This window comes from Varroa jacobsoni, unplaced genomic scaffold, assembly GCF_002532875.2.
Source record: "Varroa jacobsoni isolate VJ856 unplaced genomic scaffold, vjacob_1.0 scaffold_1017, whole genome shotgun sequence".
Classification (NCBI taxonomy): Eukaryota; Metazoa; Arthropoda; class Arachnida; order Mesostigmata; family Varroidae; genus Varroa; species Varroa jacobsoni.
In genome coordinates this window covers 220,821-292,909 of record NW_019213919.1, presented here as the reverse complement: position 1 = coordinate 292,909, position 72,089 = coordinate 220,821, and the positions used below count along the sequence as shown (strand labels likewise).

Below are 72,089 nucleotides of genomic sequence, written 5' to 3'. Positions count from 1 at the left end.
CAAGGTAGTGCGTTAAAGCTATAACGAGCCGTTTGTCTTAGCGGACATGCGTTCACCACACCTTTACTCGTGGTACCACAAGAAAACCAGTTCCTCCTAGAGTAAAATAACAAACTTATCATGGCGAAAGACGTGTGTTGTTTCCAGAATTTGAACACGGATCAGCTGTTACTCAATCCCTTCGTGCTGGGTATAGCACTTTTTAGACTTCTTTGCTCGAAATTGATGGTCTATGCTACTTCCAATTTTTTTAGAAATTTCAGGATGATTTCCATGAGGCAAACTAAAAGACCCTAATAGAGCTTAAGTTTGAAGGGCTCAGAAATTCATCATAAAGGTCATTTTGACCCACCTGGATTTCCTATATAGAAATTAATAGCCATTTTGGAAGAAAAAATATCAATTAGCAATTGGCGGACCTGAATAAGACTTTTTGCATTTTTTACCTGTTTTTTTTTTTAACAATTTTCGCAAGATTGTAGCACATTTGAGCGATATTTCAACAAGTTGGTATTCATCAATATCGCTAATAGCAAGGTCCCTATTAAAAAGTTATCCGCGGATTAAGGAAGGAATATTACGGAAGTGATTAGTGAGTCGTTTTGACACTAAATCGAAGTTGTTATTCTGCTAGATGGCGGTTATACTGAACAAACATGGTCGTCAGAAGTAATACTGAAAGAAAAATTGGTTTAAATATCTGTTTAGACACAGTCTTAAGAAATAAATCATAAGGAATATATGCGTCATCCTATATATGTATAGGTCTTGCAGTGGCATATATACCAGTGGCAGTACGGTAATTAACTATGTTAACAACAACCCCACTACGTCCAACAAGTGAACCTACGCTATTCAACGGACTGTTTTGCGTATATTTACATAGGACACAAAAGAAATCCAGGCGTTTGTGCAGAACTACTCGAGGACTTTATGCAGACACTTACATATTGTGAATATTAGTCAATGAGATGAACTATAATGAAAGAACCACTATTAACGCCAAGTTTTGTTGCCAAATCCTGAAGGACAAATAATTAAGCCAGCTGTAAAACTGCTCTTCGATCACACACCGCCAAGTATCATTCGAGAGTTCACCACAGGTTTTACCGAAAAGATAAGAACTTTTAGTCCTTAGTTGTCTTATCCTAAGATGGACGGACAAGTGGCATGGACTTCATCAATCAGTGAGCAAAATGAGCAAATTTGGTTAAGAAGTGCCCAGTGATAATATCCACGCTAGCGTAGTTTGAAGCTACACAATTCAAACTATGGTCGGCCTATGTCATGATCGATATCAAGCACAAATTCGTGTATCACTTGTATAGTGTCCTAACTTATTCCTCAGCCGACATCATGTTACGGGTCATGTTATATCTTTGGTAAGTTCTCGATCCATTAGTGTCCCATATGAGATTGTGTTATTCTAGCTAGAATTATAGTTTTAAAAAGACTCCAAAATCGCGCATATAATAAGGAATCGAGCGGTGGTGACCTTGATGTATACCATATAACGCTATCATCATACGCCCTCAAGCTTATAAATTGAGCGACGATTACATTGAGTTCTTATTTATATACGCCTATGCTGTCACATAAATCAATCACTAGTATTGGCTGGCCGGTGGCGGTATTTTTACGAAAAAAGAAAAATAAGTCAAATAAATAATAGTGCAAATGGCGGTAATCCTCGCTTTCCAACCTAGCAGAACTAGAAGTAATAAGAAAAATGATGCTAGACAAAGTGGGGAGAGAGCAGCGAGAGGGGTAAAATGGGGTGCTAATGGTAGTCATATTACTAATAAGAGTAATAGTGGTCCAAGTACGAGCGCCAAGCTGAAACAGCCCACGATTTTCTGTTGATTTAATGGCCGAAGAACGTTAGTTGGTACGGTAGTTCAATCGGCCTCTGTTATTGAAACGATATCTGCTACAGCAGAAGTAGTCGTCGAGCGCTGCAGTCGACAATACTATTGCCCCACCGGAGTCAGAGGCACAGGGGCTAGATAATTTCAACATTTCGCTTTGGCAAAAAGCCTCCGACCTTCGAAAACATCGTTTCTTGATAATTGATCGTGCCTTGATAAATAAATTACTATTATAACTACTACTATTATTTATTGTTAGTCTTATTAATAATAAGAGAATTGCATCGGCGATATGATATACCGCATCTGATCAAGAGTAATAAAATAATATGTGGCGCTGTCGCTTCTATTTATCTTGCTTTCGAGGAGCGGCTTAATAAATTCGATTGTTATAATATAATCTCTATATGTTTTCTAACAGTTATCGTATTCTCACGCTAAATCGAGAGAATGTATACAAATATACAAAACCGTAATAATGGGTGGGCTGTGGGTAGAAAAATGACTGTACAGCAAACGCCGGCTAGAACTATCTTATCGCTCGCAGACTAATGAATAACACACTTATAAAAGTGACGCAAAAATAATAAGTATTTTAATTAATTTGTGTTTATTACATGTCAGCTATATGTTTCATCGTTATTTATTACGCTGGATAGGGAGTTTTTAGAATGACTTAATGGACGGTGGCACGATAGAAACATTCGAAGGAATCGTTGGGTTTAATTTCGAAATTACGCAGAGTGCTGTGAATATTTAAATTAGGAGTGAGTTGTTCGTAAGTATCGCAGCGCAGATGATCTTCGGTTCGTGCACGAATCTTAACGTTCAAAAAAGTATCTCATTTAAAGTTGTACTTTCATTGAAAGAAGTACCACACCTCCAGAAGAAGCAGACAGAAGCCGGTCCATTGTATTCTTATGAGCATGATGACGATATTTGCCGACTTGCATTTACCTAAACAAGAGCACGTGATTATATGTTGAATACATAAAAAAAAAAGGTCACCCCTCGACTGTTGGCCTGCCTATTACTTCGTTTTTTATTTATTTGACAGCCTATCTGGTCCTTTCCATCAGCTGCCTTCAATTAGCAATAATAATATTTACTAGTCCTACTAGTAGTGTATGGACGAAACGGTAGCAGCAGAAGGATGTGCCGACTGCGGTTGTAATAATAATAATCGTGATAATAAGAGCCCTCCTCAACGAAAAACCCAACGCACAAATCCATATATCATCTATTCCATTAATATTCAATTATGAATCACAAACAACTCCTTCCCCTTTCCTCTGTCACGAGTTTGCGCCCACAAGCAAGATCGGCCGCCATTTAGCCCTATACAGCATCATCAGAGTTTCACATGGTCAATAAAAGCAGAGCGGACATGAGCAGAGAGAACATGTGCGTGTGCTCGTCAAAGTCTGTGAAGAACCTTATACCCGAGTGTACGGCGTGTCCTTCTATAGGCGTACGCCAATTCCACTACAACTCGACCATAGACGTGGGGAGCTAGTTGTTAGCTAGGACAGAATTCCTCGCTACATAGAAGAAAAGCTTTTTACTTTTTTTCTTGTAATGATAACCTGTCGTAATGTCGCTATGAGGACGTTTTGGGAACAGCGTACAGTTTAGCGACTCAAAGAGTCTTCAAATTGGCACTAATAGGATTAGACAAATCTCTGATCCTATTCGTACGTATCGTACCCTGGTACGAGGCAAGCTGAGATAGTCCAAGCGTATTTTTTTGTCCAGCAATCGGTCCGGCGAGGTGGGAAGTTAAATAGATTGGGGTTATTTCACCACAAGCCCCGTTCTACTTTTGTAAATATAATTTTCATAGGTATGTAAGCAGAAGCAAACCAATCAAATGATTCAAAGACACATATCGCTCCAGATGCTCCATGCGTCTTTTGCGTCCATCGTATTCACTAAACTCACAGCATAACTTGTTTTTTTCACTGCACGTAAGTATTCGAAGTACTGACAACGTACACATATATGCCAAAGAGATAAACGAAATAGTCAACTCGTTTCGTAGTGAACGCTTCTCCGAAATCAACAATAGCGCACAGCGCAGCACTGCCACGCTGGCAGTGGTAACAACAACGGAGACTGACATCAATGACATTATACTATACTATTAAGATGAAGCGAGATGGGACAAGTAGATGGACAAAGGGGCACCATTACCAATATTAGTCCACCCCGTTCCCCATTGTAGTACTCCGAAAAGTGAAGCAACTCCACACGCCGACATCAGTAGCAGCCCCTCGATGTGAATTATCAGAGACTTATGGGTCGAGGAGCTGCGGGGGACATCGGTTGTAAGACCTGAGATTCAAATGGAAATCTAATCGATAGAGAATCACCGAAATTTATTACTTTTATTGTCACTGCTTCTAGGGTTATTGTTACAGCTACTAAAATAATTTCGTCGAGGGGTGCGATGCCGGTGTTGCCGGAGGCTGCGATCCCTTCGTTCGTAGCCCGTCTGCCCTTAATATAAAAATAATGACCAGCATCATCTCTATCATCATAATTGAATTAATGCACTCAATAATGTAACCGGCGAGTGGACCTCAGCAACATTAATCACAATACACGCTGTAGATGCACGTAGTAGCTCCTGTGCGTCTCTGTGTGTGGATGTCGATTGCATACATATAGGGAAATGCACGATGGGCAATGACAACCATGTCGTCTAGTGACTATGACATGCCATTTCTAGATGGAGAGAAATGTTTTCTATTAACAGTATTATTAATGTTCTTCATTTTTTTTTATGTTTGTCGTTGTCATTTACCGGGAACAAATATATTTAGTATTTGTGGCGGCGACACTCCCAGCTATTCCGGCTACAATAATACTCTTTTGTCTGATTACCCCCTTATTTAATTACTATCAAAGACTAAACAATTCTATCAATTTTTGATGCATGAAATTATTGTTAGTAATGGATACGCTGAATGTTTACTGCTAACTCGCTCAGACACCTTGTCCACGACACTGCCTCGAATAGAGAATAAACTCGAACGTTCTTTTATTATATACTGTTATTACTGTCACAGCTCCCGTTATTAGGCGATCAAATCATCACGAATCATTGCTTATATCTACACGGATAACCACATCCTTGGCATTTTGTATTCATATTAATGACAGCCACAGCAGGTGATGGCCAGACGACCCCATTTCGGTTAGTCCCGTTCTGAGCAGCAGTATATATATATATATATATATGTAGGGCGCAATTATTACATGAAGTCACGCAAAAGGGAGGACCTGTCCGACCCCGGGGAGTGAGGCGGGGGGTCGCAAGACAAATACGACGTGAAAACGCTGCGATGAATAAATACATAAATGAGCGTTGACTGAAGAATCTGTGGCTGTTCCTCATTTCAGTGTGGGCACATCATCATCATCATCCACTCGTTTGACGTGTCCACATGGAAGTTGGCGTTCGTTTAATATCAATAATCTATCTTCTTTTTATAGTACAATGTCTATTATTGAATATATGTTGTATATGCACGGCACACTATTTACCCGCACGCACATCCTTAATGATAATTGTTTCGTCACTTTGGCTAATACGTTTAAGAGATAAGTGGCAGTGCAGCTAGTTCGTGTTGTGTTTGTTTATCTGTCTGCGTAGCCTCCCCTATGTTTATATCAGTATGTGTGTGTGTGTGTGTGTTAACGGTGCTTTATATTATAGACGGCATTTAATGGACCGTAAAAGCATCCCAGTTTAGTTTATACAGCGGCGTTTCTAATCAATTACTTGATGTCTAGTTGCACGTGATCAAGTCCTATACCCATCTGGCCATCCATCAGAGTTGTGTGTAACTGTATCATTGCCTTTATCCTTCTTACGTCCTCCATGTTGGCGTCGTCTAATCTTATCGACCCTGGCTGCAGGCGCTTTCGTCCTAATCGAACTATTATCCAAATTCGTTTCTCCATCTCCGCTGTGACATTTTCCAAGACATTCTACGCTGTCGTTGCCAGTAATAAGATATCCAAAAACGCGTTAGCTTTAGTAGATAGCTATTTAGTTGACCATGTTTTTGGTATGAAACAGAGCAAGCGCACTGTCTAAAGTCAACCTATAGAATTTAAATTTTTGTGGTTACTTTATGACTGTTTTACTTGACTCACAAGCTTTTACTGCATCTACGAAACAACCGCATGTGAAAATACATCTGGGAACGAAATTCAGGTAATTAACATAGAAGAAAAACGTCAGACCTATGCAGTAACTTCATTAAAAGTTAATCAAATATTGCAGTTGGAACATAACTTATCACATCTGCTTATAATATATAAGAACGTAGCGCTGTAGAGACGCATCTATCTGCGGCAGTCGCACAATGAATATCATTGTTTAGATATCGCGAAGTCTGCGCAATCGGTTTACGCCGTTACCGCACCGCTATGACGTTCAGACCAACGGTTGGAACGACGTCACTACGATGCTAGCTATCTTTCCGAAGGAAAAGGAAAGAGAAGAGGAAAAGACTATTCTGCCTAAAACCCCTTTTTTCCTACCTTTTAGCACCGTCCTGCCCCCTTCATGCTCATGGTCCCAGCTTCAAATAGGTAATGTGAATAAAGTGACCCTCTCCCCCTCCTCCTCCTCCTCCTCCTCCCCCCGATAATGTCGCTGTTAGTTTGAGTCTCCAGAGCTTTTGGTGTCTCTCTATAATGCACGCACCAGTCGCACTCAGTATTATTTCTTTCTCTTTTTAAGGCCCCGACTATTCGTTTTTGCCCCGCTCCGCGCGGATCCATGTATTTCGTCGATTCTGCTTGCAGTTTCTAAAAGCCGGTTTCCCAGATCGGTTTTCCCATTTGCCTGTTTTGCCGTTTGCCTCACACCTTTCGTAGTTCTACTCGCTCAACTTGCCACTGCTCCTCATCACATGGGCACACTTACAACCAGCAATACTAAACATGCCGCTGTACTCTGCTGTTCTGCGACTCTAACCTGTCCCCCGTCAGGTGGTTCTTATTCTATACGCCTTAGACCCCCTAGTTCATTTTTGTGAATCTCCCTCTTTGGCTAGCGCAGTCGGCTGGATTCTTCGTTGTCCGTTCTATGAAGGGGAACAAATTCAATTTATACGAGGCCTCCTCCAGACGAACGAAGCTCAGCAGCGTCCTCCAGCTCCCGATATGTTTTAGGAACGGATAAAGCTAGAAGTTATATAGGGCAGGGGGTTGGGGAATATGAGACGTCGCAGCTCACACACATTATCCACTCTCGCCCGCTTCGTTTGCCCCGAATTTTGCATTTCTACATATGTACCCTTTGCGATTCGCCCGCCCCTATTTATAAACGCTCTGAGCTTTCTGAGCATACGGGAAAATGAGCTCCGAATGGGCGGTAGGCTACATGAACGAATGAGCGTGCGGAGGAGAAAAACCGCACACGGAATAAAGCACTCTTGGGGGTTCCCCAAGGTAGTGGCCGTCGGGGTACCCGTCTACGGTGCTACCGTTACCGCACTGCTGAAGCGGCTAGACAGTCGATTGAACTGCGCGTTCATAGCGCATTATGAGGCATGTACAACACTGAAGTCTATGTGTGGCTGAATCTCTTGAGGCTTCCATAAAGAACTGCTTGGCGACTGTAAAGTATTGGGTGATACACATGTCGGGCCGTGCTGGAGCTTTGGACAAAGCTGGTGCACTGGTCCATCGAAAGACCCTTCAGATGTTGAGTTAGTTGTCCACAAGGACAGGGAAGAGCGAGAAGATGGAACCGATGGGAGGGTGGCAGGCAGTCAGGCAGGGAATATTGCAAAGTCGAGGCTGTTAAGGCGATGTGGCTAACGGAGATGTGCTGCAGGCAAAGCCGGGTGGGAGTTAAATGGCCTGGAAGCCCAAATGGGAAGTGGGAACTCTCTTGCCGCTACAGCAGCCACGCACCCGGACAGCGAACCGCCATCCGAACCCCTTTCGTTCTGAAGACATTCTGAAGGCGCGTATGGTCACCCCTTCATGGGCCGGGCGCAAGTAGGGTTGTGGCAAAGGAGGAGCTCAGTCGAGACATCTTCGCAGACGATGACAATGACGCGATTGCCACAAGGGCACGGTGCGATGGCAATTCAATTCGACGAGTTAGAAGAAATATGGGTTGGATTGCTACCAAAACAGGCGATGCCGTGTATCTCCAATTCATCACCCCTTGACTCATATGTACGTACATGATAGTAATAGCTATATGATAATTTTATAAATGTATATCTTGGTGATCACGCATCATACCATACAACGGTTAGTGTCTTCGCTCAGAGAGAAATCAAATTGTATATATACATATATATAAAAGAATTTACCGACTATGTGATAGCCAGTAGATCATTAAATATACAATGTTTGCAATTCATAGACTGAACTGATCGTTTCTGTAACAAGTAAGCGCAAGTTTAACAAATATAAAAAACCGTTTATATATAATATTCTACTCTTTCAACGCGTTGAGAGCTATACACACGAAAGAAGTTCATCTAGTTATTATTTTAGTACACATTGTGATCTTCTTGGTGTGGGTCAAAGGCTGGACCAAGCAAAAGCGTGATCCTGAATGACTCGAATAGTACAAACGGTCTCAAAGCGCGTTTTCAACGCTATCAAAGCCAGAGGTTGCTGGTTGTGTCTGCTGCGGTAATTCTCGCTGTGGCTGTTATTGATGTTGCAGTCGATAAGTTTATGAATTCCAATCGGAGGGACTTTGCCCTTGGCGTGACGCGTTCCCATAGAGGAACGTCTTGTAGATGCTAGCCACGGGCTGGATTAGCCATTGATTGTGGTCTAAGTGATAGCAACGATGATGGGATACATTGCAAGAACGCCGTCAAGTCTACGTTTCGCTTTTATAGTGGACTGATATGTTACAGTAGAAATACATTTGTGTCCTTATACATGTTTAAGTGATATCGTTTCAAGCAGAAAGGCAGTCGCTAGCGGCGTTCATTCACTTAAGCAGGAACGGCTGAGGTGTTCCTGGAATGAAACTATAAGGGTAAATACATTAGGCTAAATGCCTCAGTGCCAAATAACAATGAAAATCGTCATCTTGCAATCGAAAACGTTCTTTATCCTTTTTAATAGGAGTAAGTAGGGATTTTTTAACAAAATACGTTGAAAATGGGGTAGCGTATGAATCATTACATATTGGTAATAAATAACCGAATTCCTCGATTGTTTCATTTCAACGGCTGATTACCAGCTATACCGTGAACGTCAGCGTCAGATCTACAAATTTATTCACGAGTGGTATCGACAAACGCCAGTTGATTCTAGTATAGTGTTATTTAGACTTTATGCGGCTTTGTGTTCTATTTTATTCTGGTTCTGAGAAATGCGGGAATCAACGGCACAACCAAAGCGCAGTATGAAGGCCATTTAACCAACCATATATATACACTTCTGATATTGTTTTTTTTATTTTACCTCCAAGCTGCTCAGTCGACAAGAATTATGAGTAGTATTACCTTATGTTATAGTCGCTATAATTATATAGTATCCACTGTCTTTACACAGCCCATGAATCCATGTCTTAAGTTTATATTGTCGTTTTAAGAGCTACTCTCGTCGTTCGCAGCAGACTACATGTTCATAACTTACAATGTAGCACTTAAACTGATTAACGTCTAACTTAATCTTGGTGTCCAATCATGGGACCTTTCCCAAATCGGCCACCCACAGCTGATCTCCCTGAGCCAATCAAGATCGGGTAGATGTCTCTTCAAAATAAGTCTCCTGCCAGCTTTTTAGCGTATGTTATATAATCAAAACGTTGCTACATGAACAATAGGAAGTTACCACCTTCGAAGTTACCACTGTTATGTGTAATCAATACAAAACGTACACACATAGTGTACATATCATTTTTAATGTCGACCTCATTCAACTGCTGAATTAAATGGCGAATTAAGGTTATAATATTACTAGTATCTTTTAAGGTGATCGCACATTTTCCGCCTTTTTTCTGGCTGCTTTATCCTTTATCTGATTCTGACTTGACTATTTCCCGTTTCCGGACCGCATCTGGCATTAGACCAATTTATCTCCCGACCAGTTAGCGTATATTTTCCCCAAGCAACACACACACACAAGTGCAAGTGTGCGTCCCCGCTGCGCATAGGCAAACCACGAAACCCGTCGACACTGCACAATACGTTTCGACATTGTACTGCACACTATAAATAATGAGACGATTCACGGCTAAAGGTTGAAAAATACGGGAAAGGGACAGAACGAAACAACGGCCCTGTTTTTAGTTGCACAAACGGCTGCATCTGCTTCTCAGTATATTTTAACCCCGTCCGAATAAGCGAGCCGTTTTGTCTTGAACCAAGCGTAGCGCTATTATCCTCGTCGCACTTGTACTAGCCTCGTTATCTTCGAGGCCCGGCTAAGCCGGAATGGTTCGTAGGGATGGTAATACGCGTTCAGTGACCGCCAAATACTGCCAGATAGCCCGAGGTATATCATCTAGTCTGCGCTGCATGGACTACGTCGCCGCCCTACGAGGCTTTCAAACCACTTTCGTGCGGCCGTTTGTCGTTTTCTGAGATGGTCACTTGCTTGTTTATCCATAGTTGGCTGCTTTCTTTGCTTGGCTGATTCGCGCCCACGGTTCCTAGAAAGTTTCGAAGCAAAGTGCACACTATACTCCGAAATCTGCCACAGGAGAACGCATTGACTTCTGTTCTCGAAGAAAAGCAGGGGGAGAGAGATACAGAGCGCGAGTAAGACTTACGATGACGGTGTCGACAGGCACGTTGGGAAAGATGTACCGGTCTACATGTATCTTTAGCAAGGCGTTCGATCGCTAGCATCCGCTTTTTCAAACGTGACCATACGCAGTAGAATAAAAAGGAAATAAAAACAAAATTAGAGCGTCAGACAGCATCAAGTTATTTCGAAAGAATATACCCATGCAAATTAGATAAATTGACAGGTTAAACTGCAGCATGATTATGATACAGATTGTAGTTTACGCTTGTGAATAGATAGCAACAACTACACTGATTTCTACACAAATAGAATACAAAACCCTTCTATGCATTTTTATTTTTAAAGCTCGTGACCGCACGACCAACCTAAATGAGGTTTACTATGAAAAGATCATCTACAACAGACATTGAAGCGGAGGCAGTGGCATCAGCAAAAAATGTTCGACTCGATCCCTATTTAGCGAAATCTCAGGAGAATTCGTCTATTACCACTAACGTTTTTTCTATTTTGCTAATTTTTCATGTGGTAGATCATTAGTGGAAAAATTATCACGATAAATTCAGGAAGCCACTTTGTCAGCTGGATTTCACAACAGCACAACATGTCAAAGAGCCAAAATTGCTAATAGGCTTCGAGGACTGATAAGGGCTGTACATTTAGCAGAAACGCCCTATTGGGCCAAACAGAGGAAACTTTTGTCCATAAAATAAACTGATTACTGGCGCGCCTACTATTTGACATACCTTCTAATTATCAAAAGGACAAGTTACGATAACAATCGTGTGGACATTTGCCACAAAGTCGCAGAACGCCTACCGGCTGTAAAGAAAAACTGAGAGACAGGAAAGTTTGTTTCAGCTATAGCTGAGGTACCCCCCCCCCCCCCAAATACGGGATGGGCGTGTTCTCTCAATAGATATGCACCCTTCTTTCCGTGCTCGATCGTTAACAAAAAGAGAATGTGTCTACACATGTGTATGTATGTGTATCTAGCTATCTGACTTCTTCGAGCCTGTGGCAACTGTCCATATCGAACAAGAGATGCGTGCCGTTGCATAGGCCGTTCTAGGACACTGCAGTACCAGAAGTGGTAGCAGTGAGCAGTGCCGGTCGTCGTAGTGATAGTAGTGTATATTTTAATGGAGGATTCATGTTAGAGATCCCAATCGAACCCTAAGATCCTATTTCGGATTCCCCTTCAGTCTTGCCCAACATCCCGGACTGTTCGGGATCGTACCCCATAACAACCTCCGTTCCACCATTTTTCTGGCTGAGTCTACCCTTAAGATACAATTACTACTGCAGTTCCCTGTCCTCGTGCAAACCCTCCGCGTCTGCCACCATCGTCCATAGTGAACGCATAATATTATATCCGTCGGCGAGAAAACGAGACAGCGTTGCTTCAGTGACATCGGTTCAATAGAGGCATATTTGCCACTTAGCCTGCGCACCTCGGGCGTCTTTTGGGCGAGATGGTTGGTCGTGTCGGGGGTCTAACATTTCCGACGTACACCCATTCCTCGCATCACCCCCGTTTACTGCAGGCGTCCTTCCCCGCGCAGCCTATGTTCATCCATGCTTAATGCGTGGCCGTTACTGCTCGATCAGTGCAGACGAGAAAGCCGGAGTCAGGCCCGGGACGAGTCGAGCGGACGAAAGTGCCCGCTCTTGATTCAGTTCTTTTTCTCTGCGTTAAATTTTCGCCTCTTCGCTTATTTTGCTTGGTTTTTCAGCCAACCCACGACGAACCGACAAAGTCCTCTCTACGTCACTCTTCGTCTCCGACTGACCACTACGATCCTAACTGTCGACATGAGTGCTGTTAAGCCAACCGATATAGCGCTTCTTGTCGGGTGGTCTAATCAGCGCCATGATCTGATCTCGCTCTCTGTCATTTTTGCAGATAACGCCATTGTACTGAAACAATAGAACGTAGATGACCGTGGAGCAGCACACCAGACAAAGAACAGCTAAAAACGACAGATTGGCGAAGGGTGGCAAACATTTATGAAACGGCTTCCACGTCTATATATAGAACGGGTTCGTTTGAATCCATCATACAGCATAGGATATCGACAACGCGACTGATCCGACTGTGTGGAACGCGAATACGATACTTGACTTTATGATGTATCAAATCGCACATTTTAATAAAGTTTTGTCCACGTCTGCAGTACGGCACTTACCTTTTTATGTTGTAGAATGTAATACTGCCGACTTCGGCGCATGGATGTTATGTTCTGTGGAAACCCTAAACGCGTACGTTTGGTATATAGACGAAGGAGGTAACTCACCCTGAAAGTCAAAAGACAGAAAGGACTGCCCCTGTTATATGTAATCTTGACTAAGTTAGAATGTATATTATTTTAAGCACAGAGCAATTTCAGTCTAAGTACATTAATTCAACTCCAACATACGTTCCCCACGAAGATAAAATCCTTTAGAGTAAAGTGTTGTTACTGAGGTATAACAGCTTTACATTATGTGCGGGTGTGTACATTTGATTATATATACATATAGGAAGAAATACATAGGCAAGTCTGTATGAGCATATCTCCATGCACACTAAAATGTACTCCATTATATTTCTACCAGTAGCTATGTAAACACATCGTTTATGCTAAATAAGTGTGTTACGCGCATTAGATTCGAGCAAAAATTGGCTAGTCAAATTATATGAGTACCATTATGCGTTTATAAACATAAACGCGCGTCCACTTTGTTCCGTACATGCTCCGTATATGAGCGAGTCCGTCAGTTTTGTGTGGGTCGGCTTAATCAATGAACAGAACTACACCTACAGCTAAATTGATAACAGGATAGCGCTGTGAGCGAGGAGAATAAAAAGATAAGGGGGGGGGGGTAAAGAATGAGAAGAGAGAGGTACAATGACGGCGAATGCAACGGCAATTACAGTATCGACACATTGAAATCCGTGCTTTGCCGTGATAGAACGACGGGATGCAAATGCTGAGCCTTACGACTTTTCCGTCTAAGGCAAGAGAGCAAAATAGGTGCGCTACACCAGATGGCTGGCTAACCTCTGCATCTATGGATGATGATCGGAGGATGTGCACGACGCACCCTGATGAGGACACGCGGTCCATTGCTCTACGATTCTGCAACGTTGTGAACATTGTGAGCAGCGAGAAAGCAGGCGAGCTAGCAGCTAACGGGCCTTGTGTTGTGAAATATGCGTGACCGCTGGGGGGCGCCGCGGTTCCGGTTCGTATGGCAAACAGGTCATTCCCTAACTAAACATATAGGCAGCAGCATGAAACCCCATGATGTTCCTCTTTTCTACTCCATCTACGCGCTACTTTCTTGCGGAGGCAAAAAACGGTAGAGGCAGTAAAAGTAGCGATGGCAGCCGCACCAGTATGGCGTCGCACTAACGTTGGTTCTTGTCTCTCGTATAGCGGCTACTAGAACCAGCAACAGAACAGGGCAAAAGGGGGGTGTGTGTTTAAGCGGCAGCGCGACACGCGCCCGGCTGCTTCGGCAGTCCGGCGTTGCCGACCAATGCCCGCCGATCCAGAAGAGAAGTGTTTGGGTAATTTGTCGAAGCGACTGGGAAGAAGTCGGCCACTGGGTGGGTAGGGGCAAAGCAAGAAACCCAGATGCCTTTTTTCCCCTAGTTATTTCCTACAGCAGACGCCTGTGTTTCTTATAGCCACAGAACGAGGAACCGCTTCCCCGGCCCAAACCTACCTCCATTACTCCCAAACCCCGACGGATCCCCTTTTATACTACGGAACGCAGAGCAAAGGCCTTCAAGCTACCGAGCGAGAGGGCACGCCAATCCTTCTCGGGGGATCGAGGGGTTTGAATGGGACCACAAGGGCAAAGCTGGAGGAGACGGGAGTGGCAACGAAAGGGGTAGAAAGGGGTAGATCTGGCGGTCGCCGCAGCGACGGCTGCGCCAGTGACTCGCTCGAGAAGGAGGAATTGCTGTATAATTCAATTTTCATGTTAGGCTTCCTCCTCCGTTCATTGCTCGCCGTTCCGCCGTCGTTCCCGTTTGCTTTTCGCCCGCTGCTTTTGCCGTGAGCGCGCGCACCGGCCCCAGTTTCCTCGCGGCTGGCGCTTTGCCCGCACCACTACTCTACCCAGTGTGTCCTCCCCATAGAATCCCCCTTCCCCTACTACACTCTACGCCCTAAACGGCGCCGCGGAACCAAAGAGATGGAGCTTGTCTCGAGGGAGCGATTCAACTGGGAGACCGCGGCGGCAGACGGTGGCGAGTACTGTACGGCAGAATGCCCGTGGAAGGGATACGAAGCGCAGCAAGGAGCAACTGAGTGGTTGGAATAGGGGCTTTTGGCTGGAAAGCAGTTGTAGGGTTGGATGGAGTGCAGATGGTGCCAGCTGCTAACCCTGCCAAGCTGGCCGATTTTGCCCCGAATGCCTTGCCGCCCAGCTCCCCATCCACCACCCCACAAACGACACCAACTGCCGGTGACTAGCATTTAATAGCGGACCGACGAGAGGTTCAAAGTGAGGGGAGAGAAAGATAGGAAGGCGGAGGGGGCTTAAAGAGAAATATGGGCATCCAATACGGATGGGTTGCAAACACCAATCAACAAATGCCCCTATTTCGCTCCACAACGTGAGCACATGGCACCTTCACCCATCCCATAACAGTAGGAATGGTTGAAGCCGTTCCTTGCCCTAGCGCGATTAGAACGTGCCTTCAACTGTTGAATATTACGTTGCGGTCAGGTGGAAGTATCAAAACTGCATAGGGGGATGCTCGTTTCAATTGAATAACGATGACGGTATTGATGGAACGGGTGGCATCGGTGGCGGAAAAAAGGAAAGAAAAATAACTCCGGATATCTTCGAATGCCCCGTTAACTTTTTTCAGCAACGGCAAAAAGCCGGTCTTGCAGGAAATGCAAAGAAAAAGAGGATCAAGGTACAGCGCAGAACTAACAAAAGCCACCCCGTAAAAAAAAAGTGACGATGGATCTTGATGTGAGAAATACTAACAAAAATATGGCTTAAACAACGATTAATATCTACAATAATGAACTTTGTCTTGTTTGAGTTTAGCAAACGAGGAATACCCAGAGCCTAAACACTACCAAACGTTTCAGTGAAGTGCTCCTGTATTTTTCTCCAAATATCCATAACGCCTAGTAAATATAACTATAGTATCACTTCAACTTTAACAAATAACGACATTCGTTTAATCTGGACTCCGACTTGTTTGCTAACTGTATACCGCTGTTAACGTCTCTTCCCTGTTGTCAAGTTATTACGATTTTCTATAAACGTTCAAGATTCACACAGATCGAACATGTTTCATCCAACTTCTTTGTGCTTGATCCACGACGGCAGTATATCGATTATTAGGAAAAGTACGGGCTGCGTAAGATAACAGTGGGAATTCGAAGATGAAATTCGGGCGAAAAGAGTAGGAGAGACCGTCGTGGGCATGAGACGTGTCTATTAGCGCACTTAAGGCAAGCGGCTTCCTTCTTCGGAAAGGGGGTAGTCATTTGTTTGGCAACTTCCTCAGTGGAGGCAGCTAGGGACAGAACGATGGCTCCTAAGGGAGCTGTGTGGTCGGCACAATGATGCTTTTCTTGGCCTCTGGAACTGAAGAAAATCGGCGAAACTGGAAGCTGGCGTTGGGACGCTTGTCCCTCGAAAGCACCCAATGGATCTGCTATTGAGTCGCTTGCCTCATACCGTGTCTCACGGTTCTATCTCTCTGATCCACCGCTGTAAAGCTATTCCGCGCGGATTTGTAGCCTGAAAGCCCCTAGACTCCTTACCCGCCACCAAGGCACCAGGAAACAAGCCAGCAACCTGGCCTTACATACCCTTGAACTCCCTTGAGGATTTTACCGCAACAAAGCTCGTCTTAAATTTAGTTCGTGCCTGTTCGCTTTAAAGACAATAGTGCGTGACAATATATTTCTGAAGGGGGCTAACATGGAATCAAAAATATAACTGATCGAATGTCGCGCTAAATAGAAAAGTAATTCGCTATAGAAACTGGGGCTGTTAGCTGGCTTTGATCCAGTTTTAATTTACCCATTTCAATAACCCAGCCTGCATACATTTCAGTTTCGCAAAACATTCATTCAATTATGTCAGCAATAGATGTGTGGACAATAGGTCCCTGACAATGGAGTGAACTATACACATATTTGTAAAAGCCACCCTGCGGTGCCTTTGTTAAATCGTCACCGTAATCGAAAAATCAATACAACAATCAAATAGCGTGAAATAAAATAACCCACTCGTGTTGTCGTTAATTTATCTTTAGAAATAAATGAGTAAAGGTGGCGGAGATCCTTCAGAAATGACGGAAACCATAAGTGTGTATGTAAATATTCATAAACCGGAAGCGCTGGGACACGAAAACTTCCGGACGACGCCTAACTTGTTACCTCCAATTAAACTACGAATGATCCACCACAGCCGCATCTCGTGCTGGGGCTTCTTTTAAATGCTAGAAGCATCACGATATTTGGCTCTTTAATTAATCGCTCTTGCGGTTGCCCCCCAAATCAACGGTGAGTGAAACTTCAGGCTTCAAGGTGAAATAGCAATATCGGCACCCAAACCCTGTTTGGACCAGCCATCGCGGACATGGACGTCCAACAACTTTTTTCTGGGCTCAACAGCGACCCTTCCTAAAAGACGGGAGACGTCTTTTCTATCTGCGCTTGCTCGCTCTCACTGGGTTTCCCGCTGCGCGAGTTCCGCCAATAACTAGCAAACGAAACGTGTAACTGCCTTTGTTCGTTTTGCTGGCCGCCGCTGGGAAATTCGAATCAAATTCCGCTGCTCCGACAAGCGTCTCGACGGCAATTGTCGATCTGCCGTAACTCATCTCTCACCGTTTTCCGTGTATCTTCTTCATTGAGGCGCTTGGCTTCTAGCTTTTCTGGCGTTTCTATGTCTCTTTATGTCTTTTGTGGTTTTGCCGTTTTGAGCGAATTCGCTTGACGTCAACGAAGACGATTAGGGTGTCGTCCCACCGGGACGGGGTTACGATCACCGGTCATAAACAGATGTCCGCGCCACGTGACTGTTCTCATTACAGACAAACGTTTCTAGCGCTTATTAAGATGAGCCGAAGATTATATTGCGTAATTACATACTGCTAAACGAATCACAGAAAAGATCTACTCCATCACTAATACTCATACATAGGGTACTAGATCTGGTTAATAATAGTGAAGCTTAGCGATTTGTTCGGGTCAGTCATTGTAAATTTATTTGGCTTAAGATGCCACATGTAAATATGCATACAGATGATATATATTTCAACTGTGTACGAATGTCGCATTTGGAGCCCAAATGGCGGATCGTTCGCTCGCGAACATGGTTTCTTGTGATTTCTGATTATGCTCACTGCGATATAGGAATGCGCTCAATTTGAAACAAGAACAAAAGCACCACGATATCTTCGTACACAGGCCAGGGTAAACTACACCTTTAGAGCTACTACCAACCCGCGTAAATTGAAAACAAGAAATTTCGTAGTTCTGCCAGCTTGTGCCGTCTCTGAATTTGTTACATCTTTCATGTAGTTGTTCCGCGATGCCGGAAAGGGCGTGGCTGCACAGTATGTGTTGCAGTAATAGAAAACAGAGAAAAAGCATTTTAAACGATAACCCAGTAAAACACGCCTGAATACCTTGAGTTCAAGCATAACACTGGTCATAAGAAAAAATACTAGAGATGAAACACGTAGCAGTGACGACGAAGAAAGAGAGAGGCAAAGTAAAAAAACCGCGTCCTATGCGCAGATCGATCAGTTGTTCTTTAACCAGTTCCATTCAGTCTTCTGTTTGACTTTCAGACCCTATTCTCTGTCCTGAACAAACGAGGACAGATAAAGACAATTCAATCTAGCCTCCGTGAACAGCAGCAGAACCCAGTACTGGAACAGACCGCTGCGCTCTAAGCAATTTCACCTTCTGTTTGATGAAGTCAATCTAACTGAATATTTCTCGGATGCCATAATATTGAGCAAATTATCTCCTTAACGTATTTGTTGCTGTTCATTTGCTGACCCCGCATTATTATCGTTAACGCCGTCCAAAATAAGAAGCAACAGACATTTCGTCGTCCAGTCCATCGAATGTGGAGAAAATGACTAGGACAATTACGCTTTTATAGCGAAGCACAGGCGGGGAAAGGGTGACCGTCCACCGTTAGCAGACAGTTGGGAGAGAGGTGCTTTCGCGCGTTGGGGTACAGTTGGGGCCGCTATCGTCGTTCGTGGTCGTCGTCGTCAGGAAGGGCGAACCTCAGGGAGAGAGTTGTGGGGGGTCGAGGTACGCTGGGGGAACTGGCGGAAAGCGCACCGTGCCTGGGTGGACAGCCAATCAATAGGAACTACTAATTAGTGCAATGAGTTGGGCTAGCACTGCAGTGCCTAGACGGGATCCGTGCAGCACAAGGGAACGTACAGCAGAAAGTGGGAAAAAGGAGAGAAACAGAAGTAGCTGGCAAATGGGACGCCCACCACCACTTACTAGTATGTCGACAAGAGAGCGTCGACTGGAGCATCTGCTACGGCCTGCAAAGGATTGTATGCTGCTGAGTAGACTTACTTGCGAGTTAGCCAGCTAGTTAGCCACCTAAGACGTTAGACCAGTGGCCGAAGATCTGGCCCAAAGGGTACTGGTAACCCATACAGCATGATGGGAAGGGTGGACACCGAGTCGGAATGAGTGCCACAACGAACCCACGATAAGTTTACGTCTTTGCTGGTCTGCGCGGCCGCTCCCAAGATGGACAAACGCTGCAGTGTGTCCGGCCTACTGTCGCTGTGTGTCGACATTGGTGATAGTCATGATACTGGCGACCATATACAGAAACTCGATGAATCGTCTAACCGCCGGGAAGTCCGGTTTTTAATAAAAGCAGATCGGTACGCCCGCATGTCCTTTTCTACCTCAACATACCCCCAAGCAAGCTTAAGCAACTTGAAGTGAATACCCCAATAACAGGGCGAAGGAAAGGTACGCAGAAGTAATGCGCCAACTAACTAGATGGGTGGTTCCTTATGGCGAATTTGTCCGACACAGGCGCCGCCTTACACAGGAACGCTAGAGGGCGAGAAGCTCGAAAAAGTAACATCTCAAACGTCTCATTTCTTTTCGATACTCGCTGGACGGGTCTTACTATTCGGTCAACACCTTTGCGATATGATAATCTCTCTAAAGAGGTCCCGGTCCTTTCAAACAGAATGTCTAAAATGGCGTTTTGCCAGACGTAACGCCTTCCCACTTCATAACGAAAACCGCCCCAAGAGAATCAGAATGGGATAGGCAAAATATACTCTTATTCTAGAACATGAAGTTGATTTACGGCGTCACGAGGTCACAACACGAGGAGGATTCGGATCGGGATCTCGTCTCCCCCCCCCACCTCTTCCTCCCAACCGGGATGGACAGCGGTTACATTAACAAGGATTACGGCCGACTAAGTGGTTAGACGGGGGCATGGCAAGCGCGAAGATCAGGCCACAGGCCGACCACACCGGGCTGAAGCAGACAGCAGAAGGTGGGTCTTTTCCGCGACATATGCCGCTGCTGCTATGACGACGACTACCGCAGACTAGAAAGCTGATGGAAAAGTTTAAGAAGTATTCGACCATCTGGGTTGCTGGCTACGTCGCTTCTCCCAATATTCTGCTCCAATATGGGACAGTCCTTCTGAATGTTCATAAGCCTCAATTAATGGCTACATATGCACATGTTGTTGGTTTCGTTCACCCGGATCTGAACACTGCCAACTTGGACGTACACAGCAACGGGAGTGATGGAGTGGCTGTTGCAAAATTACCCAATTGCAATTAGTTAATTATGTATACGTCATGTAATTATTTTTTTACAGAGAAAAATCAAAAACGAAGCAAAGATACAAAACTAAACAAGTAACAAACGAATAAGGCGTACGATGACAAAGTGAGTAGGCATGTTTAGGCATGCATGAAATATAATTATTTTTCCTGTATTTGCCGTACTTGCTACGTAAAAATATTTTTGGCTCGACTGCAGCTAAATTCAGTTACCGCTCGTCAGCATGGCGGTCCGACGTTTTTTTTTATAGAAGCTGCCTTGTGGTGTCTATAGAAGTTGACAACACACGCGGCAGTTCACTACGTGCGCCAACATCGAACAGCCATTCGTTGAAACACATAGAACTATGCACAGCTACAACTAATGCAAGCTTTCAGGCAGATGCGCACGCAGAGGAACATGCACGCATGCACGCACGCACACACGAACTGCTGCTAAGCTCTTCTGTCGTCGTCTCTAGTGCTACCGGTGCGATAGCAGGTCGAGAGTTTACAATGAACTTTAAATTAAAAATAATATCTAGCAAGAATGAGAAACATTTGCGTAAGAGTGTGCGCGAGTGCCTGTCTGCCTACGCTCCATAACGTCGCGTTCCCACCTCGCGCAATTGCCTCTTTTCCTGCCTATCTCCTATTTCTCCCTTGTCGGCTAAGTCTGACAGCGGCTAAGAGGGCAGTTCTGTTCAGCTGCCTATGAGATTGAACATACAGCCAGCCGCTGTACAGAACATGGAGCTCGCTGGCCATTGTCCTGACCATCGCCTCAGGCAAAATGTTCTCATAGCTGAAGTAGTAGCAGCGGCTACGGCCGTACCAACCGTAGCAGCAGCGGAAACAACAACAGCAGACAGCGCACAAGTCTCAACAGCGGTATTTTTAATTCTGTCCCAAAACAGTCCCATTTCAACATCTTTCTCGATTCCTGCTAAACTTCTAACATCAACGACTAGCACCTGCCCAAGCCGAGCTATCGCCTGAATAGTCCGATAACCAACGGCCAACGTGGCAACGCCGCTGCCGGGCGTCGATGACAACGAAAGCCCTTTTTTCGTCCATTGCCGTCACTAAAACCGGCGGTTCCTGCAGCAACCTCAACTTTGCTCGAACACGGGGTTTGGGATATTTGGGAACTTGGGACTAATTGGGGAGTTAGAAGGTGGAGGGACTATGGGAACTCTGCGAGTAAGGCAATACCGGCAACGGCGGCGTCGGAATCGAAGGCGGGAACGGGATCTGAACAAGATTAAGGAAAAAGGAAAGACGAAGGGCAGAGAAGAACGGAGATCCTCTCTAGCGAAAACTTAATTATTTTTCCTTCTAATTAGTATGAAGGTGGATGCAAGAAGGAGCTGGGTTAGATAGAAGAGCACCGACCGATGTGCCCCGTTGTTGCTGTGGCCGCCATTACTACGAAACATATGAAAGGACTCAGTGGGGCCACAGAGAGCAGCACCGATGGGATGGAAGCATGGAAAGCTGCGAGGCGGATCACGGCACGGAAAACATGGTCTAGTCGCCGTTTTCTTCCCTATCCACTAGCTAACCAGCCTACCTGCGAGAGTGCGTCAACGTACGTGCAAAAAAGGACCGAGAAGAAAAATCCTAGCAAAGAGGATCTAGGGGTAGCAGAAAAAGGGGGGAGAACTTGAGCAACCGACAGCTGTACGTCAGTAGAATAATATTGCTGCTGCTACCACTTCTATTGCAACTTCTATGGGAGTGTGTAGCCGTAACTGCTACAAAAACCACTGCTCACCTAGATGTCGTCCTTTTCGCGCAGCTCTTCTTCCTCCATTCCTTCATCCCTTCTACATGTCCCTTGAACTTGCAGCGTGCCCTCGTTTCCCCCATGCTGTTCGGCCCTCTCCACTTAGATATGGTCGAGTATCACGGCCTATTGCCGCACTACTAAGTTCGCGGCCGTTTTTTGTCGTTATACCTGCATGTGGCATCATTTTGCAGTCAACCGCGCCCCACACGTTCATCGGTCCAGCCAGACCAAACTTCTCTTTTCATCTTTATTATCCACATTGTACTTATCATGACCATCGTACTTATACATCCACGCTTGCCATTAGCTGTCAAAATACAAGTGACCGCTGAAAGTGGTCGTGCCAAGGAAATCTCGTCATCATGCTTCCAGCATCCGTTGTACGATCCACTAACAGCCCGGAGCGCTGAATGTAGGAACGTCCGCAACACCTACCCATAAAGTGACTGCTAGAGAGCGTCACCACTCTTAGCAGTGCGAGCATACTGGACTTAAAGGGTGCGACAAGTCGCTACTCTCAGCATGATGACGCGTCAACTGTTGACTGGACATCAGCATCAAGCTCAATGATACAACGAGCGGGAACCACACAACCTCCCGTATTTTAGAGCGTGTTGCATTTTAGATCCCAATTATGTGTCGCCTCAATCTTATATGAGGCAAAGCTGCCCTGTAACTTTTGTTAACTGCTGTTGATACAGTAAGCTATACTTTCCATTCTTTAGCGATTTAAAGTGCTGCCTCTGTCTGTCTGCCTCCTAAAATACAACATATTTTACTTTATAAAAAGTAATTTATTTTTTTTACCGCCTAGTTACATGTATTGTACACGTGCAGAGAGCGCCGTATGACCTCAGCAACATCGCACTGGTTTTGGCTGAAAGTAATCAATAAACATTTTCCTTTTATATCGCTTTTCTTTGTGCAGAAGTGAGAAATGTCACGAGTAAAAATTATTTGATCGACTGCCACCCATATTTTACTTATTCCTCAAACTACCCCTTCCTCTTCCTTCTCTTTGCTGACTACGACTTCCATATTTATAGACTTCTTATCCGGATGCCGGCGCGACATCAGGCTTGTTCTAACTCAACCCTCCATGCGTATTTTTTTTCGACTTCCTAGTATATGTCGATAGAGAGATTGAGCCTTCCTAGGCGAGCCACTCGCTTCAATTTGACGTCCCTCTTCCTGAGTGTACAGACGACTATTGTACTTGTCCTAGTGCTAGCCGCGCTGCTGGCGTGTCCAAAGGATCAAGCTGAACCCTGAACGGTGCGTACGACAGAGAAGCAACCGGGAGCCCTGAGGGGTTCTCTCTTCGACCGTCGTAGGGGGGGGGGGGGAGTACATTTAACTAATCAGACTTTGGAGGCAGCAATCTTATCATAGCAGTGCTACCACCGCCGTCGCCGGCACCAGCAGCGACGACAGCATCAACAACAACGACCTTAACAACAACATCACAAGCAGCCCGAGCACGGGCTGATTGTTAGGCGTGTTTGCTGGATCGGTCGCTATTCAGTCAGACAGACCCGCCAGCTTGGTTTGTTCGTTGGAAACAATGAAAGCAGCGCAGCTTCTACCGGTAGCTGGGCGCAGGCCGCGCATCGCCTGTTTCCCGGTCCGGCTATGAGTAGACACAGCGGCCAGACTCCATCAGGTAATGACTTAAATCAGATTGGCTCTCCACAGATCCCGCCACAACCCCTATTCCTACAGACTTTCCCAACGCGTCCGCCGACAGCTAGCCTATCCTTTCTCAGTCAGTCTCTCCCCCAAAGGAATTCCTCTCTGCCAAAAGACTACTACTCCCCTTTCCCAGGCCAGCCCGGGCCAGGACAGGCCAGCCGGCTGTGCTCCATCGTCCGGTACCATGTGGCCCGCCTGCTGCTTGCCTGCCTTTGGTCTGAGCAGCGGCAGCAACGGCGACCGCGGCAAGGATGGTTAGCCGGTGGTAGCGACCGACCGTGGCAAACCGCATTGGCAGCTGCAGCAAGCTTTCGATAGCAACGGACAGCTGCTAGCAGCAGTAACAGGCTAACAGAGAACTTAGGCTTCCTCTTCACTCTAACTAAGTCTTTCCCCTTTCACATGACCCCCGTCTTCACTGACGTAACAGCATCAGCGTGAGTGGCGGCGGTAGTTCAAACTGATTGAGATCAGACCCATTGCGGCAGCGGCGGACGGCAGCCTCAGACGACGATTGAGTCGGGTGGGAGACCAACTAGGGTTCTCCCGCAAATTGAGACTATCGAAGAGATCCCCATCGAACGAACAATACGCCCCTACTACTGCTACCAGAAGCAGTAGCCGCCACCGCCTCAATCTGCTGCCCCTCCGCAACTTAGCCCTTTCTCGCATTCACTCACGCGCGTTTCTCTCTCTCTCTCTCTCTCTCTCTCTCTCTCTCTCTCTTACTTTCCTTCTCGCCATTTTCATTTTCTCTCCCTCTCGCCGATACACGCAGTTACGCTCATAGTACTCCAATCTTCTTGGCCCCGTTCCTCAGTTCAGCAGCTATTTAATTTCGATGTGACTATCATTATCGTGATTACAGTCACATCTCAATAATAATACTAATAGCCTTGGTAGGGGCAATGGTATAGCATCGCTGCAGGTATAAATACTAATGTAGAAGCATGAGACGATACTACTTGATGTAGCAATAAAAAGTACTAAATAATGATAAAGGCCCAACACTAATAATAATAGTAATGTTCGTTTCTATATAATATACATAATGTTACGTTTTGGCTATGTTTCGCCTACTATTATTCCATAAACCATTATTCAATGAGACGAATAGGAGGGGAATTCGCAATAATAGTGAGCAAGCCACATTATCAACAAATGTACCTGGTCACGTTACCATTGTAAATAAATACACAGGTCCGCTCGACGTGAAGTAATTTAAGGCTTCATTAAAGCACACAGACAGTATATATCCTCTATATGTGGCAATGTATGTTCGACATTTGAGCTAAGTGAGTTCGTCCCGTAGCTAAACGCTGCAGGCAATATGTCTGGCAGAACTGGAGCTGGGACTCCTGTTTCGTGAGCTCGTGATACGGCTGGTGTAGTCGTTCATTCATATGGAGTTGTCCATGAAACGTCCATGTGATATGAATCTCACTCAAAGACCAGCGCTCAAATGCCCCTAACCGTTGGTCCCATTTGCATCGTTTATGACCAGTTCGGGTTTAGCTGTACTTCAACATCGGGCCTAGGGTAGCTTTGAGCAAGATACGATCTGACCATTAGTGAGATTAGAGCTTGCTGGTTTACACTGCCCCACGTTTGCGAATGGTCACCGGAACACCCGTTCAATGCACGCAGTGATGCTGTCTAGCTGACAGAAAAATACCAACCAACGTACTTGATACGGCCGTAACGATGCTCAGTATCGCCGCCAAGCAAAGGGTGCGACTCCTAGAACCAACTTCCAAGCGACTTTATCTTGCAAACAAGTAAGGTCAACTGTAGCTACTAGCATAATAAGACTTCCCAAGCCAGCTTCCAAGGACAGGGTGCCACCGCGGCCGGTTACATCGGAACGGAATAGCAAAAGGCAGGCCCATCAAACGGCCATTATCTGTTAGGCTAAATGATATATCGTTACCAACCTTCCAGTTAAACACCCCAGGACATCGTCAGAATTACCTATAAAGGATCTACTCTCTATTCTGACTAATTCATTTCCGCCTAAACCAGCCATTATTCCTACAGACTACAAGTTTATTTTACGGCCAGCAATGGTTTGCGTTTACTGAGTTGCGGTACTAGCACTGAGAGCTGAACACTTACCTTTGTCGAATAAGTCCAACAGTGTATATCTGGGTCGTTTGTTGATTTGTCGACTGTAGGCACAATTATACTCTAATTATAGTCATTATTTTAGAGGCTCTCTCTCTTCCTGCACGTCTGTTATTTGTTCCACAATCGCATCCAATGGTCACCTACACCCATTGAACATTGACGCCCCCGTCCCTCGACAGCGGCCAGTATGAACTGTGGAAATAGTCCATTTGTATGTACAGCGCAAAAATATTGCCCCACCTGAATTTTACCGTCACACACTAACACCGTTTGTCTACCGTATCTCAATCAGTTCCACCAATGGCTATTATGAGTGAAGCTGTACAGTTAGGTATTCTGAAACACATGAGTTTGTCGCAAATCAATCTTAGTTATTCTGCACATGCTTCTGGTGTACCCCTTGAAGATTAAAAGCCAAAAGTGTAAACTGGATTTAAATTATACAGATACCTAGATTTTTTTTGCTTCACGATGATTCGATTTTTGCGTTCCTTCGTATCTGATTGTTGCTGCAACAACTGCTTCTTTAGATCTTGGCGCTGCTACAACCTGTAGATCCTACCCTTCCATCTAAAGATAGAATTCACCAAATGAGAACATGTTCCTGCAAATGATTTTGAAAATGTAAAGTCTGTACACGCTATGTAAGCCTTTAAGAACTAAGGAATGAAAGAAAAATTACGATTTTTTTTACAAGCAGCTTTCAAAATCCACGCCAGATAAATACAGCGGTTTACGAGGGAGAGTATCAGTTAAGATTTCAACAGACTACATATATCTGTCTGCGAAAGACACATAAACCACTCTATATATTTACCCCTATAGATCATGGAAGCGTTAATAAAACTGCTGTCGTATCGCACACGCTGCGTAAAACATTTCGAGTGCAAGAAAGCAAAGGATATAATTAGAAAGTCATCTTCATAACTTTGCAATTTAGCACTGGCCACCTTTCTCAACTAATAGCTAACTAATGTATATATATATTTATACACACGTGGTACTACGTGTGCATGCGTACGTTTGTACGTGGGGTACGAGCCTATCGTGGCACCATAGTCTTTACTAGCTCCCCTCAGTCTACCTCGAACCAATCCCATCGCTTATTACTGATCATAGCTGATTCCACCCGACCCCGAACGGTCACCCCCGTTCTAGCGTCGCCCCCAGACAGACCCTCTCCTCGCAGTAGCTTTCCGCAAGCCGCACAACCCCGATCCTCTTCGTCCCCCCCCTCCCCCGATACGTCCAGCTCTCTCTTTGATTCCTCCACCAAAACTAAAACTTGTTCCTGCAGCTGCTTCCGTTGCAGCACCGCCCGTCGGACACACTGCAGCGTACACACCTTCCACCCACCCATACCCACTAACCCCACTTTTAGCCTTCGCGATACTTCTGTACTCGTTGAGTCGGTCGGTCGCGGCGCGATCACGATGACGCCAACGATGAGGGTCGTAATAGAGTTATCCATCTGAACACGTGTTCCTTCACCCTCTGAAGAATCGAGGATGATGGAGTTTGGGGCGAATGTAGAATGGAACAGTCCATATCGCTCGCGACCATTATGGAATCGAAAGAGCGACGAGCTGGTAGGGATATGTAGAGGGGAAATGGTATCCGAATGGGGAGATAATCAAATTGATTCGTCGATGGACGATTCGTCCACGAGGCGGCGTAGACTACTTGCATAGACACACGGTGGACGACTATAGAGACTGAAATACATACAGACAAGCAGCCTACTGCATTGCTAGATATAGGGTGTTACAGTGTGGTCTAGATCGACCGGTGAGTCCTTGTTTCCTTGTCCGCTCCCCCCCCCCCCCCCGGCCAAACCGAATAGAGACTGAAGAAAACGAGAGGGTCAGCGGCTTGCTATAGCCATAAGGCAGAAGTGATAGTCCTTGTGGCTTCAGTAAATACTATGAAAGAGAGACACAAGGCTGAAGGAGGGAACAGAGAGATCTACTATGAAGAGGAGCATACAGAGAAATTGGTACACCCATTAGGGCAGCACGATCACCTCGGCTTCGAAATTCCCATCGTCCGTCGACGAAATCATAAAGTCACCCCAGTCCATTGTGAGTAGAGCGAAAACTTGAAGTGTGAGGCTGGGGAGGCACAGCCTCTCTCCCTGGTGATGTCTGACAGCCCACCGATAGAGAAACAAGCAAGGTGACCGGACAAACCAGGTCTAGTGCAGATGGTGCTGTTGTAGTAAACTGTGGCCTTTGATTGTGCGAAATTCTCGACGCACACAACATATAGATAGACACGTTCACGATGTACGCTACATGCTACATACATTTGTCTACCTAGTACGAACTCAGATAGAAGAAAAGCCAATTTGTTTCAGACTTTGACGAGAGGCGGACATCGGCTACCTGTATATTATGTAACAATTTAGAGAAGATGATCGCAAGCTTATATTCCGACTAAAGGAAAGAACTATTTTTCTGCAACTTAGAGAATTTTCCATTATTATTATAATCCTGGAAGATGTTGGTGGTTTCTTGAACACTAGCGAACCTCTATGTCCTGCAACGGATAATTACTGAGATATAGATTTTCACGTGATAGTGTTGGCCACATTAATGCGATAAATTGATCACATTATGTAGCAACTGTGGTTCCATGAATGAAATATACAACAACAGCGCTGGCATTCCTGTTTGAAAAAGCTTTGTTGAAACCTTAACGGAAGACATTTGAATTGGGCCTGGTCGGGAAACACCAAAGGGCTCATTAGAAATCAACTACGATCCTTCCAGATCGAGCATACGTCACCGGAAGCTGATAAAGCGTAGGGCGTATTGTGCACATGACATTGTACATATGATTAGACAATAAAGATACATTTTGATCGAATTTCAGTAAACGTTCCGTCAAATAAAAGATAAATGACAGAAACAGCCAGCATCAAAAACTAGTTACGAAGTATAAACTCCGATTGACAGCTTTTTTGCTCTACAAACCATTGTCCACCCTTCGTGTCCGTCTTGTGGCCGGCCCACAGCAGTAAAAGATCATAGGATTGCATGGCCATGATTGTAGAAGCGTAAATATCAACTGAGACTCACTTAGTACAGATAGCTATAGATATGTTACTTGTAGGAATGCGTTTGTTTTTCTAAAAAAAATAGAAAAATATGCCCAAATGTATATTTATTGCTAAGCACACATACGATCCTGGCTATCGTAGTTCGTGATAGGTAGATATATATATATATATATATATATAAAAGGAAAATGACACCGACAGTCTGAGCCATTTAACTATGATTATGTTGCCTGCACGCAAAAATAATTCAACTACTCACTCCCATATCCAGCTACCTAAAACCGAACTGCTAAAGGTCAAAGTATCACAAGCATAACGATAAATATGGCTGTAATAGTCAATTATACAGATAGCATACTATTGGTTATAATGACAGAACTTTCTGTAATGCTGGCGCTAGCAGCGTAGTAATCAGCATACACAGCGACAATACCGGCAGCAACGAAAGGCGTTCGGCCAAACAAACGGTCGAAAGACTTTTTACACTTCTAAAAAGGCGTTGTTGTCGCTATGATGGCCGTCGCTGTTGGCACGGCCGCAGCACTAGCGCCAATCTGACTTTTGTAGCCGCTTCGAGTGAGCTAATCTTATGATCATGAACTGTGTCAGTGTGTAAACTACGCCATCGAATTGTGACGCCCGCCAGCTGAACTCGCTGTTGCGTGGCTACGCAGCAGCCAATATCAAAGCCGATGACGACGACGACGACGATGCAATTCTCGAACGCTCAAACGAGCAACGTAAAGCTCTCTACTGTAGCTCGACATGGGCGGGGAGGCAAGTGACGTCAGCGATGTGGACCGGTCGGCTGGCTTGTATCGTAAACGCCGTCGCTAGCCCCACTCTACAGCTGCTGCTGCTGCTGCTGTTCCTCCAGCGTCCAATCTCTTTACGTATCACCAACGAGCGGAGTTGAGCGCTTGCGAGCGACGGAGGTGGTGCGGACGACATTGCTTTAAATCGTCAAGTTGGACAAGGCGGCCGTGGCTGCGTTAGCGGCCGCAGAGAGGACACTGCAACCACCGCCGTCAACGACAATAAAAAGTCCCACGACGACGGCGACAGCATCCACGATTTGATATAAAGAGCAAAGGAACACGTTAGATACGCGTCCGCTATAGACTCTTGTAACACTTGTAATAGAACGTAACACTTGTTATTATCATAGTAATTAGGCTTTCTGGGGAGCGATAGAGGTAGGCCTTATAAAATGCTTGATAATGATAGATACATTTTTTGTTCAAGATCTGATGGTACTTGCACACATACAGTGTTCAGGTGTCAATAGATGATGATTGTTTGATATCACTGTAAAGTAAATTATCAGTTTGCATATCCTAACGAAGTTAATTGTGTGTCTGAATCCATGGGCCGACGTCAGCCAAAGTGTTAAATACTGTTATCGCCAGTGAATGCGACCGATAAGTAAATTTATTTAATTAGTACTACTTGCTTCGTTTCGCTGTACTTCACCAAATTGGTCTGCAGTTCTCTGTTGGTGATAATATCTAGCGGGAATAATTTTTCCATTCATCGTAGCAGAGATGTCGCTAAAGATGACGACAATGCAAACGCATCCATCTCAAACTACGATACATCATCGCATCGACTACTTCCTGAACAGAAACTGTAATACTTGCCGTTATGTTTTCGATATTATGCCGTCTGAATGACAGCCTAGAGGCTTCTTTACAAGATAGAGGCGAAGAAGACAATCTATGATGGCTTTCATCATTCACGCAAATCGAGCGTGATTACTGAAATTTCTTGTCGCTTACATCCCTTGAGCTGTCCAATTATCGAAGCGACAGCCCTATAGACTTTAAGAAAAACCGTCCAGTGGCTGGCGTTAAATGGCATGAACGGGACAGCAATAGCACGAGTGCTTTGGATTTTTTTGCCGGTATTTGTTTCGAATCTGCTTGAGCGTTTCGAATGCGCAATCGCATTTGATAGCGTCTTATTGGATACTATCTAAGATAACTCATCCATTCTCGGCCATAGCAAATCCTCTAACGAACCTCTGCGACGTGAACCACTAACAATTGAGTTTAAAAAGTTCTCCAGTAGCACCTTCCGCCTAATTTTCGTGCGATGCACACCTTTAACACCTTCAAGCGGTTGTTAACGCGGTGCGTGAGAGCCCTCGTAAGGCCACGTGAAACGTTCTGTTTGTACACGGGTCCAAGCGCGCGCCTTTTTTCAGAAAATGATTATCGATACAGATCGGGATCACGTGGCAGTTGCCCTTCAATCCACGGAACCAACGTCCGAAGTCTGTAACTTTGGACTCCTCAGTTACCTGAATCCTACAGGATGGAATATGGATACGACCAAGCGTACGTCATGCCACAGGCCCAACGCGGTGAAAAATTGAAGTCCTTACGCACCCCAACATGCCCTCAGCTACTGCTTTCCAATGATTTGACTGCAGTGTAAACATCTGGATTTAGTTTTTATTACATTGGGAACGTATAACTCTTTAGCGATAGTGGTACGATTGTCAGCCTAACGTTACGCTGTCGAACACTAATTCCGGACCTGGACCTAGAAGTGACACAAACATTGTAATTATTCCTTGTTGTCTCTTGTTATTTCACAGCGGCAACATTCAACGATAGCACTCTCACTAAATGACCGTAGCTATCTATCAATCAACGTCTTTAGATATAACATTATTAGTATTATTATCATTGTCGCTCCAAACGATTTGGATTTCCTCCGCTAGTCGTTTCTGTTGAGCCTTTTATGTCATACTCACAGTTCCAGACATTATCGTTTACAATTTCACGGCGTCTCAAACCCGAACGCGCTTTAAAGGATACATACATACATATATATATATATATATATGTAAGTTTGAAACATAGAATTATCATCATTTGTCTGGCAGATTCAGCTTTCTCTACTTGCTATTGCTAAGGGCAGTTCTGTCGCGCACCTTATCATTGTCAGCATCGTGGCATTCGGCGCTAGAGCATCGCTTTGCTTGTTGGCGTTGCTTCTCAGACATAGCCATGGCCCTGGCCGCAGAAAGCTAGCAGCGTTAAGCGACCACAACCAGTTGGCCGCTTGGCCGCCGCTGCTTCCTCCTCGCCCGGTACTGCTCGCGCACTGAGTATGACGGGGGATCATCAGCGCCACAAGAGGCCGTGAGGATAACACTAACATCGAGCAGCACATGAGGAAAAAGAGTAGTCGCAGAACGAATGGCGGCAGCAAGATACGAAAGGCTTCTGAGCTGTAATTGTCTCTAATGGCAAGTAATGATCCCGGAGAAATCGGAAGAGCGGGACGACGATGAAAGAAAATCAGGGACGGAGCAATGGATGAATGGCAAGGGATTGAACAGCTGAGAACAGCAGCATCTACGGAAAAATAAATTGTCCATAATATACTTCGGAACAAAGTCACGACCGTAGGACAACGCCACCGCCATCACCTCGTCGTACGCACTCTGCTTACCGCGTATTCTACATGCTTTCGCCCTGGCAAAAAATACCTACCCTATAATGTTAACAGCCTGTTGAAATCAATAAAGTGTTTGTGCGGTTGGCCGCTTACAATCACAATTATTAGCAAGAAAAATATATCCCATTGTTTCTTTTATTAATGTTGCTTTTCGTAATGTGTTTTTAGCGCTAATGTAACACCGGCGACCCGCCTCTCTCCACGTTTACTATTACATATATAATAATTAAGTTAAATGAGTTCGATCTATGCGTGCGTGGTAGCTCAAAAATCTCATAATTTAGTCTTCGACTATCGTTACGGTCACAGGATATACGTATTATGTTACACACATAGAACTCGTTGATTGTACTGTAGGGCTAATTACGGAGCAGTGCTATCCCAATCCTAATTATATGATCGTTCGGCCGTCGAAATAATCACGAACCCGTTTTGGGCGGATAAAGATTATAAGGAAGGGGGCAGAGGATCAGAAAAGTATGCTTGTACCGTACCTAATGCTAGCTATGTTTACGGTTGAATCTATGACTTCTTCTACCATAATTTTACTCTACTGTTGCTTGGCCTATTTAGACCTAGATTCTACGTCCTGTATCTTAGCACGAATTTATTTTGCTCGGGCCGCTCTTATTTATTCTGCTACAACCTTGCTACGCTATTTACTTTCATCAGATGCTCGGATGTTTATTTGCCCATTCAAATAAACATAAGGAATCCCGTTTAATGATGCAGGTTAAAACTAAGCATGATCGTAAATCACCCACAATTTAATTGCGCAGCCGAGCTGATTGTTAATCTTGCACCACTCCACTCAGGTACTTTTTTTTTTTAATTTTTTCTTCCTTTTTCTGCTATTGTCCCGCCTTGATTTCTCTGAATAAGACTTTCCTACTCACAAACACATGTACCTAATCGAAGAACTCTTATAAGTCATTATATTCTACCTAGCCCGTCACATCTACTTCATTTAGTTATTTGTATACTGATGATTCAAACATGCATGCAGTACTACGCATGTAGCTTGGCTGTTGAACAACATGTAAACAGCAGTACATCGCTTCCGCTAATATCGTTGACGCCGTCCAACAGCTTCAACAGGACCGATGGTAACAATAAGCGCGTTTGGCTTTTGATGCCATTCGTAGACCTTGTCGATGATTCGCTTCTCGTTCAAATCTACACGGCCACCAATCTCTATCACGGGTTTCGAATAGTTAAACTATGAATTATTGTAGCTGTTGCAAAAACACTATTATAAACAACACTGTATCAACAGACAGAAGTGTCCGCCGCTGCTTTGTCGCTGCGTCCATCCGCTTGGATGCGATCAAATCCGGCAAATCGTTAGTTAACTTGTGGTTCCTAACTAAAGGCGGATCGCTTCGCGAGCGGCGGCATGGAGGAGGCTCGTAGAGGCTTCAAGCTTGAGACGCCAACGTTAAACGGCTCGTAGTTTACGTAACTTACGATCAAATGACGAAATGGGTTAGCAAGAACCGATGTTGGGTCGAATACGATACTAAAAGTACGTACATAGACAAGCATACAACCATGCCAATTGAACCCTACCACATCGGTTGAACTATCTTGCCCTACTGGATAAGTGAAAAATGTATCCAGGGCCCGGGCATAACGAATGAACGAAACTTTAAATAACTTGCTAGTGATTAGACGTTGTCCTGCACATTAGTTGCGTTAATTTACTAAAATCCCGATTTTGCTTATTTATCCTAAGTTATATTGTTAACTTCGAGACACAGCTCTTTTTGGAAGTGGCCAGTACATAAGACTGGCTTTTTCATAATTGTCATTAGGTCAACAAGAACCAATCACCGAACTAAAATCTATCAAAGTATTCACTAGACGATAGCACTCGCACGATCTCTTCTTTTTTCTGTCCAAATTTATTATATTAGGCTCGTTCTATTTCTTCAAGCTTTCCCCCTGTTGGCACATAATTCACCTCTTCCGGCAACCTTCGGCACCCCTTTCCAACGTTTAGTCTTCAATAAACCGCACCATTCATTTCCAACCCTTCTCTAAACTCTCTCCCGAAATATTCCGCTCTTAAGAGTGTCGTGGCACAAACATATACCGTGAGAGCGAACCCCCCGCTCAACGGACAATACCTCCCTTTTTGTAGAATAAGCGAACTTCAGACGCGCGACCATTAGCTAGCTCTAGTTGTCTGTTCTGCCGTAAGCGACAAAACACTGCCATCAGCTACAGCCATCCCAGTAGAGATGGTAACAGCGGCAGCAGCGTGGTCGCTGCCTCTAGCTCCGCAGTTACAGCAGCAGCTGAACAGGTCGAAGACAAGTTAACGACCCACTTCTGGGTCACTAAACTGCCGCTGCTACTGCCGCTAGTCGGAGACGCCGTCGGTGCTGGCAGTACAACAACAACCAGCATCAACAACGATGACAACAACACCAACAGCTAACTAGTAAACGCTCAGGAGACGGATAAGCGAGCGACGAAACCGAACGGCAACAACATACAATACAATAACAGCAACAGCGGCAACACCGCAAAAAAGCGACTTGAACCAGCGGACAATAAAGGGAAACGCCGACAAAGAGAAGAGCGGGTGGGCGGCGAACGGTTGTCGCTCGGAAGTAAGGTAACGAAATGGCAGAAGGCAAAAGAAGGCCAGATGAGGTGAACAAGGCTAAATAAACGACGCTAATAATTTGCCAATGTGCATGCACACCGATGTGTCATTGAATTATAGTGTACAGACAATCTCAGAGGTCCACTGCAAGCAAATAACGGCAAAACACGACTGGAGAACGTCTCGCCACGCTTTGTATAGCAGTGTTGTACTTAGGTTTGCTTTGAACTAAATGGATAAACTTGAGTATTGTCACAGCCCAATTTCAGGCGTCTATGCATGTATAATAATAAATTCGGGTACTACCATTAAGCGTTGCCTTAGATATATGCATGGGTGATATAACAATACCTACGGCGGTAAGACACTACCTTCACATACGCACACATGTCGACATTGTAGTCATAAAGCTATCACGGACCGCAAAGACAGGGACAACAAACGATTCGACGCACTTCACTCGATAACAACAAAAGATGGTGATGACGATCAGGAAGCAGAAGTTAAACAAGTCGAGTACTTGACGACGGTAACATAATTAAGTTGCTGCGGGACTCTCGTGTCTCGGATTTTGTGTAGGTCTCATTGTGATAACAGTAAATTTGGGCTGTTGATGATAAACTCCTAATCCCTAGCAACAGGGCCAAAATGCTATTACGTTATAGTGTTTTAGGTTCCCTAACTCCTTTAGCATAATACTATAGCACAACGTACCTCTATCTGCATTATACTAAAATAGCAGAAGCTTAAGAATGCAAGCGTTCCCTACCTTTGAATCTACACAGATACTAAATTCGACATGCAGACATACACAAATAGTAAAAACAAAAACTGACGCACATAATATATTTAAATGCCTGCATAAATGTTTAGTTTTAAATATATTTGTTTGTTTTCTGCCTAAGTAACAGAGTTTACTATACCATATTATAGAAATTGAGGATACTATCTTCAGTTTCTAGCACAAACGCATGTGGCATCAACAAGGGCGGCCGTAATGCTACTCGACAATTTGATACAGCGACATAATGACTTCAATTGCTAAATTGTGGAATGTCCTATCCTACATGTGTAAACAACAATGCAGACATACGGAAATAAACATATAAGTATTTTGCAAGTCTTCGGGGATACTGCTATGCTCTGATGATACCCGTATTTGCATGACAACGACCTGCACCAAGACTAGCGTGGCCACCGTCAGTTCCACTGCCATCAGCGTAACTTAAACGAACATTAGCGAAACACTAGGCGAACTTGCACCCATATAAAAACAAGTAATTATTGCTATAGTATACTGGTTCTAGCTGTAAGTAATTAGCGTAAATACCCACATGTTGCTTTCCACTACACTGACAATAACGTGTTTAATCGATTTCCCCGCTCAGTCCTTTCTTTCTTTTATTCTCTTTCTGCGTTAGCAGCAGCAGTAGTAGTAGTAGGAGTTGTCCCAATTACAGAAACGAAACATAATTTAAAAAAAAGAGTGACGATGGCGACAGCGACGGCGGCGGCGGCGGCGATGACGACAACGACGACAGAGCAGATAGCAGCGAAAGCCACCTTAACAACGACCTCAATATAATACTTTACAGTAATAACTTCTACTTGATTATACAGCAGAACGACTATAGAACGCTTGAAGCCTTGTGAGAGGTAGAAACGATACTAAGAAAATGGGCCAATGATGATAGGATCAATTTTTTTTTCATTTTACCATACTAACTGCCGAGTTGCACCCAAGCCGATTCGTCAGGCATGTTGCAATATCGCCAGCAGCAATCTGGTCCGTTCGGCATATCTAGCACTCGCTCTGATTACCTATTCAAAGAAAAAAAACTCGTCACGGGGCTAAAACGAATCAGTGTGATGTTCTCAACTGTTTTCTCAAGTTTGAAGGGAATTTGTAGGAACGTTTAGGCCTTATTAAATCATTATACAGTCATCTATATTTACTACTATATATACTAACCGTATCGCACTATGTAATAACGTGTCGTTGTCATTTTACGTATACGTATATACTCACACCGTAGCGTTCAATAATAATATCGGTTATCTTGCGCACAGCAATAAGTTCAACTTGTTCTGCCTTAACCTATACAGGTTATGCGGGTCCTGAAAGCCAGGCCGCAACGGTAAGAAATGACCATTGAAGCTAGACTGTGAAACAAACCTGGTTAATGCCGAATTCGATAGTTTAGGTATGCTGCGCACATTGACGGTCCTTGAATTACCTACAATCTAATATGATCGCTAAACACTTATGTTATATACGAAGGGAACCACTTCTCTGTCTGCCGGCCTGCCTGCGTGTAGAGGTGTAAAAGCCAAGAAGGGGAGCCCTGCATTGTTATCAAACTAAAGATCAGCCGAGGACGATTCTGATAGCTCATGTGGCAGTGCCCACAACAGCGCCTCGAACCTTCCATGGAAAAGAGAAGCTGGTCGTCTGTCTAGCCGTAACTGCGAGTCTAGCCTTGTTTGTGTCGATAGACGACGCCTCCATTTCTGGTACGTCTACAACCAACGTCGACAGGCACATTGCACCCACTAGAGAATATATATATACACATATTTGTATACCATGGTAACACATAAGTATATGTTACCATAATAACGGCAATAAGAATGATAACGGCGGTGGTAGCCCTAGTAATAATAATAATAATACAGAGATTATAATAACAATCGTTTTCATTTGTACATAGTTTAGTATAGAGCAGCGAGACGGGATGGGGATGCCAGGTCGATCGGAGAGGAAAAACGAATGGCCTGTCTATATAATTTATGGAAGAAGCCGAGAGGGATGTTTCGTTAGAAAGTGTAAAGGAAAAGGCAAAGATATCATTCTGAGAATAAAAAAAAGCAAACATTGCAAATAAAGACAAAAATAAGAAGGCAAATGACTAGTCCATAAAGAAATTCGGGTGATCAAATTAATTGACTGAAATTTTCCTGAGACCTTCTACTGGTCCCTTGCTTTTTCGCACACTTCTATTTTATAACGGTCATAGAAACGGACGGAGAAGCAGGAAACGTAGTACGTATCGTGACGTACGTATTGAACGCTATGGGCGTCGACAAAGCGGCTAGTCACCTGTATAGGGTCATTTGAGGAGGGATTCAAGCTAACAGATGTTAGCATCGGTCGACTTGGCTTATATTCTTTTTTCACTTCGAAATTCAGTTTATTTAACTCTTTAGTATTTTATATTTTAATATTTAATATTTTGAGAGTCTGATTTTCAAACATCTTGTTCATGTCGATAGCATTTTATGGTTGTGTATTTCCATATGCGAAATAGGAACATTCTGGTATTTCGGGCTGTATCACCACGCGATTTGGTATAAATTAAGTAATAATTAAGGTAATAATGTTTTCGTAAAAACAACTCGAATTTAATTTTGCAACACTCTTATCGCATATAATATGTCTCTACCACGGATCTTTTAAAGGAGTTGTTTCAGTATTAGATATCTTCAATTGTTATCACACACTCTACCAGATGGTGCGTTACCTATATTTTTCCCTCGGCATGTTACCCTTTATCAGTTCCCAATATGTTAATCTCGTTCGAGACGTTTGCGCAATCCGTTCTACTTTTAACGGTTACTTAATTTCTCTTTGAGACTTGTCGTGGCGTGTGTTATGGTTGGCTGCTCTCAGTCCAAATAAATAGAATCAATTAATCTCGAAATTCTTGTAGACTAATAATCTAACATATTTAATCAAGACAGAACGCTTCCTTTTTGCTTATTAACATATGTCACTGTCACCATAACAACGGATATATTTCTTCCTCTCGAAAAAAAAAGAACAGTCAGATGCAATAAATGACTAAGCGGGTAAAGCCTTTTTTCTTGGGTACAAATCAGATTTATCCTTTTTCGCTTTCTATTCGTTACTTATTCGTTTTTCTGTTGTTTTTTTCCCTGCTTCTGTATTTTTTTCTTTGATTTTCCTCCATCTACTTGTGCCGCTGTCCCGTTCTTTCAGCCGTCATTTCCATCATTGTAATGAGAGCAAATCGTCTTCTCTGTTGAAATAATGAGTTTTCTTGCTTTTCTGTCGTTCTCCTCCCGGTCCGCGCCCGGCCCCGTAAAGGCTATGCGTCTTCTACTTTCTCTTGGTGCGGCTGTTGTTCTATGACGACGACCGGTACAGGCCTATGGCGGGCGTGTGCCACGGGTTTGTAAGCCCGTTTCTCGGCCTATACACGGTGCTTTCCTCTTCGAGCAGTAGAAGCACCACTAACAAAACTGTATTCGAGTCCTCCTCTGAACTGGCAACCATCGTGAGCGCCGTTGTCATCATCGTCGTCGTCGCCGTCCTGTCCTTTCATATGCTGCTAGCGGTGATGGCGGCCGGTTTACACTAGCGTCGAAACGATGTCGGCGCAGCAAGCCGGTTGAATTACGAACAGACGTGTCGAAGTTGGTTTCGTACGATACCGTGTGTTGTTGTGGCTGTTGCCGCGGACGGCGCTCTTGTCGTAGCAGACGATCCGGTAGCAGTGGCGGTGACGGCGACGGGGACGCAGACGAAATAGCAATCCAACCCAAAACAACAGAACTAGTGGAGCGCAATAACAGCGTCAGCAGTAACAGCAGCAAAGACAGACAACCACGTAGAAACGTGGGGCTAAGTGTCATATAGTGTGGCACGAACGTGCCATGCCGCTGTCGCTACAATCTTCCTTCCCCCTTTATATTCCTTGAAGCACTCTGTCATTGTCTTCTCTCTGCTATGGCTCGACATGGGTCTACCCTCACCACTTGATGTCCTCTTTCCCGTTACCCCAGAATCTCGCATGGCCAAGCTATTTTCCCCGCGTGTCATCCGGGCCAGGCCGAATTCGACGGGAGAGGAAATTAACCGAGTAAAATACGCAAACCCACACCTGCACACCCACTAAAAACTACGTAGCAGCGCTCATAAACGTAAATAGAATAATTTTGGATAGGTACCCCTTGTGTCGTTGTCGCTTTCTTTGAATGTCTCCCCCTTTGCGCTGTAAGCATTGGCACCATTTCGTCAGCGCCATTTCGAAGCTAATAGCTGAAGCTCGCGATAGCTCTGGCCAATCTCTCTTGCTATCACTGTTCCGGAGCGTCGGTGGGAGTCGTGATAATGGCGTGATAGTCAATCGCCAGCCGGCTGTCGCCCGTTAATGTGAATTATCTAAATTTTTTGCCTTTAACATTACTTTTGATGCTCATCTTGCTCCAGTCTCTCGATCCTATCGGACTCGCCTAGGTTCCGCGTTACTGGTGCTGTACCCCCTGTTACAGCGAACATTGTACAGTAATGAATGTATATTTCGTAGGGTTCGTATCGCTGCGCGCCAGTGGGTCCTCGACTACCACATGGTCTTTGTCGTGCACAATAAGAATCGAACAACGGGAGAGAGGAGTCACTCCGCGCGGTTCGTTGTTCGTGCGTGTCGGTGGCGAATGGCACCAGGCATAGCTAATAAGCAAACGCTTTTATACGAGCGAGTGGCAAAATGAATTAACGAAAATTAACAGAAGTCATAATCTTCTTCGATAATTTATAGAGACTATTGTTACTGGTGTCATTTACTGGTGTGACCGATAGTTAACAGCGTTAATTGTTTGCCAGGTTGTACATTCAATAGAAACGTTTCGTCGTATCTGTCAGCTGTAGCAAGCGCTATTCAATTAGCTATAGCAGTCATTATATATATATATATATATATATTCGTCTTCACATATTCGGCAATAGCTAAAAGCTGAACGACCGTTTCCTCTTATCCAACACCAAACTATACATATAGAGTAGAAACTGCATAAAAGCTTAATACAGACAAAGCCAGGGGGAGCTGGTTCAAACCAAGCACATATACAAGGACAGGTGTGTGTTAACTAAAGAAACACCCAGTTCAGAGCTGACATCTACCAGTAGAGGCAATGACATATACATGACATTCAAAAACAGGCACCAAGTTGGAAACTAAGGTTATGTTTGAAAATAGATATTCAGGTAGTTTATTTGGAAGTACCGAAAAAGCCAACGAAAAAACAAGTCCACCCAAAGTCAATCATTGCTCTTAGTTCAATTAGCATTCAACATTTTCATTGACGTATGCTACTACAACTACAGTATAGGATTAGTATCTCATCTATATAATCTATAGATGAAACCAAATCTATATATAAACGTACGAGAATTAACGAGTCGTTGTAAGGGTTAAACGTAAACGCGCCGATGTTGTTTCCCTTGCTACGACCGTGCAAGCTTCCATTAGTGCCGAGAAGTATGGTAACGACAACATACAAGCCTCAAACATGTGGGCCCTGCAAACGTTTTTACTTAGATTCTACTTCTACCATGCTGCCATGACTAACCAGCTCGACTCATTCGATAAAGGTGACAACATCTCCGATCAACCGATGGCATAGGCAACACGGGGAAAATAATTGGTGGACAACGGGGCGATACTGCGGTGTACAGCGGCCGTTGCGCGCCAATTCAAAATAGCAGCGGTTTTAGCAAAACTAGCGGCAAAATTCAGTCACATCGTAACCACTGGCGCAACGACCATTATTATTGTTACTGAGACTGCAAGTTACGAATGGCCTGAGCTACTGTGTCTGTCGTCTGCTAGACGACCCAACAACTATGACCCGCGCGCTGTACGATGTTGCTGATTCTGCATATTTCAGTTTTCTCATGTCACTACGAAAGCTTTGTGCTCCTGTTTTTACGCTGTTACGATACATAGTTTTTTTTTTGTTCCCGCGTGCTTTACAGCTTATATGTGCACAAAGTAAAGCATGAATATTTGTGTGTCTGTCTATTCTTTTCGCAGATATTGCTTGCTCTATAATTTTCTCTGGTTCTCCCATCTTCTCTACACCCCCCATCCCCCATCACGTTGTCTTTTGGCCTCTTAGGCAAAAGTAGTGGACCACAGCTAGATGTAGGCCATAGACTGCACTGTCAGCATCGACGGTAACGGGGCGGTTAACAGTCGAGAGGCACCAGTAGCCTGCCAAAGCGACATTGGTTGCAGCGGTCCGGGCAGCAAACCAGCAGCTTGCCTGCGTACATAGGGCAGCGTGGGCACAGGCCCACATCGGATGCATGGTGATCACGACTGCCATCGAAGAGTTCACCAGCTAACTCGCACGCATACAATGAAAAGGCTCGGCGAAGGGAAAAAATTTCACAGCAGTGAATTCCACCTTTTCTTTCCTTTACTTTGTGTACTAATCTTTATTAAATAGTCGTACGAATGACGGTATATTTTTACCACATCACGGACATTATAAGGACATGCTCTTCTGTCTACTGGCAGGTGGTCACACGCAGACGCACACACGAACATACACAGACGGAAATCTATCGACAGACACTAGAGAAAACACCATTAATTGTATTCATTTATTGATAAGTCCTTGACATCTGCACATAGCGTACATCAAGACTGTATTGACATTATATTCAGTTGTTACAAAGATGACGCTCTACTGTTGGTTTTCGCGTTTTTCCAGCAGCAATTTTTATCTTAGTGGTCATGCATTGCATGATAGAAGGTTATACTCTGTCTATTTATATCAACGCAGTACTAGTCCTTTTGCCGCTTAACAGTAATAAAAGGTAACTTGGTTGATACTACTTCATGTTTATTGGTTTCTAGGCAGCTAAGAGCAGCCTCATGAACAGACAAAAAACATTTATCGACATAGCTTTGTATCATATCTATTAAAAATTCATACACTTGATATAGCTCTGATTGTCTCATATCTAAATTTATTAGAATGATTTCATAAATTGAGCCAACTTGTTATGGGAGTGGCTAATTTAATTTGTTCTAGATAACTGATATCAAGACTCCATGTGGGCGCCAAATCTACGGCGTCGAGACGCGGCAATCTTTTTTTTTCCTTACGCCAGATTTTTTTATTTTTCATTCGCCCTAAATTGAATTAACCCAGATCTGGGCCGTAAAGTATTACTACGAAGATAGCTTGAAAAAGGGTCCACTGCATAACCAAGCTCATTTTAGTCCCCTCACGAAATTCACTAAAGGCGAGCTTACATTATAAAGTGCCATCCCCGATGTGAAATATGTCATGTGTCTTTCTATTGGTTGTTCACTATCCGGTCTGTAAATCTTGATAGTTTATTTAGGGTTAGGTTTGGGGTTTTCTCTAACATGCCTATAATATATGCTTTCGTAACCATTTACCAATACTAAAATTTGCTCCTGCGATGACCGCATGTTCACTGCTAGCGTAGCAGTGTATTAACCACCCAGCCCGTACTAGCCCGCAAAAAACTAGTTAACTCGAGGGTTATCCATCAAAGTACATGCCACTTATTTTACCAATGTCTGACAAGATCGAGAATCCCAATATTTTTTTAATTTAGGAAGGCATTTCCTCCCTTAGAGCTAGTAGAGAAAAAGCATATCAATGAAACTTAGCCAATTCGACAAATGCTATCTGGCCATATTAATTAATGTACCTATGGTAACCAAGTCAGTCATGTGCTTGCGACTACTGTTTCATCGGCGACACATTCATTGCGATCAACTTTGCTTAGAGAACATGTATTTATAGTATAGAAATTCACGTTAAAAGTATGTTTAAACTTGCATCTTTTGTTCACGTTTTATGTAATTCGCGCGCCATTCGCTTCAAAATCCAGTTGGCGGCGGGAAATTTGAATTTTTGCTAAGCGTTCAGCCACTTGAATGCAATTACCACGACAACAGACGAATGAATGCTGCTAGAATGGTGGCGATAGCGACCCAACCACAGGACTTTTCAAGTATACTAAACACCATAGCTACGGCTAGAACCATCCGAAACAACGAACAACACAGTTACTGAGCGACCCAACATCAGCCCAGCCGCAAGAAGTCCAGCGTAGCCAACAGCCCAGGAGCGGACGAACCGAACCGCATTGGTTCGGCTTGCCGGCAGACGAAGCATCTGGTGAGCGCGGCGGGAGTCCTCTCCTGACTAGGCCCCCTGCCCTGGAGTCGACCGCTGCATGTTTCGAATGAGCAAACCCAGGCGGCAGAACCTTTCTCGCGCGCCTTTGTTAACTTCTCAAAATGGTGAATGTTGACGACGGCCATCGAGGCTGGATTAACGAGAGCTCCTGCTGTACGCACATACATATTACGGTAGACTACAAACGGGTACACAAGGGTAGAAATAGAAGGGTTTTAGAGTATGGGAGCGCGGGCGAGGGCATTCTTTGCCAACCACTAAAAACCTTCACTTTACCTGACTAGTGCGTCCAGTCAGTGTATAGGGCCATCTACTTAGCACCTTGCGCCCTTGTAATGTCGCGCAGTGAGGCACCTTGTGCCGCAAGATGGCGCTGCTATCCCGGCCTCAACTATTGTAGGTATGCGAGTTGTGTACGATGAGGTCAGTTAACTGAAGGCGCTTCACCGGTACTCGATGCAAAGTTCGTACTTAGCAAAAGCAGAGGGTGTCACCTTCAGCACTGGGCCACAAAGACCGCACAGTCGCCAAATGGCCATTGAACGCAGCTACTTGTACGGCCAGCTAAAGAAATAAGCGAGACTGATTAGAAAAAGAAACTTCTTTTCAGAAACTACTAATTAGTTGTGTTCGCCCTAGAAACCTGAATGTTGAATTGTTCATGGCTGTCATCATACAGTGCTGTTCAACAAATCCTTGCTCGTCTGAGATCATACAGAAGATCGGTTCACGCGCTAATTGGCAAGCTTCTGCACGACTTTCCTATGAGCGGATCAATCCATGAGGCCGGAAAGAGCGACTATTCTAAAGAAAAGCAGAATACATTGGGGGCGTAAACGAAGACGAAAAACTACATATTAGTTACCCACAAGAAAGCGTACACTTTCTCCGGATTCGATGAGAAGCAACCAACAAAGTATCAACTGAATGCTAAGAAAAGAGACCTCATCGCTGGCAGAAATCTGGACCGTCTCAGACTGGCAGAAAATCGTCAGTGTTATGTATTACAGAACTATTGGACTTGAACTCGTTAATGTCACAACATAAAATGCGCTTCCTTCAAAAGAGGAAGCACTCGACGTCTGTCTAATGAAATCCAGTATAATTGCGCAATCACAGTCAACTTAGAAGACGATTATTATTAGCCTGTAGGTCTTGACCGAAAAGTGTCGCTGATCTTCCCCTCTCTATTTCGCTTCTGCTCGCGTGCGACGCCTCACTAACTCTCAGCAGGTACTGTTATTAAGGACGCACTAGAATTCTAAATCAGCTCCCAAATTTATTCGCCATCATACCTGCTACTACTGTTTTTCTTTCGCGTTACTCATAGTTGACACTCATGAGGAACTAAGTCGCTTCAACTAGCTCAATGGGGGCCACGAACGCTCGTCAGGAGTTCACGCTGCTTCTTTGGTTACATATCAGCGGGAACTTATCCCGGTTTGTAATTGCAAGCAATTGCAGTCAAAAGGCGCAAGGCGCGGTACTAGCTACACACTGCACAACCGACTTGGATTATGTGACTCTCGCTAAGAAAACGTACAAGTGGACGGCCTCAGTCTCTGAACATCCAGCCCTACAAGTCTGTCCCTCGAACACGCTGGCCATACTGTCGCCTTCGTCGCCCTATCTCTTGTAATCACTTTCAGATCATATACGCAAGCGAGATCTGCCTAGTGCTGACTTTCCATTCGGTAGCCTTTTCCTGTTTACAGTGGACAAACATACAAGCATATAGTGCCATGCAGTCACGATCCATCTAACAATCGCTGCTGACTGAGCTACAAAGTGGTCAAAAGACAAAAGGGAAATCGGGAGCGTGATCTGAAATCTACTTGGTCCCATCGATCTCACAATTATTCTCGTTACTGCTGCAATCACTATATTCGTCGATCTCGTACACCTTTGCTATCGGCGTACGTAATTGTTATTATAAGAACTTATTTCAATGAGTACGTCTTCAGACGCCTATCGACTTTGTCATGTAGCGCTGACAGAACTAGGAAAATGGGCTAATATAGTGGATGCATTCATTCATAGCCTCTGTGGGAGGCCTCTCCCTTCAGGGTTCGATCTGTGCTCGGAGCTCCGCTGTTCACCGCCAGCTGAACGGGGACATAGAAGAGAGGGTGAGAGGTCGGGTGTGAGAGAGCGAGAGAGAACGTAGGGAGATGGGCTTCCGTATCGATGAAATAGTGCGGTCCAATGATTGGTCGATCGGTTCGCGCCCGGAGAAACACGGAGCGAGAAATCAGGTAAACGACGACCAACTGTTTTTCAAATCATTCACACGCCACAGACATGTCTACGAAATGATGACCATGATTATAATGGCGAATTCGATTGGATTAGTTGATCCTGCCGTCTATGTCGGCAGTCTACAGAATCGGCGTGAACGAATGGGTTAAGTTGAGTGCAGCGGATCCCGTTGAGATAATTAACCTTCTAAGTGAGAAGTCGAACTATCAGATACTGGGTTAAGTTGTATCATTATTCCTGAATAGACCAGAAAGATGACCCAACTATAAATAAGGCGTACGTAAATGGTGCACACGTCTGAGTGATATTTCGTCATAATTTCACAGCACAGAACCTAACGGGAGATGGATAGACAAAAAGGTTCTTTCTGATTCAACAAAGACACAATGCTCTGTGTTTTCCTATTTTCGAGCAGTCGTTTGTTTATAATGGCTTCTGCTGCCCGTTTTTAATACAGATGCTCTTAAGTGCAATAACTGAATTGGTTGAATTAAGGAGAGTAGTTCGTAGGCTGGCAGTCCGTATCCGATGAAAAACTGACAGATGACCTTAGCACAGATAAAAACAACAGTTGATATCGCGATTCAGCAAACCTATGTAGCTACGTTATAACGCCTTTGTATGATATTTTACTATATGCAGTAAACAAAAGGCTGGCTGTAAAGCCTCTAACAAACGTCATATTTCTCGAGTGAATAACTTTCTTTTTGTTTTCCCTACAATTTCTAACAAGAACCATCATCATCATCAGCAGCAGCAGCAGCAGATGTATTATTTGTAGGTTTTCGATGAACAAACATTTGTTCTCGTACAAATCCCGTGCCACTATTTTCCATACGACTATTCGCTAGTGAAAGTTAACAGTATATAATAATAATAATAAGAATAGCAATAATGGCGCTACTTTGTTTTTGCAAATAAATTACAGTAAGTCCGCGTTTTGCCTCCATCGCGATCGTGGTTGCCCCAGCCTTTTTCAGCCGAGTGAAGAGATTGTGTCATCATCCTCATCGTCTGGCTGGAGAACGATCGAGGCTCTTTTGCACGGATAGAAAAGGTTGTGGAGCACGGGAACTGCTCAATTACTGTTCTCTCAATGCTAAATAAATAACATAGATTGACTACGACAACAACGAAATGAACAGTAGCCATTCTCCAGCCACTTCCACTTATCCTTTATATACCACGGATTTCAGGTGTGTCTGTGTGCACAAAGATCTGTGGGTTTCTGTGTGGCGTTCGGCAGACCCCGTTCGTTATCTGGTGAGTTAGGCGTCGGGCCGCCTCGTATACAAGTCGCACTCGAGTCGCTGCCGCAACCACGGTCTCAAATCGCGTGATGTTCATTCATCTGTGCACACCCCCTCAACATTTGGGGAGGTCCGCCTTCAGCGATTCGGCTTCGCTGTTTTAGCTAGTCAGCTAGCTAGCTGGCTGGGTCCGAGTGGGAAGGGGGAGAGGGGTTAGCACGAAACGACCACTAGCTAGGGGGAGAAGCCATCTGGCACTTATTGCAAGCTCCACGACGCTGCCAGCCAGAGCATCGCTAATATTGAACTAGTAACGTGTACAAGTGCTAGTAGTAGCAGTAGGTATTAGTATTAATTCTACTGGTATATAATGATACATGGACTATTACAATGGCCATTATCGCGCTGTAGTTTGCAGTGGTCGGAAGTCCCCGGCAGTCCGAATTAAGGTCGTAGAGGGAAGTGCTGTGATAATCGCACACGAAGCCACGGCTACACGACAAACGGACAATGAGTTATACGTTTCCTTCTTACTCGTAGTTATCTTCCTTTTCTGGTTTCTTTATTATCAAAACAACAACAGGGGCAGCAGCTGTTGTTGTATTACTATAACCTTGATGTTGATTTTGTACGGAATCAGAGGGAACGACCGGAGCACGGCTGGTTAACGCCAACCGTGATATAGCTTCGCTGTAGGAGCCTTACCCCTTTCCGATTCTCTCATTTACCCTTGCTGTCTGTCGACTCACGGCTCGCACAGGGTCACGGATAAAGGGTATACCCGGAGTAGGTAGCGGAGAGTGACATTCATGTTTCTAGTTGGAAAGTGTGCTAGAGGGTATTGACTCCCATTTAATACTGCTCGTCGGCGTCCCGCTGATGAGCCTGTGTAATAAAAATGCCCATTCACTAATGCACCACATGACGCATCGGTCGGTCCGCCAGCCAAACCTTCGTTTATCCCAGTGCCGTTACCCATTTTCTCTAATATTGCTTCACAATCGCACCACTCCACAATCCCGAGTTGCAACCGTCCCAGAACAACATCCTCCAGACATCTCTGTATAGCGCCCCCAACATTTCAATAATACTGCATACTTATATTGCAGACCACCTCCAGCGGCACAGAGACTGCCAATACTACAACGACTGCTGCCTACCAATCTCCCTCTTGGAAAGCCGCTACCCCTAGTTTTCCTTGGCAAACTCCTCCGTACTACCCCCCTATGACCGCCACCGGCGACTGCTGATGTAGCCCAGCTGCAATAAATACTTTCCACGAGGACCGACCGATTGAGCGACCGATGCGGACGTGCAGAGAGCTACACACCCCAGATGGGGTAGCCAAGGCGGTGTCGGGAGGCGGGTAATGTAATTACTTGTCCAATTGTGATGATTACCAATTTTTTCTTTTCTCTCTTTTAACAGACTGAGCGAGTGGCGACGGCGCTGGCGCTCGCATCAACGACGTATGTGCAGTACGACATCATTCTATCGCAAGCAGTGGGGAATTGCACGAAATCTGAAAATACATTTTTTGGCAAATATAAACGCAGATGCATATACCGGGATACAACCTACTTATGATATGTTTGCGCTTAGGGAAAATATGATAATGAATTCAGTTAATGATCAACAATAAACGGAAGAGGACACATACATTATGGAACACGATACTAGCTTGGTCAGCTTGCGTTATTGATTTTCGTTAATAGAGTGAACAGATCGTACAGGCTAAAAACATGACAACAACTTCGGTTTTATAAAACGTAACGAGCGCTCTGCTCCAACAAACAAGCAGGGTACTACAAGATAAAAAAATACCACGAGTTTTACATATGAAAGCGCTGCAATCGTCGTGCTGGACGCTAGAATAGTATGAATCAATAGTGCTTTGAGTGTTCTTTTGCTATGTACGATTGACACACACAAGTATCTGAACAAATCCAGTGCAAGAAACTTACTTAACAGAGATATATTACTTACTATTGAAATTTGACTGTTGAGTATTAGCAGTCTTTTGTTATTTACTACAAAATAAACTTTATTTATTTGTTAACATGGCGCTAGCCATCGACCGGCTGATCCCAACAATACTAGTCTAATGTGCGAATGCGGAGTACTTCTCACAATGCCGTTCCCTGATGTGCACTTATCAGTACCACTAATGGCGGTTAAGACAATGCTTCGATCGAAGGGAAATTATGCTTAGATGAATTTAAGTGTTTTCGTTTATTTACGGCCAAAATCAGCCATTTTTCGTTGGCGCCTGTACCATTCCATATTGTAAGTAGAGGAAGTACGTTTTTGTGAATTTTTCAACCGAAACCCACTGCGTGGGGCGCGTGTGAACTATACGAAACGAAAATGCTTACCAAACAGAAACGCTGAACGGCCGCTGCGTCGCGTGTCATAGTCAATGAGTGGCTTCAGCAGTTGAACCCTATTCTGACCCACAAGAGCAACCAGTAGGCAATACTGAATGGGCCACGCCGAGGCGTCGTTAATCGCCGACCTAATGATTCGACCGAGCAATAATTGTTGCAATTGTTGTACTTGTGATAATCGAATAGAGTTATAAAGAAACAGTAGTAAGATGATGGAGTGCTTATAGTCAAAAGCTTAGCACTATTGTGACCGCTTGACGTACTTCGAGGATTTAGGTAACTTCGAACTACTTCGTTGTCATTATTATCTCTCTGCACGGCAATAGTAGATTCGGTTCAGTGTCTATACCCAATAATTTTCTCCGTGTAGCTGCTAATGGCCAGCCGGATAACAGCGCAACTGACTATGCCTACTACTCTCTCTACCGCGCCAGTGTTTTGCCTTATCCGCCCCTATAACGCAGCCTATCTCTAGCAGACAGCATTTATGAAATTTTCAATACAGTCCACCATAGCACTCTCAGCTATCATTGGCCCCCTTTCCCGGTTCCGCCACCTTTTCCCTACTTTTGTTCAGCCGCCTCCGTCGTTTCCTCACGTGCGCTACTTTACCATTGTAAGAAAGCTAAACTTAATTTTTTCCGAATTCAGTTACAATTTGAAATGCTTTTCCTAGTCTGATCCTCGTCTCCGACCTCTTTTGCAATTACCTTTCGTTCATTCGGTCTTCCTCTCTTCGTTTTCGTTTCTCCTATCTTCTGGCCGGTTTTTTTTTCTGATTTTTTTCGGTTGGCCTTTACCGATTCGTTCCCTCGTCTGCTCTTTTCTCAAGAAAATGACCAGTGCCTCAGAAGACGTTCACTCTAGTCTTGATTGTCTACAATCTGCTGTAGTAGAACTCTAGTAACTTGCCACCTTTTGCCTTCTGCTTAGCCGCAGTGTAACTTCTATACTTCTAAGGAATTTGTCTGGGCGGAAACGCTAGATTCTTCGAGCGTCTGCAAGTATTCAAAGACGCTTATAAGCAGACAACACAATGTGATAAACACGCGAACAGAGTCATCATTCGAATAATTAAATGGACCATACAAATTTTTACTATATTTTCATATTAGCGTCCTATTATCATTGACTGACAAAGGTAGTGCTTGAGTCGGTTTTTCTAGTAGTAGATGCGAGTCAGTAAACTGGCTAATGATAGCGTCCACGATTCTGAGCGCGGTTGCTGAGTTAGTAACGTTGGCGGCCGCAACGCGGGAAGCTAGCGGTAAATACACCGCCAGCGAGAAGCAGACTGCTGTCACAACAACAAAATAAACAACCGCTTAGCCAACATTTAAAGGAAATTGACCAGACCCAGTTTGACGAGCTGGGTTCAGGGATAAAACAGCCCCGGACAGACAAGGTTGTATGCAACGAAAATCTATAAGATTGCCCAACTAGCCGTACTATATTATATATTTGATTAACAGAAATCGAAGCAATGGTAATATTTCAATATGCGTTTGTTTGTAATTAGGGTGCGTTTTATCGTGTTTATTATACGTTCAATTCTAGTTACTGTTCTGTTTGCTACTATGAATATTATAACCGGGAGGAGGGCAAAGTTAATGGTGGACTGCTTAAGTAATACTGACTGGTTCGCCCTCTTGCTTACCGTGTTTTGACGCAGCCATAATGCATATTACCGACCATATGCTGGGCTCCAATGACGCAGTGACCACCATCAACATCTGTTGGGCTTATTTTGTACGACGACGATCCGAACAAAAAATGGCAAACTCTAATTACAGTATATATGTGTGTATATATATATGGAGGATCCATGGATGTCTACATATTCCGTAGTGGTTTTTCCTTGGTCAATTGGAACCTGAAGTATGTTACTGAAACAGTCGGATTTTTCAGTGGTATAAAATTGAATAAAGATAAGAGCAAATAGTTTTTAGCGTACGGATAGTGTTCCATAAGCTATATGTAGATGCACTTAAAAAATATCTGTGTGTAGGCGACGCCGCATAAAATGGATCGAACAGATATGTCTGTACGGCAACTACATAATTGCAAATATCGGTAAGTTTTCGTTGGAGTTTTCTAAACATGTCGGAGACCAGCGATTCCAGACGCTGCGATAACCTTCTCAAATGACACAGGTGGAGTCTCGTAATTTTCAATCATTGGGACCACTCTGCTCCAACATGTATATATGGGTTGACAAGTCGATCTAGGTATCAGGGTAGACGCTCATTCCGGATAAACCGTCAGGCTACAAACATTTCTGAAAAACAAACTGGTCACTAACCAAATCTAATTCATCAATTGTCAGATTGTCTCAAGACCTTCCGAGACCCATATTGGTAGCAGCTGTTATTGGCGGATCCACTCTGGCCATATCGTGCCTTTTGTTTGTTCGGCTCTTATTGTCCCTTGTACGACAGGTAGCTCATTGGTCGCTAATTGTGGGTATGGTGTCTCCGAAAGCTCTGCTGCTTGCCGAACTCGCATCCCAAAAACTCTCAAACGATAATCGCTGAAGTTCAAATAGGCTTAACTTGGTCAATACGCAGCTATAAAGACGAATAAGTTAAAGTGAAACAGCTTTGAAGCCCTAGAACTGGGAGGACAGAAATCGCTCCATCGCGGGATACTGCGAACGCAAAAGCCAAAGCAGCACTCTGTACCGTAGCAGGTGGAACGCAAATAGAATTCGGGCTAAAAGAAGGACGTCACGGCTGTATATAGCAGCGGGCGCAGGTGCAACGAAGGCAGATGGGCAGCGATTGGCTACACATTTGGGGATATTTATGCATCTGTTACACTTATTTGCTACGCGATGCGTAAGTGCAATTTTTCACGACGACGTGGCAATAAGTTTGGCAAATGTGCCGTTCAGCCTCGGATCCCGATAACCATAAGAATTATAGGCCAATAGGCAATGGAGACGCGTTAAATACTAACCGTCTACCAGGAGCGTGCAAGACCGAATGGAAACAGCAAGACCCCGAGTTAACTCGAATCCAAAGGATTGACCCTGTACTCAGACAGGATCTACAATGCGGCACAAACATAATACACCTATAGCGAATACGGCTGGCAATGCCAGTTCTCTATCGAAGCAGAGTTAATGCTAAAAAGGATAGCTTTCATCGATACTTAAGCCCTCTTCACAAAAAATGCACAACAGTTCACCGTCTCATTCATAGAAGTGCTTATATTTGCTGACGTGATCGAATCTTTCTTCTCCTTTTAGCAATTCCGTACATCCTGTCTCTAAAAAAAATTATATACCTATACATAAGCGTACACCTAGAATGTAGGTGTACGCTTAAAATTTGGCGGGTCACAGAGCGAATGTTAACGGAAGGGCGGTTCTTTAATGCGATCTGCCGATCAAAATTTTTCCCCTCGCATATTTATTTATTTGCTTATATACTTGTTTCTTCTTGAACAAGCTGTTTTGTTAATAGCGTTTTTTCTCCCGATGTATACACACAGAATGCGAGTACCTGTCGCTCCCTCATCCGTTACTACTGAACATTATTGAACCATGTTGTTACTTCTGTTGTTGTTAGCAGCACGAAAGACAACTTCTAAAGCCTCGGACACAATGGGGAGACACGTGTTCGAGCTGCAGATCTAATCGTATTGTAGCAAACGAACGACGACAGCTTCTGCTCTGTCGCAATCTCGTTTCTTCTAACCAAATTATCTAAATCGTAAATTGTTCAACAGAGTGGACCAATTCAAACGAGAATAGCGGCCAAACACCAACGTCGCACCCGGCTACACCTACAGTTGCCGAACCAACAACGGCATCACGATCATCAGCATTGGAAACGACTAAAATCAATGGTAAACAGTTGCAGCATTTCGAAAAAGTTCATTTGGCTTGTTCACGGTGGCGGCGGTAGCAGCGTTAATTCGAAAAAAGGTCCAAAAGCGACGAGGTCATTGAAAAAAGGGAGCTGATTGAACTATCGATGTCATTCAATCACATACCAAAATTATTATTGTTTAGTCAGAATAAACAACAATGCAGGCTACCGCTCCTATGGAGATTTAGAGCATTTTGAAATGGCGATTATGATGATGATGATGTCCATGGCGCTGCTAAATACGGTCTTCACATTGAAGACGACTGATGGGAGCGATGACGACGATGGGAATACACCCTACCTGTGGTACAATCTTTCGACTGATTCGCGGCACTTCATATATATATTGGTAATGCGCCTCTGATTCACGAGGAAAACAGACGCAAAAAAGATAGCTGGCTTTTGAAATAATGGCCCATTAGATCCTGCTAGAATAGATACGAAGTCGAATTAGCATCGTGGTCAAACGTAAGCAAAACATGGAAGACTATATTAGGGATGGAATGAAACGAGACATACAGATAGAATGAAAACGTCATGTTCCTGCTGCCCTAACATTTACTTGGTTTACTGTTGCTAATTATGTATGCATATTTATGTAACTAAACATAGAAGTGATAAGACTATGCCACAATATCTATTGGAATATGGAAAAATGTATAGAGAATGAAACAGGTGTAAGATAAGTAAAAAGTTGATGCAGAGATTCTGCGTTGATTAGGCTGGATCGGTTACAAGCACCAGATGGGTAGTAACCTTAATTATGGGATTTTAACGAGGATCGCCATTTTTGGAAAATCGTTATCGGAAATAGCTCACTTTCCCGTAATAGCCGAAACCACCTCGCCTATTTAATCAACCTAACACATGATTGAACAGGTTTACAACCAATAGGTTTGGCAGACTACAGGCGCAAACACACAGGACTAAACGTTTCGGGAACGCATCACTCTACATATACATAGCCATTTAAACGAGACGACAAGAGACTAAACACTGTCGCAGCTGACGGAAATTAAAATCACGTACGTACAATTTCAAGAGTAAATCCGTTTACAACTTCATCACATCTATAAGGAAATTACGACGTATTTCCACTAAACGTGGAACAACGACGCACACGTATGTACCTCAGTCACCGAGCGTAGTATATATCTGTCTATCGAACGAATGAAATTTATCGTTTCTGAGAAGAAGCCAGTGACGAGCCCAGCGGAAATGCACGCTTAGAACGTACATGCGTATATCTAGTATCGATTCCGGCACATCACTTCTTCCTGTAGCGGTCATCTGCATACATACATACATACGCATATATATTCAAGAAACAGCTGGTCTTGCACTGGCAGTGAACGAACTAGCGCCGAAACGGATCACGCACGCACATGTAGCTATACGAACGAGAAGCACGATAAAACAACTGTCGACCACTTCATTGCAACGAGACTCGAGATATTGCTGCAGCTCATTTAGTTTTATCAGCGTCACAAATACCGTAGCCAGCCGTCACGACGTCGGACACCGCAGTGTACTGAGCGGACAGGGTGGGCGGCTGCCGACGCGTCGCTTTCCATCGCTTCGACTCTATCTAGCCGTTCTGCAAATGTTGCAAATGATTAATTGATATTATTTTCATTTATAACATGCAAGACGATTCAGCCAGCCGGTAGCAGCGCTGAAGGCTGCACTAGTGATCTATATATATATATGTATATACACGTTAACGTGAGCTTTGCGAGCTAGAAGCACATCAGGCTGCAAAAAAAAAGGCAATATCGCAAAATGTCATCGTTACTGGCACAATCATCTAAGCACAAAATAGTGGGAAATACCATGAGATTATGGCGTACTATCAATGTCCTTAGGCTACAGTGGTATCGTTTAATCACGCTGGTGTTCCAATTACGGTGATCTTAGCACTAGGACACAACTCGACATCTTTCCCAGCGTTGTGCCCTTGTTATAAATGCGTTGTATCTTCTTAGAGTTCAGATAATTATATGACGAACTGGCCCATTGCCGTGGCTGTCGTCGTCACTCCTGTGGTTATCACCACTATTGATGCTGTCATCAACCGAATTATGACTGCCGGGGTCTCTCTCCGATAGTATGTCAACAGCCCAACGGCGTTCCCGCCAGATTCCCGTTCTCTCGGATAGTCATCTCTATAAGTTGCTGCTGCCGAGCAGACCAACGTCAACTGCATGAACACGGTAAGTCTCGTGCATCAGTCTTTCTTTGGCTGGTGCTCGGAGAAAGATGCCAGATAGTATCGTCAGAGACAGCGGCAGTAGCCGCAGTCAGAGAAGTCGGCTCCATTTGCTTCCGCTACGCATACTCTCCTCGTTCATATCTTTGTTGTCGTTATTTAGTGTAGGATGATGCTGTTATAAACGACGAGACACGATGGCTAGCGGGTGAACGGAGCTGGCCGAGGGCTCCTGCCGCAGCATCTTCGTAGAAGCGCTAGAATCATATTAATGGAGGTAGCAGCGGCGGCGGCGGCGGCAGCAGCAGCAGCAGCGGCCGCCTTAATAGGGGGTCCCGGTGCCCCGCGTACAGCACGGGCTGATCGCGCGGCTATTTTAGTCTGACAACGACGACAATAACGTTATGGTAAAGCCACGCTTTTTCTTTTCTGTTAACGTGTAGCCTCTTGGCATAGACAGCTTCCCTAGCAAAAACGAATAGTCAGTGAGGTTACAATTGACAATATAGTTTTTCTTTGATATTTTCGTATTAAACGGGACTGACTTGGGTTCGGTTGCAGCCCCGCCACTTAACCCAAGAAATAATTGACTTCAAATCATGCGGAATCACTTCTCTCAAAAACGCCGGTAACAGCTGTGTCACCAGTGGCGGTCGCAATGAAAATGAAGCTTCGCCCACAGGAACAATAGGTTAATTGGTACTACGGGAACTGGCGTTGCCATAGTGAATTGCAAAAGACAACAGTGTAGATGTTTTATTAGATTTGTCGCTATTAGCAAATTAATGAAGACGGGAAGGTCGAGCAAATGGAACTTTTTGACCGTAACAGAGCCTACGTCACAGCCTGCATGTGCTCGTTCAATTTCACCAGACAGAAATAAAATCCACGAAGGCTATACAAACTGGGAAACTGGTATATAAATACGACAAACTGTTTGATCAACATTGTACATCTTTGTGAGCGATTTACATAGCTAAGCGTCGCTCAAACTTTTTGGAAACGTATGTCTATCGAACCGTCCAATTAGGATACGTCGGCGTCAAATACGTTTGACGATTAATAAATGACTTCATTTAGATAAATTTTACTTTATTTTTTACTTTAGCCGCTGTCAATATTAGTGCCGTGACCGATGACGACGACAAGAACGATGATGATGATGATGGTGGCAAATTAAAAATGCCAACATGACCAACGAGTTGGCCAATATTTTAATTACGGGTATTACAACTACAATCGTTGGCTGCCGCCACTGTTCGCTGAATCAGCACAAAATAGCTCCGTTGTTCTCTGTTGTCTCAATGTGGCCCATGCCCTTGGCCCACTCAGACTCGGTGCTATCAAATAGTAAAACATTCATTCGTTCTATTCATATTAATTAACTGACGAATTAAATGGAAGGTGGTTTCATCATCCCTGTCTGATCCTGCGCGTCATTCAATGACCTCCGCCCTTAAGCTCTCGTCGCCTCTGATTCACAGCCAGCAGGGGCGGGGACGACGGCAGCATTCAAATCATTGTTTTGATCATGTCCTTCTCGTTGATTAATATTCAAACGTCAGGGCAAGACACCCATCGCCTCTATATTCGTTAGTCCAGGCAGGCCACGAGGTCGTCAGTTCGGTAACCTGTCAGTTCGTAAGCCTACGAAACGGTCGTCGATTTCATCGGAAGCGTTGCTTGCTCTCTTACGAATGCACAGTGCGGGTGGGTAGGTCGTAGACTCTTTGCGGAAGTCAGGACGAGCGCGTTCAATCGCAATTAGACGCAAATGAGGACAGCGTCAACACTGTGGCCTGTAACAGCAGCAGGCACCTGCAATCAACTGTCAATAATATAGTTCGTTGTTGCTGGATCGTAGTTTTCAGGGCGTCTCATTTTACGCCTAATCATGATTGAGGTACTAGGACAACAGGCGAGAGAGCTTTGGAACGCAGTAAAAACATTGCATCGACAGGCCGATTATAATAATGATAACAGGAACGAGCGCAGACTTTTGGCCTCGAGAAACGGATATGACAAATACAAAAGTAAGCGCAAATACATAAACGGCCTGACACTGCAATGAACGAACGTGCTTTAGGTATTTGTCTGTATTTATGAGGCAATTTTTGATCATGCATTGACTAGCGACAAGGGTCGGCGACATTACGAATCGACGTTATAAACATAAGCGTACAGGGAGATATGATAAGTCTGTGGTATATTCAGACTATTCGATGCTGGCGTAGCTGTTATCTAAACGATTTGTTTTTCCTCAATGTATTTTTTGTCTATCCGCACAGACTATACTACTGTTCGTGGCGCATGTATAATGAGTACTTTGCATTAAAATTGTATTTAGTAGGAAAGCAGCTGGCCTTAGACTGTCTAGTAGTTTACTGGGAATTGAACGCGGATTGCGGATAAGGGCTATATGTGAGCGTTAATTATCGCTTTTAAGTGAATAGGGTGCAATAGCAATCAATATACAAATATTTGAAGTCACAGCAGCTGGTCAATAAGTGGACGGAAATAACAGTACAGTATAACTGACTTGCTGAGTTCTGCTAAAGTACGTGCGCAAATACGTACATGCATTTTATACATTCAATATGCACGGACGAAACCCCATGTGGTGTCCACTAGCCAAACCAGAACTAACTCAAGTTAACCTGCGAGGCGAAATTCTAATGCAAACCCGGTATGCTAGGGACCAACTATTAATGTTAGTTGAATTCACCTTATTAGTAATGCATGCTTTTCTATTTAATTGCTCGGTCAAATTCGCTTTTTTTTCTCTTTGGCGGCGTCTATTACCTCCTTCCCCATGCTCCCTGCTCGCGTCAAGGGGCGATAGAGATTTGGTGCACGTTAATGACACACAAATGTCCAGCGCCGGTGCATACAAGTATAGTACCCCCACCATGTTATCAAATGAAGGCGAGAGCCCAAATTTAAATCAGACCGCCCATGCAGCAGTGGATGCTGCTTCTCAAAGATGCGGCATCGTATATGGTGGCGCTGGTGACGGCGACGGCGACGGTGCCGGTGGCCGGCGGCAAATTTGAAATAAAACCTTTGCAGGCGGGACTGGTCATGATTTCGTTAATGCAATTCTATCGTGCCATCCTTCGTTGAGACGTCCTTCGCCTTCATCGCGGCAGCAGTGGCAGTAAAAGATCAATGATCAGCTAGGATCAACCGATGGTCGAGTGAAGAACCACCGATGTATGAGTAGCCCAGAAGGAGGAAGTGTACCATCAGACCCTTAACACTGGACCATCATTCTATCTCCCGTCAACAGCATTAATATCACGACGTTGGCTATACGAGATAATGGTTTTTTGAAAAGTCCACTATAAATAGTGGTACGAAAGGCTATATTATGCATCAACGCCAGCAGGATACAGAGCAAAACAACTTGCGGTGTTCAAGAATAACAAGTATACGACTGTATTATACTATCATAGAAATAACTATATTTGCCGAAATTTTCATAGAAATTGTTTCACTTAATATGCTTCAAAAGATTTAAAGTAAGCGGTTGGTGTGGCATCCGGTTATAGGTGAATGTCGGTATCACGCATTATTCAGATGCTACCTATTACATAGAAAGCTCCGCTGCTTCTGCTTGAGTACGAATGTCTTACGGTGATTTATAAAACTGTAGTTTATAATTGCTATTTAGTTCATCTAAATCAACTAGCTTAATTAGCCAAAAGAAATAAGGGAATTTTTTTTTACAAAAGGCTGCATGTTACTATAAATATTCAACAATATGAGAGTCTATTATTATTCTAGATCTACTTCGGAGTTTCTTTGATGCTTTGTTATTGCAGTTAGTGGAAGAGTCCGTCATTTACTGGCTAATTTTAGCCTCACCGGCATCGTATCACAATAGTTTTAAAATTGATTGACGAGTATTAATCACGCGAATGACACCGAGGCTAACTTATCGAGTGCTTGCCACTAGAATAGATCCAGGGTTTGCTAGTAGGGATAATTAAATATTTTTAAGGTCTATTGCCCGTAGACCGTATGAAGCTTTACCATCCTGCCAATATGATGAACTTTATCATAAAGGAATAAGAATAATGATGCCTAAATGAAATAGGCCTCAAGGTAACTTTATCTGCTTGTGATTTTACAGTGCTTCACTACTCAACACTCTAGACGTTTCACTCCCGACCATCATAGCATTCGCGGCATAGCTATATACTTCATCGCTAGAGGAACACGTGATAATAATCAATGGCGATTTTTAGTCCGTTTTATCGTGAGTGGCTGACGGCTTGGATGCTTTTTGGAGACCGGCGAGGAACGCACTAGTCTCTCGGAGCCACAAGGAGGTGATTAGCAAACGTACAGTATACTTATATCATGGACTCGCCGGCGAGCACTCAGATCCGTATTGGGTTTAATCACCGCCAGCCGCGCGATTATGGCGTGCTTGTCATAAGCGCATTCTTTGCGCTTGGCCGGACGGGGTATCGATAGTGACAGCGATAGACTTATACCACTTGACTTCTCAATGTTACATGTCCGCTTGCGTTTCCCTGCAGCCCTCGAAGATATCGATTCGTTTATTCTCATATCCATCCACCCCATTAACCTCCGCAATCTCATCATCGGAGAAACACACCCCAGCACAGAGCAACTATGAGCAACAGCACAGATGCGATTTAAACATTCAGACACACACTGTTACACACAAACCCAAACTTAATTTGATTTGTATCTGTGGTGGACGTTGCGACATTGGCAGGTCTGTCGCTCCTTTCACTGGGATAATGAAACGAGACTCTAAATCTAAATATTTGAGCGAATCAAGCGGGCAAGAACTATCTGAGCGAATATTGTTCATTATTGCTCCTGCGTTTTTTCTTTTATCTTTATAAATTGTGCTGCTGCTGATGCCGCCGCCGCAGTGGCGTTCATCTTGGTAACAGGGTTTCCCTATCGCTAACTCCGACGAAGGCACACACCAACAACCCATAGACAGGTACATATAGCGACGACCACTCGCCGAAATAATACTAATTTGATATTAATTACTTGCGGAGGCTGCAGCTGGAGTTTCAGCAGCCGCCACAGATTCCTCTGTAACCGCCTGTTTGGCAACATCGCAACATGGTTTGGCCGGCAATTCCAGGGCGGTTAACGCTGGCAACGCTTTTGCACAAGCCATGCAGCCGCCGTCAGATCGACTTCTGACCGTTCTGAGACTAGCCGTTGATCGATCCTGGTTGATGCCTATGGCCGGTTATTGATCTGCGGATCGCATCCCTCTGAGTCGAATACATAAGTGGAACCCAGGAAAGGAGAAGTCCCGTGCGAGACGGACTTCATTGTATAAAGACTTTGTCAACGTGATTGGGCGACTAGGCCGAACGTTGTATTGATAGGCTAGCGAACGCCACGCACGTGCATAGACGTACAGGATACACACTCGTGCATATCGTAATATTCAAGCAGTGGCTGTGATAATAATCCTTAACTTGAGAAAAATGACAATCTCGATAAATCTACCATGACAAATCGCTAGTGTTTTACCGTAATTCGTACAAGAACATTGTTTTGCGTTCTCGTTATTTTTACATCATCCGATGCCGAATTGATTAGACAACTGTATCATATTAGCTTTGTTTACAAGGTTCATATAGAGGAGTTTTGATCAGCGCCATCGACGATGCAAAGAGCTCCGGGTAAGCTCCTGTACATATGCAGAAATATATCTCGATAACCGAATAAGACAACTTCTAAGTATAAATCGTTATATTGAACGTGATATTGAAACCATCCCTCAAACAAGATTTTGTCTCGCAAGTGATAACTAACGTTAATGCGACGGTATATAGCAGCACCGCTGTCCTATACGGCTGATAGCTCTATTCTAAAGCAAATGGAAGCTAAACTGATTAACAATTAAGCATTACTTTCTATATATAATGCACGGGTGTGAATGAATCGAGTTAGGTTAGCTGGTTTGATTTACGTCAATGATTGTCATTAAGGCAAGAGAAAACGTGACTACGCAGCCATGTCAGTCAACATGATCAAAGCTCTTTCGACTACCATTGCCGAACGAAGTCGTGCTACCTTCGCCCATATTAGCGTTGTAACGGCAAGGACCGGCATAGCCAGCACAGTAAACGCTTCACTGCGGTCACACTGTTTGTGAAACGTAACAAATCATGCGAGCGAGAAAATTCGTAAAAAAAAACTCGGCAATACCATTTATCAGCCAGCCCGACTCAGGGCAAACCTTTTCGACCGCGGCCGGCCCATCTCTGGTTGCCTCCCCTTACCGATGATCGCGACATTGCAGCCAATTTTGCTAGTAGCCCTTAGTGTTGTTGCTGGCTTGTCTGCTGCCATCAGATACCCAATTGGGGTCGGTTGGTAGCTTGGTGGCTGGGTAGATGTGTGGCTCCCACACGGGCCACGCGTCTGGGCCTGTTTGCCTCGCAGCGAAAAGCTCTGGGTCCTTGGACTCTAGGCCTTAACGCAGTCGTTTAACTATGAAGCCGGAGAGGAACGCAGGCTCTCAGGCTGAACTGGTAAAGACAATCAGGGTGCAGCCAGTCGAACTGCCAGCCGCCAGCTAGCGAGCTAGCTGTATACTGTGTACGTATTTGTGTGGTAGAATGTAGGCGAGTGAGACGGCGATGTGGATGTGTCTGTGTGTGTGTGGGTGTGTATGTCTGTCAGTTTGTCCGCTCGACCGCTGATCTGCCTCTTTGCCGACGGTCGCTGCCTGGTTCCCGGCGGTTGTGTGCAACGGCGTACGTGTCTTCTTTCTAATTAAAATATTAATTAAGAGAGAATAATACCGTGCGAGAGCTGAAGCAGCAGCTCAATATTATGAGGCTGCACGGGCGCCCGGCGGCACTATAAAGGGGGGGGGGGGTATTCGAGCTAGGGCGACCAAGAAAAGGAGGGGTGGGGGATATGGGATAGCTACGGGGAGTTCTGACGGCATCATGGGGGCCTCCGGACGGAACTAGGGTAGGAGAAAACACGGCAGTAACCGACCGACCAGCAGCCCAACCCAGGCTTACTCGGCGCAGTCCGTCGCCAGCGTTAGCGGGAGAGGCATGCGAACGGCAGATAAACCTCGTTAGTCCTGCCCGTTTTCCGTTTCTCGCCATACCCCCCTCCCCCCTGTTTTCCCTCTCTATCTCCTTCTTTCTTTCTCTGTCTTTCCCACCCATAGTTTCCTCAAATTCCCCTCCTCCCCTATTTCTTTAGTGTGTTGGCTAACTCAATGAAACTCCTGCCCGGACCAAACCCCCGAGTTGAGCGCCCTCTAGCGACGTTGTATCGATCGGGAGGCCGCCCGTAGCCCCTTTGGCCCCCCAGAGTCCCTACCAGTCCGTCTCCTTGGCCTGGCCACAGTTGAGCCGCATCCCCAGAATCCTCCCGCTACCCTTCTACTGGCCTAGCTGCCGCTACTGGATGTGCGGTGCTGGTAGCAGCAGTGCGGAAGAGGAAAGTGGGCAGTGGAGGCGGCTGGTGACTCTGTGTGCATCTGTGCGTTCCTCTGCCGGCTGAGGCGGTTACAGCGGCGCTGGTGCACGAGCGAGCGAGTCAATGTGTGTGTGTTTGTACGTGTGTATCGTGTATTATAGTAATGAACCAATCACACAAATGAGATCCCCACTTACTCAGCTGGCGCTCTCATTCAGACCCCTCTCTTCTGTCTCTCTAATTTTATCTCCCTCTTTCTCTTTCTTCGTTTGCTCCTCGCTTGTTGGAACTCTTTTTCAAGAGACGATAACCACAACAACAACCGTGGGTTTAACAATGCAAGCAGTAATGGCAAAGGGCTTCAACTCCGACACGGACGCCACCGCCGTCGCTGGCATCGTTACCAACGAGGACGAGATTTAACGAACTAGAGATGCGTGGCGATCGGACGAGCAGGCGGACGCCGCTGAACGCGCCGCGGGCGTTCCACCAAGCAATCGAAGTAACTGCTGTGTGCCGCTGCTGGCGCAGCAGCCGTAACACTGGTCCGAGAATGACTACTACTTATACATGGAAATAGTGCGAAAGCTCGCCAGTCATACAACCAACTAGACGCAACAGCCATTGCAAGCAAAGCCACCAACGGCCGTCCAACCGTTTTTATCACCAACACTGCCACCGCTCGCCATCAAAATGTCCCTCGGTACCACGAAAAAATAAAATAAGTAAAATTAGGGAAAAAAAACCCGAGCAAATACGATAGACAAAGACGGTAGGGAAAAACAAATGCCACTGCAAGAACTGCTGGGTCTTGTGGCTGTCGCCCCCAGACATTGTTGTACTAGGCCACACCGGTATATGCGGATCATAGTTGCGAAGGGGTGCAGCGGGTGGGGTTAAAGAGCTGGTCGTATCTACGGGACAGTGGTCAAGGGGAAGCCAAAAGATTCGAATAGATTCGACCGCCTTCGTAGCTGTGCCGTTATTGCGTCTGCCAGCAGCTTTCAACCCTGCAGCGGCTGTTCGATTATAGAGCGCCAACTCGCGCAGAATTCCCATTGACTCTAAGAGGCCAGCCCGTCCCGGACATCTTTTCTTGTGGTGTAGCCATTGGAATTCTTTGCAATAGTGCGAGGAGCATTGCACATCCCAGACGAGGTGTAGCCTTCAGGAAAATCTCCTCAAACAGCATGACATCTAATAAAACACACACTCACACAGATACATACTCAGACACACACACATGCACAGGCATTTAAAGAAAAACATACTTTCTATTAGGGGTAACGCAGTTATTTAAAACTACCTCGACTTGATACGACAAGGTACACTGAAACTGGTATGATCTGATAGGAATTGTGTAGTGTTATGTACAGCCATTAATAATAGTTTAGTATGAGTTAACTACCACAAAAAAAGTTATACACATTCCTCTGTACCTTTTAAAAGACATTAAATAGCATCGATATTACAGAACTTACTGCAACAACTTGCTTTACGAGTGCCCAACTATTAAAGAAAATTTAATTATTTCATTGGCAAAAAACAAAAAAGAACTATATTGAAAAATCTGCGACATTTTTAATTACACCTACACAAAAGCCATGAACAATACGTTCAGAACCATTATACATCACCTAATCGTAATGATAATATATCAGCGCGACACGTTTTCATATGTCCATTGCTTGCCCCGTTAGTTAAGCCATATGCTCCACACACTAACAAATCTACGGAGCGCTCGAATAGATTATGACGAGCGATAAATCACTTTCTAGATAGACGCCCATTTCTGTTTCCTTTTCATCCTCCTTTCTCTGCGTCACTCCCTTTTCCTGTGGCGTCCTTTTTTTCTCATTCTTCTTTAGGCGGGCCGTCGACTTTGCCCCTCTATCATATCGCCTCTTGCCCTTATCGGCTTCCTCTTTCATTTCCCGTCGGCAAAGCGAATCACTCCCATCCTCCCAAATGCTCGTTGATGTGCTGCAATTGCGTCCGGAGCAGCAGAAAGTGGGATGAAGTCCATCATCCTCGGAACAGGTCGCCTCTTTCCCCTTTCCTTCACAAACGATCCCCCGGGGAAAGGCCGTTGCCCGTTGAACCCTCAAAAGCGTTTGGGCCCTTGGCAAACGCACGTTGCTTGCGTTAAGCCGCGTGTTAGATCGCAACTAACTCTGCCTTTACTTGCGTCATCATACCATACATATATATGTACGAGATTTATGTACATACATATAAACCACGCTGACAAGACGTTTCTATTGTGTCCTTGCTTGTCCCCGCTGTTGCCTTCTCTTTGTCGTCATCTTTTAAACGCGCTGGTGGTGCTCGCCTGTAAGCACTTGCCTACCGCTGCTCTAAAAATGATCTTTTCAATTCGCTCTATCTACACCCATCTGGCTAGTTGTCCATATACCCGTACAAGGAGCTATGGCTTCGCACATTCACCGACATATCTACTCGTATAGAGGACCCGTTTCGTTCGCGCTTCGATCTGCCATTTGTTTCACAGCTTACATAGATGCTTACACTCACTAACAGACAAACTCTCTCACACACGCCACAAATACATATCCTCTATCTAGCTGTATGTGATACCCCTGTTCGTCGCCTCCCCGTACCCTTGCGCGCACAGCAAAGCCATTTTCCCGCCGTCACTGCTTCTGCCGTCGTGGGAAGTGTGGGCGGCTGACTGAAGTGGTGATGTCGGTGCGGGCTCCTTCTTCAACTCCGTCGCTTTGCAATGCTCGGCTACCGGTGCAGCAATTGCCTAAAGGAACCACCTTTTCCCTGACTGCAATGGCGTAGGGAGCAGCAGAAGCAGCATTAGCAGCATGGTGCTCCTTGAAAGGAAGGAGGCGCGCGCGTTCGTTCACTCACTCACTCACTCACTCACTCACTCACTCGCTCGCTCGCCTGCCTGCCTGCCTGCCCGACCGACCGCCCGCCCGCCCGCTAGACTGCTCGCGTAGACTTTTTAATAAAATACACTTCAACTCATCCCCACTATTTTCCCCATCCCTGTACTCGTCCGGTCTGATCCCTCTGCTGCTACTACCACTGCCTGAAAGCCGTACTCGCCTGCCTGCCCCTGCTCCGGCGTGCCTGTCTAAAGCACCATACACCAAATCCCGAAGCGACAGCTGCGCCTCCTGTCGGGAACGAAAAGGGGACGGACAACGCGGAATGGAAATAGTGGGGGTTCTCTTCTGTTGCTGCCGCGTTGATAGTGGAAGCGGCAGTAGCGGCCTGCGGCGTAGCACAACGCAGGAGCAGTGACGGCTGCAGCGGTAGCGGCAGCCGAAGCAGCCCATATACACACAGTACAATATCGGGCAATAACATCGCCGAAATGGCTTGCCCGAGGAGACCGACTGGGCTCACTGGCTGCTGAAGGGATGCCAACGGTCGCGGCGGCAGTGACGGCGACCCCCTTACGGCCTCCTAGAGGGCGCTGTCGTCTCCAGGGGGAAATTGAGGGTCGTTAGACCCCTATTTTGTCTCTCTACCATAGGAAGAGAGACAGGCTGATAATGGGTATGTAAGGGGGCGGCGGTGGCAGCAGGCTGGGCAGCGCGGGCACTATGAGGGGATACTGGCGGGACAGCCAGCTGAAAAGGGGCTGCCAGAGGCTACTAAGAATGATAGCGCAAAGCGATTTGGAAGCTTTAGGGGACAGGGGAACAAGAAGAGTTCGGGAGTGGCGAATGCCAAGAGAATAGGGGGAGCAACGCCAATGGGGCAAACGGACCAGACACTGGTGTAATGTTACGATTTGGCGGAGGTGAGCGTCGACTAGCAAGATACGAATGATCGATTTGTTCATTGGTGTGGTGGCTGTGTAGCCGTGTGGCTGGGAATTGAAGCGGCTGGAGGTAAAGCTGGTCTCCAGTGGCCGCGCAAGCGATGGAATGGGTGATTGTGGTGTTGGCTACTATTGGCAGTGGGTACTTGGGGGAGCGGACGGTCGCGGGACCTTCCTATGGAAACGGATCTCACAATTCGATGATTATCAGCCGGGTGTAGGGGCCTCAACCATTTTTTTGCACGAACCCTTTACTCAACACCGCCCAACATATACATGTATATATATATTTCTTTTCCCATATTCCAGCTAGTCAGTTCTACTCAATATAGGGAAAATTCCTTTCGAGTCGGAAGGCAAAGAGCTGGGACAGAAGAGGCTGATAAGGGACGAAGGGTAGGAAAACTGATACAGCAGGCCATAGCACACTAATTTACAATGTCGTAGTCGACGCAATGATTTGATAGATCTCTATTGGCTTCGAGTCTAGGGTCGTCGTTGGTTGAGCACAATAGTAACAATGGCTGAGATGTAAATGTCATATGTGTGTCACCATTTGTGTGTAACGTTTTCGAAGACTATGTCATTACATAGGTGCTAATCAGTCAGAATCAGTGTCTAGAGCAAATAAGTAGGTGTAAGTTAAAGTAAATAAGTAAGTAAGACTAAGTCTAGCTTAACATTGTACAAACTTTGCACAGCTTTTTCAAATCTCCCACTATTAGAAATTTTACGTACAGGTAACTTCGACAATCGTAAGCCAAAGGAAATCGTTATCAATAATATTGTTATAGCATTTACTCGCTATTTAACCTGCATCTATATATATATATTTAAATCGAATCGGTTGCAAAGCACACTGTGTACGTAGCAACCGACACGAAAATTTTCATTATTTACTAAGTTTCAAGTTAAACATTCATTATTTCTAACGGAAAAACAAACAACTAGTTGTGGTTTTAATTAAAGAGATCCGTAAGTTCCGGTGCCTTGGAATGATGACGTTTTTCAGTTCATTTGCTATTCGCTTAAATCAACTGTACTGTACACATTTATTCATGGGCCTTCACCATTAAACGCAGCCTCGACGTGATGAGGAATTGTTGGAAAGAAAGCAACGCCGGCATCGCTTCGAAGCTTCTTTAATGGCTCAATTTACGGTAGAGTAGCAAACTGCTACCTTGATTTGCGGTTCCATTTTCGTCCTACTCCTTCCCCTGCTTCGACGTTATTTCGCTAAGTTATTCTTTTAATCATATTTTAGACAGTACGAAGGAATCACTTAATAATGATTAGGTAGGGCGTGATTTGTTGAAAATACTATATATATTTCGTATATATATATATAGACGCAGACGTATAAACGCAGACGTATTCCTTGAGGGTAAAGCCAGGACGGACCGAGTCTGCGTCGGTGTAAGTATCTGTTAAGCTATTTCGTGCATGATATTTTTTTACATTACGGGGCAATTGACGTTTTTATTCCTATTCCTCTGTATGTTTTCTTTGTCGTTCTGCTGTATGGGCCTGTTACCATAGGCTGTATCGGCCGCGAGCGGCTGGTGAAGCGGGCGACGAAGTCACAGACCTAGCGACATCAACCAGATGTTAGTACGAAGCATGACTTGCTGACTTACTCCGACGAACATACCCCTCTACACCCTATAGCAGTCAGGTGAGCAGGGCAAGACGGAGCAGCAGACAAATGGAGATAAAGCTAGCCAAAAAGGAATACAACATTATGTAGCAACCTCCTAATGGGAGCAGCGGCAGAAATTTAAGCGACGACGTAAATATAGAAGAGTTGTCCAGTAGAATGGTCCCCTTTTGCTAGATGGAGTCGGTTGGTCCCCGTCCGTCTGTAACAATATTGCTGATTTTATTTTTCCTGTCGTTGTAGACAATTATAATTGTTGGAACGGATGCGACAATGCTTTTACGAGGCCCAGGTACCCTTAGATTCATTCAAGTGACAATAGGTTTGATACTTGACATCTGGATAGTTTTATGGCTTTCCTGTGGTTGTCGTACGTGACACAATTCGAGCTAATTAGTGCTTGCTTAATAGTACTCTGCTCCGTCGATTTATCGCTAATGATATCCAGACAGCGTATATGGAATACTCGAGAAAAATTGATTTTGTTTGGGCGCTCTGGGAAGTAGCAATCAAAAAATGTTTTTAAATGTCGTACGATCTCAGCCATGTCGCATCGACTAACGTGGAAACCTTATTGCCAACATTCAGCACGCCAACAGGCACCAAGCACTGGAACTATACTAAATACTCAAACGTATCCTTTAAACACTATAAAAATAACGGACCCAAACGCAAAACTGGTCAAGTAACCGATCTGAGAAGGTGCAGTTAGTTTTAATATCTAACGGCGTACATAATGAATCAACCAGTAGTATGACTAAGTAATTACGTTAGTAATATATGTATGTGTGTGTGTATGTGTTTGTTACTAAACACCTAAACTTCTATCATTGAATCTCGGTGATAGTAAGAACTGAATCCAACAGCGAATCTCTTAACCATTTTAAATCGCAGACAAGCTATGTTGACAATAACTTACTGGCTTGGTATACCTTTGGGTGGCAACTTCGACACTGAAAAGATAGATGGCAACTATATTTACCAGGTTAATTAATTTTGTACGATTGGCTCAATCTTGTTTCTGCCCACAAATAGGATCGTAAGAGCAACAGCGCTTTTGACTGGTGGCAACTGCGTGTGAGGGGTAAACTTGGAGGTAGCCATACAACACACTGGGCCGCGTTTTCGGCCAAGTCACACCCAATGTTGGCGGAATTAGGCCCGCATTCTGCAGGAAATGACCACCAGCAAAGAGAGGGACGTCAACAAGCAGTTACGGCGAGCTTCATGGAATATAGTAGTAGCAAAGAAACGTGTAGCCCTAGCGTCAGTTTATTCTGACGCATTTCACAATTGCACGCCGCGCTTTAGTTGTTGCCAGTTAGGCTTGCTTTATCCGTATACTTGTACATCGTTAGTATTAAACGCGAACGCATCACGACAAGGCGTAGGCAATATTTATTATTAAGGAAAATTTTATTTTCATATATATATATATCATTTATACCTGAACAGGCAGCTGTACCCTCCATTGTATATATTCTACAGATATTTATTAAACTTCGTTATGCTTGGTAGTGTTAACGCGCTGACATTTTCAGAAGCACTACACGCTAGCGGACAAATGGCTATAACAGCACACAGTTTCGATGCATGCTGCACCAAACTGATCTTCAGTCAATGCCCCGCTCCAGCATATTCGATCACGATGTGAAATGCGGGGCTTCTGCTACAAAATAACCCACAGTCATATCGTCTGCATTTCACTAAGCACCGACTGAACGATATTTCAGCTTCTTCCTTAACCTTTTGTTGCCCATTAAATGAACTGAGACGTCTGCTGCTTGTTCTCATAGAAATCATAAAACTGTCGAAAGCTTCCCATCGAGTGGGTCGCTTGGGTCTGGCTAAAAAACATAATAGGAATTCCACGAGCATCTAGTCGAAGCAATGTCGGGGACATTCGAAGTACATGATCGGGCATATATGCTCCGTAATAACATCGTAATAGCAAGCATATATAACTCGAGGTGGTAGCATCTCAGAAGTCGATACGGCGATATTCACAGTTCCAGCCTTCATTTGATCCGATCTGGCTTGTTATGGCTTAGCGACAAAAATGTGCAACACGTTTTCTATCAATGTATGCATTTGTTAACGGAGATAAATTATCGAGAGATGCTTTGACGGTAACCCATGTGGCCTCGGACAGACAAGCCCAATCTAATCATGTTTATTTATTCGTTCTTTTTTTTTGTATTTGTTGTCCATCTAATAAACGTCAATAGACATTATACTGGTTATAAAGCCAGGGCGGTATCTGCTTGTCAGGCTACCGGCCAGGTAATGACTGACTGTCGGCTCTTTGCTGATTCATCACTGCAGCAGTGGCCTCGAATCCTGCTGAGTTATAAATGAAGTAAATATTAGAGGGACCATTACAAGTTTAGGCAGTCATTTGCTCATGTAACGTTTCGAGTTGACTAATGGAGGAGAGGTATACAAAGAGCCTCGTTACCATCTATTGACTAATACCTTAATACCCGTTAGCATTTACCTGGTTTTATATATTTGGCTGAGATATACGAAATGCCAATAAAATGGAAAGCTCCTCTTATGGATGTATCAAATGAAAATGGCAGGGATAATCTTAAAAAAAAAAGGTATATTGTAAAATTGTGTGCATAAATTTCTTTCTTGTTTATAAGTACGTCTTTGTAAGGGGTAAGTATATATTATGGACGAGCGCTAAATGTAATCTATGGGGAAAGCCAATCATATACAGATAACTACAACATTGCATTAATATGCAGCCATAGTAATAGTATAATCAACACAAAATTTATACAATTATCCTGCTACTGTGTCTACGAATCATCAGCACTGATCATCAACTAACACAACAGAAAATTGAGTACATTTTATCACCCTTCACATCAACGTCACACAATATCAATTGTCTCTATTGAACATATATATGCAAAGAGTGTCATATAATTTGAATGAATGATATAATATTATCCTTTTTACATATATAATAGTCGCCATATGTTACCACCACATTATAG

General features: G+C 44.5%; 1 long non-coding RNA gene across 1 annotated transcript; it reads right to left on the bottom strand.

Moving 5' to 3' along the window:
* Nucleotides 1–36,559: 36,559 nt before the first annotated feature.
* Nucleotides 36,560–40,859, bottom strand: LOC147752762 (uncharacterized). Its single transcript, XR_015313202.1, has 2 exons — nucleotides 37,370–40,859; nucleotides 36,560–37,014 (listed from the first exon to the last, which is right to left on the bottom strand). It is a non-coding gene; the product is annotated as an uncharacterized LOC147752762 (long non-coding RNA).
* Between the last annotated feature and the right edge of the window lie 31,230 nt (nucleotides 40,860–72,089).